This window comes from Pteropus medius, unplaced genomic scaffold (genome assembly GCF_902729225.1).
Source record: "Pteropus medius unplaced genomic scaffold, Ma_sr-lr_union100, whole genome shotgun sequence".
Taxonomy (NCBI): domain Eukaryota; kingdom Metazoa; phylum Chordata; class Mammalia; order Chiroptera; family Pteropodidae; genus Pteropus; species Pteropus medius.
Window position 1 is genome coordinate 201029 of NW_024352149.1, and position 53428 is coordinate 254456.

Sequence of the window (53428 nt, forward strand, 5' to 3'; positions counted from 1 at the left end):
ACTTATTCTGTGCCTTTATAGGACTATTCCTTTTATCTGGAATGCTCTCTACTGCTTACTCTCCCCAACAATATTTTAAAAATAAACTCCAACTTAGGTAGTTCTAGCTACCCTTTCCCCCACAATGCTGAGTTCAAGTCTTTTTCCTTTTTTTTTTTTTTTAACACTAACTTTCTTGCAGTAGTTCTTTAACCTGTCCCTTCGACTACGCTGAGTTCCTTGGAACTATGCACCAAGTTTATTGTTCTATATAGCTTTTGTTAAACAGTGATTCCATCTGGAATTATAAACACATAATTTAAAATAAATATGCCCTCAAATTATCGGTAACGTTCAAACACCTGGTCTAATGGTTCTAAATTCTAACTATGCATCAGAAACAACTGGGCAAAAGTACAGATGCCAGAGCCTCACCTCAATCTTAATAAATCAAAATCTCTAGGAGGTAGAGACCAACTTTTGTAATTTTTCAAACAGGCATAGGCATTCCTACTGGGAACCAAGTGACCTAACTTTTTAGCTCAATTTAAGTCTTTACAAAACTGTTCCTCCTTGACTTCACTGTTTTTGTTGATAAATCTACTCTTCTTCAAACAACCAAGGACAAAAGTTACTAAGCTTCCTTTGACTGCTTCACCCTCATCCTTTGTATGCAGTCAGTTGCTTCCTTTGGACCATTCCAAATCCAAAGTATCTCAGATTTGTCCTTCCCATCTCCTCCTATCTTCTCACCCAATATTTAGTTTGTTAACTACCTACTAATATAAGCGTTACTCAACTATTTTCTCCTTCTTTAGTTCCTTCCCCTTCAAACCATTCACACAATAGTGCCAGATTAATCCTGCTAGAATATATTGTGATTATACAGCCTCCTTGTGCAAACACCTTCAGTGGCATTCCTATGACTTTTTTGGTAGTTCTCTGAATGGTCCTTCTTCAGGCTCCTCATGGTGGCACTTGTTGCTCCTCTCTCTAGTCTGCCTAACCTCCCTCATATCCTCCAAGGCTCATAACTGTACATACAACTTCCTCTTTCTCATGTTGCATCTCAGTGTTTTCATTGATTGTTAACCCATGGGTCTCTGTCAAGGAACAGTAGGCTCTTTGTCCGCCTATCTGCATGCCCCAAAGCTAGTGTGCTAGGGCACAAGAGAGTCAATGGATGAGAAAATTCAGTTATATAAATACATCAAAGCGGCGATTCTTCAACCCTCAAATCTGGTACCCCTGTTGTAGAATAAAATAAAATTAAAAACAAAAGCCCTTCATACTCTGACTTCCACCACTGTGGAAGGCAGCTTTCAAAAACGGCCCTCAGTGACCTCTGCCCTCTGGTATGCATGCCCTTCGCTAACTCTCTCCCACTAAGTGTGGGCTGAACCTAGTGACACGTTTCAGACAATACAGCACAAGTGATGAAATGTCACTTCTATGATTAGATTGTAAAAGACTGACTTCTGTCTTGCCATATTCTCTTGCTTTCTTGCAGGTTAAGCCAGCTGCCATGTTGTGAGATGATGTACAGGGAGGTCTATAAGGCAAGAAAACAAGGGAGGCCTCTGGCCAACATCTTGTGAGGAACTCAGGCCTCAGTCCAAACAGTTCACAAGGAACTGAATCCTATCAACAACCACACTAACGAGCTAGGAAGTGGAACCTTCCCAGTTAAGTCTTAAGATGACTGTATCCTTTGAGAGAGCCAGAGTCAGAAGACCCAGCTGAGTCAAGCTCAAATTCTTAATCTGAAGAAACTATGAGATAATATTGTTTTAGGTTACTAGGTATGGAGTTAAACTATTATACAGAAATAAATAACTAATACATCCACCAAAGAACTTTTGTAAAAAGGTTTAAGGAAAGAAGACTTTTGTTATTGTTACATTTAATGTTTTGAAGATTCTTATAACTGCTAAGATGGGCTTTACTTCGGCTATCAAGGAAATGGACTCAATGCAACAACTGGATGACTAGAAAGATGACTATGATAAATAGAGCAACCAGGCTATGTTCCATGTCAAATTCTTAATGAATTAATCAATGGAATTATTACTTAAACCAGTAATAGCATTTCTTTTCCTAGCTATGATGGGTTAGCTTGTAGTCACCAATAATCTCATTGAAAACCAACAGAAAAGATAGAAAATGATAAATATACACATATACACTCAAAACCCACATTTGTGTAGAGGCATAAGAATGTTAAAAAGACAGCCAGCACCCCATAAGGCATTTGCCAATTGCCAAGCTGAACTGGTAGAGAAGTTGGAAAGCTGAGTGGAAAGCACTAAGAGGCAAAAAAGCTCAACAGAGCTTTTGGCAGTCTCATGCTACAGGAGCTAAAATGAAGTTCAAGGCTACAATGGTATCTGGGCATCTGACAAGATCACAGAGAGAAGGGAAGCACAGAACTAAGCCAACATTCTATGCGGTTTTCCTCATTGAAATATCTGTTGATTACTAAGTGGGGCTGGGCTGAGAAACTGAGCATGCATCTAAGACATGACGAAGTCAGGCAGAACTCTGGCAGGTTCGTGGTGGCAGGGAGTCTGGGGCCCACTAAAGAGGAAAGGCCCTGGTAAACACCCTAAGTTTCCACTTGGGATCTGTGAAGGGCTACATGTGAGAAGTAACAGTGAATGAGACGTAGACGAGGCCTCACAAAGACAGGAATCCAGCCTTCAGTCAGCTCAATTCTTGATTTAGTAATTAAGGTGCTCGGCCTCTGATCATCATGACTGCCAAGGACTAAAGTAAATACTCTTTGGAGGAAGATAATCATCCAGAGTCTTCATAATTTTTCACATGCGATATCAATAATGCCAATATACGGAAGGAAAAGGATCAAGAGAAAAAAGGAAAAAAAAAACCCAAAGGAGCTCAAGAAATCAGAGTGGGCAGACATAAACTTTAAAGTTACTGCAAATAACAGGTTCAAGAAAATAGATTATAAAATGGAGAACTTCATCAGATAACTGTAAGCTATAAAAAAAAAGAATGGGACCTAGAGGTTATTATGCTGAGTGAAATAAGTGAGACAGAGAAAGATAAATACCATATGATTTCATTTATTTGTGGAATCCGAAGGAACAAAAGAACAAACTAATCAAAAACAGACTCACAAATACAGTGCACAATTTGGTGAGGACACAGGGGAGGGGGTTAGGGACTGGGAGAATGGGGGTGAAGGGTAAAAAGAAGTACAAATTAGTAGTTGATAGCTGGTCATGGGGAGGGGGAGCAGGGCAGAGGGAATGCAGTTATATGATGGCTAGGTGGAGGGCTAGGGGAGGGAGGGAGCAATTGGGAGGATCGTTTTATGAACTATATAGATGTCTAACCAATGTACTGTACACCTGAAACCAATTTATTTTTTTAATTCTTTTTTTATTAAGTTTATTGGGGTAACATTGGTTAATACAATTACACAATTTTCAGGTGTACATTATAATTTGACATCTATATATTATATTGTGTGATTACCACCCAAAGTCCACTTTCCTTCAGCTACCATATATTTGATCCCCTTTATCCACTTCACCCTCCTCCTACCCCACTGCTTGAAACTAATTTAAATAAATTAATTTAAAAAAAAAGAACGAAAATCCTAGAAGTCCGATAAATGAAATTAACTCAATTGGATATAGCTGATGAATCTGTGTGCTGGAGGGACAGAAAGAAAAGAGTTAAAGATATATATGGAACCCTGTGAAAGGGTCAAGCACGTGTAAGTGAGAAGCAAGAAGGGAATAGAGAGGATGGAAAAGCAGCATTTGTTAAAAAGATAATCGCCCCAAACTGACAAAAGACATCAAGCCACATATTAAAGAACCCCATACCTGGGCACATCAGAGCAAAACCACTGAAAATCAAAGACAAAAAATCTTAAAAGCAACCAGAAAAAAAAAAAAATTACATATTATCCTCAATAGAGCAATGACACACTGATTTTCAACATAAACTACAGAAATGAGAAGACAATTAGGCTTTGAAGTACTAACCTATGCTTCCATATCCAGTAAAAATATCCTCCTAAAAAGAAGGCAAAGTAAAGATGTTTTCAGACAAACAAAATCTCAGATAATTCATTACTAACAAATCTACACTAAAATATAGTAAGGGAAATGTTTTAGGCAAAGGGAAAAGGACCCCAGAGGGGAACACAGAGGCTCAGGAAGGAATGCAGAGCAATGGAAGGGTAACACAAGGGTAAACATAAATGGATACTGATCTCAGAAAACAGTAGCAATAAGCAGGTTGCACAGGGTTTTAGAACACAGAGTTAAAATGCATGACGAGATAAAACAAGAAAGAGAATGTTCTGGGAAATGATAAAAGTACTGATTTACTGATCTCAAGGGTAACCATTAAAAGAACAGTAAAATAACATAAAAACCATCAAGATAAAGGAGAATAATGAAAGAAATAAACCAGAAGAGGGCAAAAAGGAGAAGGAAAACAGAATAGGTGGAACACAAATAGAAAACAAATAATTAAGATGGAAGACTTGAATCCAAATATATCTGTTATTACACTAATGTAAATAAATTAAAATCCCAACTTAAAGATAGATTAACAGACTGAATTGAAAATAAAAACCCACGAGTACATGCTGCTAATAAGATTCACTTTAATCATAAAGACACAGAAATACTGAAAGAATATGGAAACACGTCACTCAACAATCTACCTCCCACCCATCGCCATCCAAAAAGCGGTTATTGCTAAATATAAATAAAGCTGATTTTAAGGCAAGAACATCACTAGATGAAGGACACATTAGAATGGTAAGAGTCAATTCACCAGGAAGAAAGACACAACAGTTCTAAATCCATCACTAAATGGGTTTACTAATATTGTACCAAAATAAACAGAGCAAAAATTGACAAAACGGAAAGAATAAACAAATCTGGATAGTGGAGATTTTAAAACATCAATCTCAGTTATTGACAGAGTAAGCAAACAAACAAGAAAATCAGTATTTCCATAGAAGATTGAAAAACATGATTAACAAATTTGACCTGACAAATATAGAACATCATATCCAAACTAATTATATAATTTGCTTTCTTTTAAAGTACACATGGGAAGCAACATTTACTAAAACTAACCATATGCTAACCCATAAAGCAAGTTTCTAATTTCAAAAGGTTAAAATTATACACAGTATATCTCTGATGACAGAGGTGCAATCAGTTAAAAAAGTCCCAAAATAGTTGGAAATTAAACAACATACTTCTAAGTAACCCACGGAACAAGAAATATCACAAAAAACAATTAGAAAACACTATGAACTAAATGATAATAAAATCTTATAACAAATCAAGTATAGGATACAAATGCTTAGAGAAAAATTTACTACCTTAAATGCACATATTAAAGTAGGTAATAAAAATACTATACATATTTCTCATATTCTTTATTTCATTCAAATAATATGGTACATTCCAATGTAACATATTTGCTTGTCTTCAAACAACTCAAGATTCTAAAAGGTTAAAAACATTATACAGGCCTAGGGATAGAAGAAACTGCAAACTAGAGAATCAGACAATTCGTTTTTCTTTTTTACAACTGTGACAAGCACTTCCCCAGGATTCTGCCTCTTGCTTATAAATCTCTACTACCTCTATGCACATTCTTACATTGATAACAACATACTAGAAATGCAATTCTATCAATGCCAATCTCATGCAAAAGAAAATGTGAATATGTCAGGAATAACCAATGAAAAGTAGAAAAGTTTTAGACACATCAGTAATGATGTATATTAACTTAAAATGGAAATAGATAACATTGAAGAACTGTTTTACTAATTTAGTACTGTTAAAAACAGAATAATTTAGTAGTACTCACCTATCAAAGTCTGACAGCTTATTCGGGTTACACCATTATTTACAGGGAAGTCATTTACATATACCTGTCCACTCTCATAGGTTATGTTAAGAACAACCTTAAAATAAAGCAGCATATACATTATGGTCTATAAATGACAACAAGCTCTTCATATTAAAAATACATTACCTAACTAAATTAGACATGTAGGCAAAAATAAAATAGGCTGCATAATACTAGCTAGGTAATATATTAAAAACAATCGAAGGAGACAAACCTGTTCTTTAGATACCTCCCCATCATCTTTCAGGGTAGTTACATTAACTCTAACGCTGTCCTGCAAAACAAATATATAAATTGGATGGCATGCATTTCACGAATTGAAAATTACTCGGTTCTTTTTTCCCCCCTCAATTATATTTATTGTATAATCACTTATGACAACATTAAAGGAATCTTTTAAATCCACCACTTTCATTTTACAGCCTTTTTTATGCACTTATTCACAACTCCAATTTTTTAAAATCTATATTCTTTCCACTTAATTATTCAATATATCACATATGAGCATGTAATATGCAAATGCAGAGTTAAAAGATTACCATTCATGTACCTACTACCTAGATTAAAAACTAAATATTATCCATACCTTAGAAGCCCCTTACATGACCCTCTCTCACATTCCTCTCCTTCTCCTCAGAAGGAATCCCAACACTGTCGTCTGAGCTCATCATTTCTTGCTTTTCTTTAGTTTTACAACCTGTGTATCTCTCTCTAAATACGTTGTTTAATTTTTATGTTTCTAAGCTTTATATAAGTGGAATAATATTGTATGTATTCTTCTAGAGTTTCTTTTAAAATTGTTGATGCAGGCAGATTAGACATTTATTTACAGTGCTGCATAATATTCCATTGAATGATTATGAATTTACTTTGTTCCACTACCAATGGACGTCTGAATTGTTTCCAACTTTTGGTATTCATAAACAGAGTTGCTCTAACCCTTCTTAAATTGTCCCATAGTGCCTGCGGACAAGTTTGTACAGTACACAATTTTAGTCTCCCAAGATATGCTCAAAAGCGGTCTACTCCAATATTCACATTGTTATCCTAGAATAAAAACAATAGTCCTCTCAAATACTTTTTCCTTGGGGTATTCTTAACTTTGAAAATAGGAAAGTAATTTATAAACATCAAAATAATAGACAAACATATTTCTTAGTACTTGACTATCCTCGATACTTTATATATTTCCAAATGAGAGAATAAGACTGAAATAATTTTATGATGTTGAGTTGATTTGGAAAAGTATTCTAACTTATAAGGTCCATACCATACATTTGGGCTGACTTCGGTATACTTCCCAACTCCCATAGGAGCCTGGGCAGCTTTTCGACTAGTGGTTCCTCAGTACCTGCTCGGCTTTCTCCTAGCCCACCCAAATCTAGAATTAAGCTAGAACCAATATACACTCACCTCTAGAACAAACCGACATTAACTAAGCCATTATGTTGGTCGCTATATTGTTTAGCGTAAAATTCCAGCCAAAATCTCCTCTTTTCAAACTAGAAGATCTGATAACCACAGACTATTGTTCTTCTAACAGCCCAGGTAAACCCTCAAATGACAGTGTTCTAAGAAACCTTTTTACAGCTTCTGCCTTTCAGTAGCAAACATACACTATACTGTTAATAATTTACTGCACTCACATATATCATTTGCCTAGCAGAATACAGGGTTTGTAAAAGACAATTGACAGTAACATACTACATTTTTGCCAGAGAACCAAATTCAATTCTTTTCAGTCCTAATTTCATTTTAGAAAAGATTCTAATCCTTTACTACCTCCTGACCCGAAGTTGAGAAGTAGGTCATATTTGGCACTCTTCCTGAGAACCCAACTAAACTGGAAGTTCAGGCTTATGAGACAGGGGGGTGTATACTTAGAAAGTGGGTGGTAGAACCGAAAATTTTCCCCATCCATTTTCAATTCTTTCTCTAATTCCTTCACACACAAGATGCCCACTGGGACACAATGGCTTCCTAAGGACCAAGGTAATAGATACCTAGTTTAAAATAAATAAATCTGAGAGAAATACATGAAATAAATATTAACACATGTAAGAAAATAAGTGTCCTCTGGATGCCTCTCTCTGGTGACCAAGTATTTTAATACTAGAAGAATGTACTATAAAAATTTTTATTATTTTACAATTTGTGTAATCTCAACTTCTGACAACTATATATGTAAACAAAATAGAAAAATGTTTATAATCCAGTAAATCTGAGTCATTGAGGGGAAAGGGGAAAAATTTTTCTGACTTCAACAAATTTTCTTATATTTAGATCAGAATGGGCACAAAAATGAAGATGAGCAGATATGTGATAAAGTAAGTACAGCAGAACCTTAATGGGTCGTCTAAGTTTGCACTATTCAATATGGTACTAAATTTATGTGGCTATTTCCATTTAAATTAAAATTAAATAAATAAAAAATTTTAAACTCAGATTCTCAGTTTCACTGGCCATATTTCTAATTCTCAATAACCACAGTAGTCCAGCAGCTACCGTCACAGAAATGTCATATAGCATCACGGCATAAAGGCCTACTGGACAACACTTATCTAACACGAGTGACCACTGTAAAACTTTCGAATCTTTTGTACATTTGAAATTTTTCATAATAAAACACTGAAAAAGTTTAGGCAAACAGGCTTCAGCTTCCCATATAAACACTTCCAAGGAATAAGATTCTCCTTCTAGCTACTCGGCATCCATTTAATCTCTGAAATTCTGAGTTTAGATCTGACCTTTCCAAAAGTGGAATGAAGGGGTAAGAGAGAACTAAAATGATGAACCTACTAAGAGCCCACAGTGCACTGTACTATTTGCTTGCAGTCAAAATGCATTTTTCTTAGATTACAGAGACAGACTCAAAGGTCTTTTGGGTTCACAAGTGACTATAATGAATCTTTAAAATTTGGAAAAGGGGAAAAATGCCTTATTTGAACTTTAGGATTTCATTTTTATTTGAAATAAAAATAGGTTCCTAGGGGATGCTGGTGCAGCTGGTCCCACCACACTCTTGTTTTTGACCAGTTACAACTGTGGTCTGCATATAATTTCAGACGTAAGTGGTTCCTAGCTTGCACTGTGGCTTCTTGGAATGCTCCAGCAGAACCAAAACTGAGATATCCTTGTGATTTCTGTCCCCAGGGAGAATGCCATAACGTTAAAAAATTAAAAATAAAAGTGACATTTATAGTGTCAGTCATCCCTGAATTTAGAGTACGGTATTCAAGTCTTGACTAGGAAGAAAAGGTGTACCTATGTTGTTTTTTTCACTCTGGGAAAACTCGCATTTTAAAATCTTTAAACCTTTCCCTACCATACGTTCAACTGATGAAAGGCAAATACAAGTTTAGGTCAGCACGATTCCATGGCAAAAACGGCAAGAACCAGCCACCCTTTTAGTACAGGGATGCAGTGGTTCTCAAATTTTAGCCGCCCTCAGCCTAGAGGGCTTGCTACCAGATTGCTGGGTCCCATCCCCAGGCGTCAGACTAGTGCGTTCTACTAGGTTCCTAGGGGATGCTGGTGCAGCTGGTCCCACCACACTCCTGCAAGAGCTAGTTCTCTAACATCACCTGCCAAAGTCCCGACGTCAGGCTAAGTGCTGGGTCTTCATCTTTCCTTCCGCGGCCCCATCGGCCCAGCATGCACCCCGGAGTCCTGCACCCTGGGAAAGGCGATCCTTGCCGCCGCCGGCCGGAGTCAACAGTGGCCTGGAAACGATCTCGCGCTTTCTCTCAATGAGCAACTTCCACATTGCACAAGCACATAAACACTGTCTTGCCCAGTGTCCAGCTCTACCCGAGGGAGGAGCCATTGCAAAGGCTGAAATCACTTGAAATTGCCTATTTGCGACGGGCAAGATCCCGTGAGGATAGCAACAGTTTGGACTGCGGTAAGAATCTCTTAAATTTCGCGGCATGAGGTTTAACCACACATTAAAGAGCCTCTTTCTCTCTCTCGCTACCCACTCCCACGCCGCCCCCATTTCCTTGAGTGCTTTTCCCCACTCCTCCTTTGGGGGCCCGGACCCCTGCCCAGGGCCTGCGGGTCGGAGGTGAAATACGGCGATGCAGACGCCGCGGTCCCACAGCCCCGGTCTCCCAGAGGGTCCGCACGGAGGAGCGGCCGAGCAGCGCCCGCCCTGCCCTACCTTCGGGGCTCGAGGTGGCGGTGGCGGCTCAAAGGTGCCTGTCTTCAGCCACCCGGTGGCCGGCAGCGCCGCAAGCAAGAAGAGCCGGAGGGCGAGCGGCGCCACCGGAGCGCCCTCCATCTTGGACTGGCCGGCGGCGGTGCGGGGAGGACCTGCCGGACCCGGAGGGTGGGCCCAAGGCCCGGCGGAGGCGCTCGGGGGGCGGGGCCAGAGGGGCGGGGGCAAGGGCGATGTGGACCGCGGGAGGCTGCGAGGGCAGCGGCGGCCCGCGGCTCCGGGAATAGCGGACCGCGCACGCGCGCCGCTGCGCAAACTCGAGGGGCGGAGTCACGGCAAAGAAGGTCCGATTTCGTGATTACCCTCGCAGTCTGGGTCGGGATTTCTCCACGTAAACGAGTGTGTGTTTTCTCGTTGCCATGAAAGTCAGTATTTAGTAGGTATGCACACAGCTATAGCTCTGTGTGTATATGTACTTACCTATAACTATGAAATGAAAATAATGGTATGATATCAGAACACTATGATACATTATAAATATCACATTTAGAGGGGAAATTTTATTAAATCGGTGGTTTTCACCCCAGACTTACATGGGAAGTGTCTGGGAAGTTTTAAAGCTTACTGACTCGGGTTTTCCGGGGCACCAAGTTCCTGAATTAATTAGCCTGGGCTGCTGATCCGGCATTGGTAGTTTTTAAAAGTTTCCCAAGTGATTTATTGTGCCAAGGTTGAGAGTCAACATTAAATGTTCAGCATTCAGCAGATCACTAGAGGCGACGTGGGAATAACACTCAACTAGAAGCCGGTCCACCTGGGCTCTTGGGGCCTATGCAGTCAGTTTCTTATCTACAAAATGAAGATGATGGACTCCAGTCACCCCCCTTCAGATTAAAAAAAAAAAAAAAGAATCCTTTCTAAATTAGAGAATGCCAAGATATTCAGGCATTTCAGATTAACCAGATTGCATATGATTGAGAATTGGAGACGTTGCAATTCAGGCAGAATAAGAAACATTTAGTTTTGTTTTTTTTTTTAATAAAACTTTTGACATGAAAAGTAACACAAATCTGTTTCTCTTTTAGCCCCTTCTTTCACTTTTATCAACCTCTCTCCCCATGCCTGCTTTTTAAGATAGAGTAAACCACAAAATCTTTGTCCCAAATCTTTGTATGGTAAACTACAAAATCCTTCAACTAACTCCTTGCCTACTGTAATATACCCAACATAAACTTGAAGCGCCACCCACTCTCAAGTTCCAGCTGCAACCACTGGCCTTTTCAGTCTGTTTCAAACTGTATTAAGAATGAACCTAAAGGTCAGAACATAACATATGTGGATATGTATAATTTGAACTAGTGATATTTGTATAAGGTTCCAAACTACATTTAAATAAAAAAGTAGTTGAAGAAGGTAAGGTAGTCTGTATTTCCCAAGAGAGTCCTCTCCATAATCTATTATTCTTTCACTTGTCTGTCTCCTTGGCTAACTCTGAGCTCTGGGAAGGCAGTGGCCAAAGGTTAAAGTATGAAGTCTGCTAGAGCATAGGTTTGTTGGATAAATAATGTCTAAGTAGTTGATATTATTTTATAATGAACAATTTTCCTATTATGTATGACATAGTTCACTTTAGGCCACCATTTTGCTATATGAACGCATGAGTACCATGGAATTTCTTGTTAAAATGTCCCATTATTTGAAACAAACACTTTATCTACTACAACTCTGATGAGTTGTAACAAAACTTTAAACAATCCTTGGTGTAGGGTTCCACTTGTCATCTATTGGAAGACTCAGCCTTGATATACTCAGCCTTCACATTAATCTGTAAACCAAAAACAGTACTAAGTTGGAAAATTTATCATTATTAATATGGTATGACCTGATGTTCTTTTGAGTGGACTCATGTCAACTTGATTTCTTTATTCACGAAACCCATCCAAGAGTTTAGTTTGCTTATAGAAATCCAGTGTATTTCTGTGTAGATTAGATGCTTTATGTTTTTTGAAGATAGTCTTTCATATAGCAGAAGAGATTCTTAAAAAATTTATAATACTATAGAAAACAAAGTATGTAAGATGAACAAAAAATACACCTTTATTTTCAAATAGTATTGTGACTCCAAACTTTGATAATTTTCCTTTTTTTAGCAACTGATTTCATTGTTATTTTCATCATTCTCACAATCAAAACTTGAATTCCTATTTTTCTACAATTCGAAAGCAGACTTGACACCAAAGGGAGACGTGAAACATAATCTATGTTTCCAATTTCCGGGAGAAAGCAAGTCACTGCACATATATCACAGCCTACGCCATTATTTTCCAGAATTACTCAACTACATTTTTCTTTTGAATTTCCAGAAGACTCCCAGGAGATGACAGAGAGCAAGAAAGAGATCCCTTTTACATTTCCAAAGCCATTCACAATTTTTACCTTATTTTTTTCTAAGATATTTTAAAACTGCTTTTACTGTACCCATTTTCTCTGTATATTTAGAAATAAATTTCATTATACCTGTGATGATGAGTGATGCTTCCGTTATGAAGAACAACTAACTCATACAAATATCACTGTAGCAGCCAGCATTTATTGTGTTATGTGTAAATGCTTTATGTATATTATTTCAACCTCACAGCAACCTAATGACATGTTATAATTTACAATCCCATCTTTTATATAAAAAATAAGAGATTTAGAGATTAAGATTTTTGCCTTGAGTTACAGGACAGTGATGGAGCCATGGTTTTTAACCCTGGCATTCTAAATTAACACATTCTATTGGTCCATAATAAAGCCTCCCCCCGCCAAAAGCGAAAGTCATAATTTAGTTTGTTTGTGTACAGAATATTACAAAACATTCCATTCATTGATTTTCTAAAGACATGGGCTGGGTTAAGATAAATGGAGAAACAGAAAAGTGTAGGAGGTCTTTGCCTGCTTCTTCATGGCAACTGGAACCAGGGGGTCCCCAGGACCAAGAGGCAGTTCCTGTCCCTGCTCCCCCTGCTAACTGGTCCCAGCATCCTGAAAGCTGAAAGCGTGAAGAGACATCCGTACCCAAAGATGTTAAAAAGCATACTGTAAATTACTGTCTGAGGAAAATGCAATAAAATAACATGTTAATAATTATTATGTAAATGAGATAACTACCAGAATTTAGGAAATTGTCAGGAACTGTGAAAGGTCTAAGATTTTGCCCTACTTTCAAACTAAGTTAGCTCGCCTGTTTCATGGATGCTAGTGGGAGATATGAGATGCATATCACAAAGAATTTATCACAGTATAGCGAGCTGCATGAATACCAGCATATTTGCATCAGTTCCATAGTCGGATATGAAGTTATTGGAGGTTTTAAGAATGTAAAAAATGGTAATAAAGGAGAGCGATTAGCTTGGCCAGGAGAGATTGGAGAATAAGCTCTGCATGGAAACGCTCAACAGAGGCCAAAAGTAGTTTTTAAGTATTCTAAGCTAAAGAGTAGAGATTTGGGACTGACACCTATGTTTTTCAGCTTGTCGCACTAAGGACCCACCATCTGCTGCTGTAATAGGTATCGTCTCTCCCCCAGGCATGATTCTCCAAGAAAGAACTCCCTGTTAACCATCTTTCTGGCTAGCAAATTGTATGTATAAAGTCTAAAGTTTTTGATTCAGGGCGACAAGATGACACCGATTAGGAAATCCCGAGTAGTTGTCCCACCAAAAACGCAGGAGAATGTGGCGCCGCGATCGCCCTCCGGCTACCACCGAGGCAGCCTGAGGAGCAGGAAAGGGTCGTTCTTGAAATGGACATAAATGAGGCACAAAATCCTTTACAGAGGCCGTTCTGAGAGAAGGGCTTCTGCGCCAGCCTTCAAGGGTGTACCAGGATTTTCAAAAGGTCCGCACCGGGGGCGGAACTCACTCGCACCGCACAGCAGCAACCCGGCGGGCCGGACCGGGCGGCCCCGAAGGGGGCGGTGTCGCTCGAGGGATGACGTAATAAGACGTCGCGCCGTGGGTGACGCGTGGCGTGGACGAGGACAGATTGCGCCTACCACCCCGCGGGCTTGTTGCGGAGGAGGAACGGGCGCCATGGCAGTTTTGCTGGAGACCACTCTGGGCGACGTAGTCATCGACTTGTATACGGAGGAGCGGCCGCGCGGTGAGGCCCGACCCTGCCACGTCTCGCCGGGGAGGCGATCTCCTTTCCCCGCTGCACGTTCGCCGCCCAGTCTCCAGCGTCGGTTGAGGGTGCCCGCGACAGGGCTCTTATTAGCGGGTGTTGGTTAGAAAAGTTTTTGTGAGGAGCAGCCCTTCTGCTGTATTTGGTGCTGGCCAACCGGGTGGCGGGTGCTTGTGGTCTTTAAATGCCAATGTGTGTGTGTGTGTGTGTGTGTCTGTCTCTGTGCGCGCGCGTGTGTGTGTGTGTGATAGAGACAGAAAGACAGAGATGCAGTTATGCATGCTGCAATTCCCATAAAGCTTTAGTGGCTTTACTGCACTTTACTGGTGAGTGGAACCAGTATTCCTTGGTGTGTAACCAGTACAGTCTGATGTAAGCAGGGAGGACGTGCTTGGGTCACTGAGTGTGGGCATCTCGCTTGGATGGAGGACGTGTGCACAGAGCCTTAGCAGGCACTCATTGATCGCCTACTGTGCTAGACTCTGTGCCAACCCCTGGGAAAGGCGCCTTTCTCTTGGGGGTGGAGGGGTGGGGTCTACTTTTCCTTTGGGGTTAAAATCGACGCCGAAACCTATTTAACTTTTGCAAGTGTTGTAGTAGAACAGTGTGCAAGTTGCTATGGAAACCGGAGGAGGGAGTAATTCTTCCTGTTTGGGGGCAGGGAGAAGCGGATCAGGCAAAGAATGCAGAACACTTGAACTAGTTCTTTCAAAGATGAGTGGACATGAGGGTTTTCTTTAAGTGTGCTTGGAATTTTCTGGAAACAGCAAGTAGTTTGGCGTAGCTTGGAATGGCAGACTGTGAGTCTCCTCTATGTGAATAGTCTTGTGTGCTCTACTGATAACCAAAATCTTTGGAGGTTTTAAGGGCAGGACTGAGGCATGGCAAACTTGTTTTAGAATGTATCAGAGGAGGGAGAAGCGGATGGGCCGGGAGAGATTATTAGTTAGAATCAGAGTCCTGCTCCCATGGAATGCAGACTCTTCAAAGAAAATGAAACAAGCCAAATACCGTACAATGAGTGCCTCCTGCCACACTCAGCTATTTCCCCTACGACTACATATTCAGCTAAACATCCATGCCTTTCTCATACCGTTGCCTCTATCCCACATTTCTCTCCATTCCTGTACTTTTGGCAGACTTCCTGCTTATTTTTCAGATCTCAGGTCAAGCATGATCTCTACTGTGAAGCTGTCTGATGTCCCTAGATTGAGTTAGATCTGTTTCTTCTACTCTGTCTCAGGTTTTTATGAATCACACAAATATTTTGTTATAAACTTTAGCTGTTGTCCTGGAATTATTTGCAGGTCGTCTTTCCAGAAAATAAATTCCAAGAGAGCAGGGACCGTGCCTTAATTATCTCTATATCCTGAGCATCAAGTGCAATGCCTGACACATTGAGAGGAGACACTGAAGGTTCATTATATTGACTAAGGCATGTATATATGTGTTAGGACTCTGTGCAGATGATAGAAACAGGCTGAAAGAATGTAATGATTACCTCATGTTACTGGGATAAGCTTAGCTTTAAGGATGGCATGGTCCAGTGGTTCACAGGATGTTATAAGAAATTATATTTTTCATCTTTTGGTTTTGCTTTCCTTTGAGTTTGTTTGCAGCTCTTTACATGGAGCAACACCTGGCAAGCGAGTGGGCCTCTTTCGCCAGAGCTGTGAGGAACAAAAGGGGAGATAGGGTTAGCCTGCCTAATTAACACAGAATGGACAAGCATTGGTTCTGCAAAGGTAGCTTGGAACACTAAAAACATAAGCCTACCCTGTTTGTATGTATTTGGAAAATAAAGACATGTTTACTATGGATTGATAAGTAGTTACATGTATAACTACTTATCAATCCATGGTAAACATGGCAAACTTGTTTTAGAATTCCTAAAATTCAAACTTGTTTTAGCAATTTAAGATTTATGGCATTCCTCCTTCCCTCCTTCTCTCCCTTCCTTTAAAAAAAAATTTTTTTTATTACAGAAAATTCAACACATACAGAAGTAGAATCATGTACATGAACTCTTACGTGCTGATGACCAGCTTCATTTAACAGTTGTCAATACATAACCACTATTGTTTTATTTATACCTTCACTTCCACTGGATTTTTTGTAATAAATCGTTTTTATGGGACTTACTTAATTTGTAATTACTTCAATTTGTATCTTAAAAGAAACTTTAAAAAAAGACATCACACAAATCATTATCACATCTGAAAAAATTAGCAATAATTCCTTAGTATCATTCATATTTTTCCTATTGTCTCATAAACATTTTTAAAAATTTGGTAATTTAAATTAGGATCCAAACAAGGGCCATATAGTATTATACTGATTGCTATATCTCTTAAATATCTTTTAATCTATAGGTTCTCCCCCTCCCTTTTTCTTAAAATTAAGACTACTTTTTTAGAGCAATTTAAGATTTATGGCAAAACTGAGGAAGTCACAGAGATTTCCCGTATGCCCCCTACCCCACACATGTTCATCCCCCCATCGTCAGTATTGCCCACTAGAGTGTTACATCTCTTGTGCATTTATTTGTACCATATAACATTGTACATGTTGTATATTCTCTGCTCTCTGCCAGTCCAGTTCTTTTAATGCTCAGCTTAAACCTTTACAAGGTCTTCTGATTTCAACAGCCAGAAACAATCTCTTTTGAACCCCTGTGGCACTTTTTAACCCATGTTTTACCATTTTACTATTTAAGTAGCAGAAATGCTATTATCAGATATGCCCAGTATTGCAGCTATTTGTGCTCAGGTGTAAAGGACCCTAGTTTGGTGTAAGCTCCTTGAGGGCAGAGACTGCCTTGTATATATTTCTATCTTGTTTCTAGTTTAGTGCCTTAAGAATTTATTAGCATGTGTCTCCCTGTTGAGGTCAGGAACTACAGTTTAATATCATTCATGACAGCATTTATAAGTACCTAGAGGATAATGTTTATTGGATAAGCAAGTGCATTTACATGAGAAAGCTGGTACAAGTGTATGAGTTTTTGTGAAGGGCTATTCACTGTAAAAAAAGAATTGGTCCCAGATACTTGATTTTTCTCTAATTTATATAATCTGTACCCATTTTCAGATACTCTCCTAGGTCCTTTCTCATTATGGTATCTTCTTTAATTTTCTTTTTTTCTCTTACAAAGTTAATCCATCACTAAATGATTGCTTATCCCAGATAAGTGTGTTTTCTGCATTAGCTCAGATGCCCAAGAAATCCTAAGAAAAAAAGAATAAAAAGATAATTTAAAATATGTTGCCTTTTTCTAGGCTTACTGCCTTTTTTTGTGGCTTTGGACATTTGACTATTTTAGGGAGATTTTATATGGTAATTTGGAAATTTATACTAACTGTGTTTTTAATTGCTTAAAAATATATTTGTGAGTTACTGTGATAAATTTATTATTTAATTCTTTCAGCCTGCTTGAATTTCCTGAAGTTGTGCAAAATAAAATATTACAATTATTGCCTTATTCACAATGTACAGGTGAGTTGGTGGATATTAGTCATGTCCTTTGTTATTGGAACTATCTAGCAAACTGAATTAACAAAGTATCCTATATATTATAGAGGGATTTTATCATACAAACTGGCGATCCTACAGGGACTGGCCGTGGAGGAGAGTCTGTTTTTGGGTAAGTTCTTTTATTTTTAAATGAGTAAAAATAGAATTACCTGTTAACAGTGTTAACCAGCATATTTCAATCTTCTTTTTAACTTCGGGTCAAATATAGATTTTTTTTCCAAGTTCTCTAAATATCTATAATAAAAGAGAGGAATATTTTGGATCATATTGGCATTTCTGTAAAGAAACAGTAACCCTATATGTTATTTCTTCTGTATTTCATGTTGAGTGTACTTATATTTTATAACTTTATTTTATGTATTTTCAGTCAACTGTATGGTGATCAAGCAAGCTTTTTCGAGGCAGAAAAAGTGCCAAGGATTAAGCACAAGAAGAAAGGCACTGTATCCATGGTAAACAATGGCAGTGATCAGCATGGATCTCAGGTTAGAAATGGGTGAGAAGATGAGTTTTGCTTTAAGATGAAGACTGGAAGGATCCCACAAAGTTATCTTTTAAGATCATCCAGTAAGGAGAAAATTCCAATCAAAGATACTTATTAGAAGAAAAAAATATACTCTTTTTTCTGTATAACAAAAATTACATGATATCACGAAAAAAATTAAAATAAATTTTGTTCTTTTAAATGTAAGGCATGTGCATTGTGAGGAATTTTGAAAACACTGAAAAATACAAGGAACAAAATAACATTACCCCCATCCCACCTTTCACGGATCATTACTGCTCGCATCTGTGGCCCATTTCCTTCCAGTATTTATTACTTATTTCAAAACAGGTCATGTTGAGCACTTTTCATTCAGAGTCTTGTTTAATGCTCACTGCCACCCCATTCGGGGGGTGTGTCTGAGCCTTGGTGTGTCCATTTAAACAATTAGGAGAACATCCGTATGTGTGTTGAAATTTTATGTATAAGCTTTGTACTTTTCACTTAGTCCTAGTAACAAGTGGGTAAGAATTCAATCCATGCAGTTAATGTAGAGTCTTACTTTTGTGTATTTTTCGTCAGTCTGTAATTGATTTCAGTTTGAATTAAATATATATTTATATTTATTCTGTGACTTTCTTTATAGTTTCTTATTACTACAGGAGATAATCTAGATTATCTTGATGGTGTCCATACAGTGTTTGGTGAGGTGACAGAAGGCATGGACATAATTAAGAAAATTAATGAGACCTTTGTTGACAAGGATTTTGTGCCATATCAAGATATCAGGTGTGGTTACAATTTACTTTTTGAATGTACTAAAATATTTTAGTACTGTGATGTTTGAAATGTAGTGGTGATGACATGCATAAGACTAATTTTTGGATAATTCCAAAATGTGAATTAATACAAGACTATAAAAATCTTTATAATAAAAAATCTTTTATATTTTTACACTTATACTAATTATTCATAATGGTTTATGTTGAGAGGAATTATTAATCCTTTAGTTTTTTTTAAATGCAGATCATTAAGAAATATGGCAAAAGTACTAAGATTTAGACATTTATATTCTCGAGCAATGCAGAGAAATATATCAAACAATGAAAGACAGTAACACTGATTGTGAAAGTATACTCTAATATCCTTGTGCAATAAAATTTAATAGCTTATGGATATTTGGCCTTAGAGATACATAGACATTTTTCATAATCTTTATAAAAAGTAAGGCATAGATTTTGAAATAATGTATTTCTAATATTTGACTTGGATTTATTTTGTAAGGATTAATCATACAGTGATTTTAGATGATCCATTTGATGACCCTCCTGATTTATTAATTCCTGATCGATCACCAGAACCTACAAGGGAACAGCTAGATGTAAGTCAAGTCTTCTTTTGATTCAACGTACGTGCACATTAATACTTTGCATAGATCTTGCTTTTTAGCCTATTAAAACTTATTTCTTCAGAACGATTATCTTGCTTTATCCGTTATACTAGGATAAGTTTAGAGCTCTTTCTCTTTTCTGTGGAGGCACTCATTTTTCTAGCTATCTTTATTTCCCGAATATCTTTTCTTCAGTTTCTCTTCCACCAGAAGAGCCTTAGCTCTGGAAGCATATATAAACACTTTGGGAAAATGTTTTTCTTATCTCCTAACTCTAAATAAAACCATCATCTTTTAAGGGAATTTCTCAGAGGGATACTTGAGCCAGGCTAGAACCTAGAAATTTCTGTGGACTAAAGCAGACTTTTCCTCAGATATTTTAAGGTATAAATTTCTGCTTATGAGACTTCTTAAAGCTAAATTTATCTTTATAATTGGATTTGGTGCTTAATTTCTAAGATCATTTATCTTCTGCATTCAGCACTTAGTTGGATACCAAATAGTTTCTATATAAATGTTTGTTTTGATTTCACAATAAGACTAGTCTGGCTAATATTATCAAATTAATTTAAACCAATTTTCCAAGGTTTATAAAATTTACACTTGTGAAACAAGTGAGATGGTTCTATTCCAACACATTTGATGCAACTAAGAATAAAGTGGAATATTTCCCATGTTTCTCAGATTTTTCTGTTCTTTTTATATGTGAGTAACTTCTGCCTTACAGAGTGGTCGAATAGGAGCAGACGAAGAAATCGATGATTTCAAAGGAAGATCAGCTGAAGAAGTAGAAGAAATAAAGGCAGAAAAAGAGGCCAAAACTCAAGCTATTCTATTAGAAATGGTAAGATAATTATCTTTATTCAATTAGTTGTTCAGCAATATATTTAATACATACTGTTTATTTCTGGCTTTTTGATGGTCTTAACATAAAAAAGTAGCTAAGTGTTTTTTTCTGAATTAAATTTTGTATGACATAATAAAATTTATGAAAGTAAACAAATTTGATTCCACTATTAATATAGTGCCAAGTGTCTTTTTTAAAAATGGGAAGCGGATATTCAACTTATAAATATTAAATGGATTTCAATTGTTATACTCATCTCATTTTTAAAGAGTGTTTCTTGAACTGAGTTTTATGTATATTAATGAATAAATTCTTTGTACAACTCAAGTATTGAGATTAAATAGTTGAATAGTAGTTACAGGATGAAATAAACGTGGGCAGACATTGAGCACTCTAAAACATACTCCTTCTCTGTATTAGAAAAAGTATGACCTACTGGGCATTTTTCCTATTCTTATTTTTGTAGACTAACTATACCTTTTACATAGATCATCGATAAATATTTGAATGGATAGATAATTAAATTTTTTTATCATTTTATATAGTAGAGTTTTCAGATTCATAGTCTGTTTTTAAATTCATATTAGCTACTCAGCCATAAAAAATGAAATCTTACCATTTGCAACAACATAGATGGACGTAGAGAGTATTATGCTAAGTGAATTAAGTCAGACAGAAAGACAAATACCATATTATTTCATTTATATGTGGAACCCAAAGAACAAAATAAACTAACAAAACAGAAACAGACTCAGACACAGAGACCAAATGGGTGGTTGCAGGGGGAGGTAGGTGAGTGAAAAAGGCAAAGGAATTAAGAAGTACAAATTGGTAGTTGTAAAATAGAATGGGGATGTGAAGTACAGCATAGGAAATATAGTCACTAATATTATAACAAGTATGTGTAGTGCCAGGTGGGTACTAGACTAATCGGGGGATCACTTCGTAAATTATATAAACGTCTAGCCACTATTCTGTACACCTGAAACTAATATAAAATAATATTGAATGCCAACTCTTATTGAAAAAAAGATAAATCATATATGCATCACCAGTCTGAAGGAATAAATACTAAAGACTATAATTCAGGAATACTTTACTGAATTAAAAAAAAGTGAAAGTACATACTTCAATGAGCACCATATGCATCTGAGAATATTGACCCAGAACAATCAACAACAAATTACTAGACTTAAAAGATAAATCCTTTGAGCAATGGGGTAACAAAAGTGACATAAAAAGGAAGGAACATTAGATTATCATCAGTCTTCAACAGGAGAAATACAGGAAGTTTATGGCAGAAGAATATGGGGTAACATTTTTAAAATTTTTTATTTTCAGATAATTTCAAATTTATGGAAAAATTACCGAAAAACAGTGCAGAGAACTTCTATATATCTTTTACCCAGACTCACCAATTTTTAACATTTTGCCTCATCTTGATCATTTCTCTCTCATCTTCCCCTCTCTTCATCTCTACTTCTCCCTCTCTCTCTGTCTCTGATTATATATGCAGAGACACGTTATTTCTTCTGGACCATTTGAAATTAAATAGAAGCATATTCCTCTTTCTTTATCTGTTACATCAGCATGTAAGAGCAACAGCACTATCCTACATATTCGTGGTACAGTTATTAAAATCAAGAAATTTAAAATTAATAGAAATTACAGTTTATAATCCAATTTTATCAGTTATGTTGGTAATATCCTTTGTAGCTTTATTTCCCCTCCAGTTGGGATCCAACTTTCTAACCTTGTCAAAACCAGAAAGGGGATGCATATCTTTGTGTTTAATTCACACATTCTTTCAACATATGTGCACTGGGCACCTATTATTGCCAAGCATTCTAGGAGCTTGGGATACATCAGTGAAAAAAACAAAGATTTTATCTTTTTGGACCTTATATATTAGTATATAAAACATTATTGTTAACTAAAATCCATAATTTACATATGGATTCACTCTTTGTTATACACTCTGTGGATTTTGACAAATGCTGTGTATCCACCAGTACAGTATTATACAGAATAGTTTCATGTCCCTCAAATCTGTGTTTCACTTATTCATCCCTACCTGTCCCCAATACTTGTTTTTTACAGTCTGCATAGTTTTGCCTTTTTCAAAATGTCGTGTAGTTGGAATCATGCACTATGTAGCCTTGCAGACTGGCTTCTTTTCACTTAGCAATATGCATTTAGGGTTCCTCCAAATCTTTTTGTGGCTTTTGATAACTCAGTTCTTTTGATTGCTAAATAATGTTCCATTGTATGAATATACCATAGTTTATCCAATCGCCTATTAAAAATAGGTTGTTCTCTTCTAAGTTTTGGCAAGTATGAATAAAGCTGCTGTAAACATTTGTGTGCAGATTTTTATGTGTGCCTTAAGTTTATAACGCATTTGGGTAAATATGTAGGAGTGTAATTTCTGGCTTGTATGGTTTAGCTTTATAGGAAACTGCCAAATTGTCTTCCTTTTGCATCCTGCCAGCAAAAATGAGGGTTCTTGTCGCCCTACATCCTTGCCAGCTTGTGGTGGTGTCAGTGTTTTAGATTTTAACCTAGAATGTAGGTGATCCTGTGCCCTTTCGATCCTCACTATTAACAGATTTGTGTGTAAAATAATGGTAATTCCGCTAGTGTTTTGCATTATCAACTAGTGGTTTTGAACTTCATAGCTGTTGGGAGTATTTTAAATTTCCTTACATAATATTTTAACATTATCTTTGACATGTAGCATAGTGAGTTCTTTTCTAACTCATTAACTTTTTTCTCACTTGGGCTTCCTTTAGATGTGGTATTTCTGCCTTTGTAGGTGTTTTTTGGGATTTTTTATTGATTTGCACTTCCCCTTATGTGTCATGATACTGCTTATTGAACATAGGTTATTCTTGTCTTTCAATAGGCTTCAGAGACACTGAGAAGATCTTACTGGCTCTGTTTCTTCTTACTGTTTCTGATTTTTAAAATTTCTTTTTGTTTTACTGCGTTTATACTTCACGTGATAATCTTATCGGAAATCATCTCTGAGAGTTTCAAATACACGTATTTTCCCCATCTAAAGGCCATGGGACATGTAGTTTTCGCACAGTGAAACCAACACCATCATCATGGTTTTCTCTCACTGTCACCTTGCCTAGTTCTTCAGTAGGTGGCATGTTCTGCTTGGTGCAGTAGTTGACTGTGAAGTTGACTTCAATTTGACTGAAGTAGATGATGGTGAGGGTGAGAGTATAAGGCTAGAAACACTATCCAGGAATTGTTGCAGTTCCGTATTGAACAATAATAGGGAAAAAACTGGGCATTACTAATCGCAGAAGGCTAAAGTCAGTGTTTTTAATTTTCATGCTTCATGACCTAGGTATACTTTGCATAAATTCTGTTTTTAATATATCAAATACGAAGAAAGAAAAAGTGGAGCTAAAAACCCAGGTAAACCTGGATTCAGATTCCAGCTCTGTTGCTTAAATACTATGTGGCTTTGGGCAAGTTAGTTATTTAAACTTTTTGAATTTCTCTTTATTCATCTGTAAAATAGATTGTTGTTTTTAACATTGTTTTAACAATTGTCAGTAATTAATTTTGAGATCTTATTTAGATTTCTTTTCCTGAGCCTACAGTTTATAATGTAAATTTAGATGTTTTAGAGAAATCAGCATTTGGGCTTAGAAAAGGGTATTTAGAATGGAAATTAAATAAAGGAATTGATTTATATTTTTGTTTATTTATAATTTAGGTGGGAGACCTTCCTGATGCAGATATTAAACCACCAGAAAATGTGCTGTTTGTATGTAAATTGAATCCAGTGACCACAGATGAGGATCTGGAGATAATATTCTCAAGATTTGGACCAATAAGAAGGTAATCTCTAGAATTAGTAAAAGATTTTAGAAAAACTAGGTATTATTTGGTGGTTTTCTAATGACATTTTTGATGAGTCTATGAACTCTAAGTGAATTTTGCCCTGGTGAATCTTACAAATGAGCCTTTTGGACAGTAGGGAAGAAAAGTATGTATGTGTATATGTGTAAGTATACATACAAATATATACATCGTATGTAATTCTACTTCCAACATATTTTCACTCTAAACCAAGAAGTGAATGGAACAGTTTAAGTCTAGTTCTATGGTATTCTCAATAACCTTCTGTAATATTTAAAATATTTATCTCATTTAAGTTCTCCCTAGAATGACCAGAAATCCATATCAAAATTAATTTAAATCTAAATTTTCTCAAATTTTTCTTTTTGCACAATTAATGCAAAAGTCTATGAAAATAGTATTTCTGTAAGAAAGGAGAATATTTTAAAATTAAGTATTTTATATTTAGAATTTCATTTCGTGTATTTTTTTTCATGAAGCCATTCTTGATTCTTTCTGTTGAAAGAAAAATCTTTCTATAAATGGCTGCCTAACTTTTTTTTTTTTAACTCAACTCTTCCATCCACTTACAATATATCATATTTATAAAAAATACTCCTGTACTGCTACTTCTTATTTTTCAATTTTAGACATCATATACGACTTCCTGCTAGGGAGCGTGAGATTTACCTCTATTACTGACCTTCTGGGTTCGATCTTTCCTCCTCCTGCTTTGGTTGTGTCAAAATTTTGGCTAGGTCATTGTTCAGTATTTACATTTTAATGTTTACATAAGTGTTGTAACAGCTGAACCATGTGCTATAATGTGATTACTTTTCCTTTTTCTCACAATGTTTTATTTTCCTGTTTCATTTTATGTTAAAAAATAGATTTAGGACACGTGAGGAAAGGGACAAGCCAGCTGGTTTCAACACTATCTTATTTGCCATTTCACTTGGTGGTTAAGATGAATTAGCTCTGTATAATAGCTATTCTTGCAGGGTTAAATTTGAGTTTGGCTCATAGTAAAAGCATAATAACTTACTGAACATGTATATATGTATGAATGTGCATACATTATTCTATCGTAACATTCTATAATTCATCTACATCTGGACTAGAAGTGAATTATGATTAAAAAAATTTTTTTAGCAGTTAACTTTTGTCATAGGGAAATTAAATATTTTTATCTTATTCTTCCTTAGTGCTTTGGGAATTTAAGACTGTAGGCCTAGACAGGTCATTTAGAGTAGAGTTAGGTAATGTAGTTACTAGACTGGTAAACAATTTTTTTAAAAATAATTATTATTGAAGAAATTTGGAGAAATATAATTCTATGGGCTTAACTTTGCCTTTTAATAACCGTCTTATTTTGTTCTTCAGTTTCAAAGAGTGAGAGTGAATGCTTTTTTTTTAATGTCACTTTTTCCAACTTTCAGTTGTGAAGTTATCCGAGATTGGAAGACTGGAGAATCCCTCTGTTACGCTTTCATTGAATTTGAAAAGGTAAGTCATAATACAGACATGTGAAGTTTGGTATTTATTTTATTCTGATGGTATTAAAACGTGAAAAACTATAGAACTTTTTTCTAGTCTTTAAGATTAGAAAATTACTGTGCCCTTTAGGCAACCAAGAAAAACGACTATTATATTCAAATAGGAGATAAATTCAACATCTTTTCATGTTAATATATGTACCTTTAGGTTCAGGTGCAATCTGCATTACTGTATCTTTAAAACTTTAAAGTTTTAGGTAAAATCATTCACATTCTGTAAATGGTTTTTCAGTGTTATTTAGGGAGATACATAATTTAATAATAGAAAGAGAACTGGACTAGGTGTTAAGTTCTAAATATTAATCTGAGCTTTGTCACCGATCAGCTTTATATGATATTTGGCAGTTTATTTAGAACTCTTCTTGCTGAGCGTTAACTTCCTTGTAAATAAAACTTGAGTGTTGGATTAAATGGTACCTTCTAGATCCATAATAATAATGATAGTTTAGGTTACTCAAATAACTTTCTTCGTGCTAGGCATTATGCTACTTGACATGCATTTAATCTTCACGACTCTTTTGAGATAGGTACTGTCCTCCTCTTCCAAATAAGTATACTGCGACCCGTAGTAGTAACATGACTTATTTAAAATCATGTACTTTGTGAATGTCATGGCTGGGATTTGAACTTACATACGTCTGACTGAGTTCTCATTACTTTTAGCCACTATTTCTTTATGTAGCTTTGGACTGATTTGTGTCCATTAGTAGCTCATTCTAAGTTATGGTTATTCCAAATCATTTACCAAACACCTTCAATATTTCAGGCACTGCGATAAATCCTAGGAGTGCAAGATAAATAGAGGCTTGGGAAGACAAACACCTAACAAATTTTACCTAGATACCGTGAGGTGTACCAAAACTAATATCTACAAAGTGTAGTGGTGCTAGCTAAAAGGAGATCTCTACCTTTGGTTTTCCATCAGTAACTTTTTGTAGACTTAACAGTGTCATTCCATCATTGACACTATAGGATATATCATTTCTTTGCTCACAAATATAATTTCATTTCATTTATAGCACATAGACTATTGAATGCCTATGTTTCTCAGTCTTCTGTAGATATACCATTTTCCATGAATATGTAGTTCATTCAACTCCAGAACATAAGGTGACGACAGAATCTATGAGTTCTTTATTATGATTCAGCCTTTCTGTTTTTGAGGTGGAACTTTTGTGGCCTTTCTCATTTCTTGAAAACCAGATTAAGCTACATTATTCTGTTTCATAATTCTCATGGCTGGTAGCTTCTTTATAAGTGTTCATCACTTAGTCTGTATATTTTCATGTTAGGCAAGTTCTCTATGTTTTGGATAATCTGATCCAAAACATTTTTAAACTGAAGAGTAAAATACAGAAGCTCATGAGTGAACAGCTTGATGAGTTAACATTTAACACACCCAGGTGAACCACCACCCAAATTAAGAAATAAAACATTAGCAGAAAAAAATGACCAGGATCCCACAGGCCCTCTTTGTGTCCCCTTCAAAAAATGACCCCTATTTCTGACATCATATTAGATTTTGTCTAATTTTAAACTTGATATAAATGTAAGCATAGAGTGGCTAGCTTCATTTGCTCAGTGTTATATTTATAAGATTATACGTTACTGCATATAGCTTTTAACTTTTTTTGTGAATTTTCATTGACATATGGTATTTCATTGTAATAATTCTGTGTGTGTGTGCGCGCACAAACACATCTGTGAATTTTATAATACTCCTCTGGGTCAACATTCCATAATCAAAAACAAAAATATTTCTTCAGTGAAACATGAATATTCATACTAAATGGAATAAATTAAAGCCATAGCCTCCCATTAGGTCAGGTTTTGCTATAAAATGGTTTTAACACCAAATTTATAAAAACAACTTTCAATTTTCAGGATATTTTTGGGTTTTGACTAAAAGGGATTCTTACCAATTCTTACAATTGGTAATATGTACATCCACTGTAACTGGATGGTCTCAGTTCAAATCTTGGCCTCACTGTGTAACCTTTGGCAACTTCTGTACCTTTCTAAATTTCTCTTTTCTCTTTGACAAAATGGAGACAATAACACATGGTTTTTAACAGAGTTAATTGAGGTAATAGATGCAAAGCATTTAACAGCATTTCGTACGTAATAAGCGTTCAAATATTTATTTTAGTGACAACATACTTATTGTCTTTTCAGTATTTGTTCTAGCTACAGAAATCTTATCCATAAAGATTTAAGTTTTTGTAATTACTATCAGGAAGAAGATTGTGAGAAAGCGTTCTTCAAAATGGACAATGTACTTATAGATGACAGAAGAATACATGTGGATTTTAGCCAGTCTGTTGCAAAGGTTAAATGGAAAGGGAAAGGTATGTGAGTTCATTTCTGTTTGTTCTGTTTTGCTTTGCATGCCTGTGTGTGTGCATGTGCGTGCGTGTGTGTGTTTTTTCTCTTTTAGGAAAGGAAAACAAATGGATGCAGGCTATATATACTGTTTCTGTATCTTGCATTGGTCATATCAGTATCTAAAATGGCAGCTTATTCTTTTCAGTGGCTGCACAGTGTTCTGTTAAATGTATGTATCATAATTTATTGAACCAGTCCTATGAATAGACATTTAAGTTTCTAATTATTTATTCCTCTATGTACTTTATACTATCCCCGTACATATGACATTCCATATACATTGACATAAACATATGTCAAATAAATTCCTGATAATGACATGTCAGACTTAAGGTTGAATCTGTGGTATGCTGAAATACCATGGGTTTTTTAGTTTTATTGCAGTGTTTTTAAAAGATTTCACTTTGGCTGTTATTTACCATATAGTGCTAGGAGTACTCTTTTTTTCTATAACATTTTTTATTTCCTATGAATTTTATGAAAATTTTTTAAGAGAAAAAAACAGAAAGCACTACCTGGGAGTGACGAGCTGAATTGTTTGTTAGATTGTGTTACCTTACAGGAGTTCAGAGAAGGGTGAAATTACTAATGACTAGAACAGGAAGGCAGGCCTGATGGAAGCCATGTTCTCCATGGTAAGAGACTTGGATTGGGGTTCCCTGTACTATTTTTCCCCTTGTACTGTTATTAGTTTCTCCCATGAAGCCTTCTTACTACTAGAATGCGTGACTAGATTTTGACACTCCTATCTATTTTGAGTGACATATGACAACTAAATTGAGGCACTAAGACAGTATGGTTTTCACGTGATATTTGCAACTATGTGAACGAAAGAATCAAATAAATATATTCAGGAACTATAGATGAGCTGCTGGCCTAATGCAGTATATTCTGGTCTGATAATGCTACCAACTAGCTCTTTTGTGGGATTTTTTCCACAGAGAGCTAATTTAATTTTATCATCTGAAATATATATGAAATAAGTATTATTATAATTCCTCATTACCGGGAAAGAACTTGAAGCATAATCTTATGAAGTGATTTACCCAGGGTCACATAAACTGATGATTTAAACTGACCCTAAATCTGTTTTTTTTCTTTCTCAATTCTGTCGTCTTTCTGACCTGTCCACTCACTGAAGAAATGATACTGCCTTCCTGAGCAATTTCAATGTAGTTTATTTACAAGAGGACTTTTAAGGGAATCTCTTCTTGTTTTTTTTCCTAAAATAAAGTGTTACATAGGAGACAGATGCTTCGTTTCACATATGCCATGATAAATGTATAGTTTGTTGTTAATCTCAGTTAATTTTGAGATAATTTTATATATTATGGATTCACATTTAATAAATCGAATGTATAACTACATCCATTCACAATGCTAAGTACTTTCCCTCATAGCCTTATTTAATGATTCCAACAGCTCTGTGAAATATTAGTATTATTTTCAGTTTATAAATGAAGAGAATGAGTTTCAGAGAATTGAAGTGTCTTACCTAAGGCCTCACTACAGTCAGAATTTGAATGCAGAACTTCTTGCTTTTTCATCAGTTGCTCTTTTTATTTTACCATAACTGCTTCATCCCTAGTGACACTCCTAATGACAAGCACGTGGCAAATCTTTTTTCAGTGATGAAATAATACCCATTTGTTACAGTTACCAGTGTTTTAACTCTTACAGTTATCTATTTACATTTATATGAAACATTGTCTACTGATCATTTCTGTTTCAGGAACCCTGAATTACCAGATTTATCTTGTCTTGGATGCTTACCATTCTTTTTTCATTCCTATTTTTTTCCCTTTGTTTAAAGACCCTGTCAGCAGTTAAGGTATATACAGGATTCACAATCAAAACACCTTTCTGTGTACCTCTAGCTTACTTTACGTGTACATTCAATCTCAGACCCTTCTGTAGGAAGCCCTCTCACTGGCGTTTCTTCATGCTAGTTGAGGGGATGGGAAAGGCAGGTCTGGGACGTGGGTGGAACTGGATTCTCACCCGGTAGGAGACTGGGCTTGAGAGCAGAGAGGCTGCTCTCCTTTCTCGGCCCTGCCACTGTACACCAGTCAGGCTATAACAGAAAGTCCTATTTTTCTGAAGGGATTGTTCATTTCATTTTTGGCACTTGGGAGGAACAAAGGTGCTCTTAAGCAAGAATTTCAAAGCAGAGACAGTTTATCTCTGGCATGCTAACCAACCGTCTCCTCCCACATCCCTTAGCAAACTTCTATGCATATCCTACTGTCCCCTATCTGCTTGGTGCTCTTTTGAGATTTTGGGCATTGTGTCCTTGAACCTATCAGAGCTCTTTAAAGCCTCACTTATTCCAAACTTATAAGCCTCTCAGATCTGAGACTCAGGTCCCAAACCCTCAACTTCCTTTGGACCTAATGTTCTCGTGGATGTAATGGCTCTACTTAAACACTGCACTATTTTCCAGTGGGTGAATGTATGCCGTGTATAGCTTAGGATTTGAAAGTTTGGTATTGTAATATTCACATATTTCATTAGGTGGCAGCATATGGCCACCTTGCAGAAACGTATCTCTGATTTCAGTTAAAATAGTGATGGAGAATGAATAATTATGGTTCTTCTATTTTCTTCTCAGCCTTTTTCTATCCCCTGATACACATGCCACTTACAAAATAGCTCTGATATATTATCTCTTTTATGAAATAATTTGTGTTCTTGATTAAGAAGGTGACTTTTCTTACTAAGTTATTTTTTCTTTTTTAAATAAATAGGTGGAAAATACACCAAGAATGATTTCAAGGAGTATGAAAAGGAACAGAATCAACCATCTAATTTGGTTCTGAAAGATAAAGTAAAACCCAAACAAGAGTATCCTTTACAAGAACCAGTTAGTCAATATGTACTAACCATCTGCTCTGTGCAGAGTACTGTAAAAAGTCACAAAGGCTGTAGAAGACAAGGTTCCTGAATCCAGATGGTTTGCGAAGGAATTATTTAGTTTATGTTTATCTCTTTTCACTGTCTCGTGTATACTTTGCATTTTCGGTATATTCTTGGTTATGGAGAGAAAGTTAGGATTGACCTGATTCTTTCCCTCCCTGCTCTTAGGTTAAGGTTGACACTTCTCAAAAGATCATCAGGTAAGATTCATATTTTCTTCATATAATTGTAATGTTTTAAATTCCTCATAGTCAGAAATTTATTTTAGCTAAGCAAAATCCTTGTGCTAACCCCTTGACTTCTTTGGAGATGGTGAATAACTAGACAACAAGGTCCCGTTGTTCTTTTACATGATTAGGTTGCTTCTTTCTGTTTAATTCATTGTCAGTCTAGCCACAAATACTTTTTGGACTCCTGTTGTATACAGGAGTTGACTCGTAGAGAATTAAAAAGAAATCTATTGACTTGACCATTTAATTTAGGTTTTTCCAAGTTTTAGGTTGAAACAAATAAGAAGCAATGAAACATACTGTTTGTATTATGTCATTTTAATTTTTTCATCAATGTTCTCATAAATCCATCATTCCACACGTTGCAAAGGTTATTTCTTTTGAAATTCTTTCTGTAAATGGCTTCTTTGTTTTTTAGTTTCTGTTGGTGGTTTAGGGATTCTCTTTTCTCATACTATATAGATATTTCTCTTCCAAGTAGTCATCAAGGAAAGATGAATATCGGGTTGATGTGTTATATACTCATTTTTAAAAATATGTTGACTCTGCAATACATAAAGCATTGTAAGGTGTTAGAGCTGGATAAGTCTACAATATACTGAGGTAATCAATTAGAAGAGGCTTTCACATGCATGCAGACCAAATAATAAGCTAAGATTTAGTCTGAAAAGATGAACATTAGAAGAGATATGATCGAAATCTTAAAATCATAAAAGGTATTGATAGAATATACTTGAGATTTATTTATCAAATCTTTGAAATCAAATTTAGTATAACCACTAGTTACTGGAAGAAGGGGAGTGTGTAGGACAAATAAAGGGAAGCACAGTCATAGAGTATAAAGTAGAAGATGTCTTTTCCCTTAGAGGTACTTAAGGCTGAAAAGAAAGAGTACATAGTATTGCAGTGTTTTAAATTCAAGATGATAGATTATTAAGAGTGAAGAAAAGAAATTAGGCATGTTTGAGAATAAATCTCTAGCCTAGTACTGTCCAGTAGGACTTTCTGCAATGATGCAAGTGTTCTATCCACTGTCCTATATCGCTACTAACCACATGTGACTATTGGGCATGTGAGGTGGACTGAGGAATTGAATTTAAATTTTTGTTTAATTTTAATTAATTTAAATATAAAGAACCACATTTGGCTGTATTTAACAGTGCCTGCTTTTAATCCTTTGAAGTTGATGGAGAAGACAGACAAGTCCTGGTGCAAAACACTATTAGTTATTCTCAAACAGAATATTGAACAAGGAAAAAGAAATTCATGTGCCTGACCCAGCAGGATGGTCTTTATGTTCTTGGTAATTGATATGCTTCATTTTAGCAAGGCATTTATAATCTCAAGGCATTTATAATATGCTTCATTTTAGCAAGGCATTTATAATAGAGGGATAGACCATGTGTTTATAATGTGTAAGGTAAATATGTATTTTTTTCCACATTACATATTCTGTTCCTTTGTTACTAGGGCAAGGAAAGGGGATTCAGAGGATAACCTAATGTGCAGACAAAGTATCGTAAGTCAGTTAGAAAGATATGGTAGGGATATTCTTTATGGATCTTGAGAGAAAGCGAAATTGCAGTAAATGCAGACTGCTAATAAGAAGATTAAAAAAAGATAAATAGAAGGAGAGGCAAGTTTAACTTGGCCAGACTAGACCTCAGGGAAGAAATTGGGGAAAAGAGGTCAGGGAGATCACAAATTTATGTTTCATGTAAATTATTTTGGAGAGATTTAAAATCTTCTAGAAGTGCTGATTGTATTGGTGAGTAGAAGACAGTAGATAGGTGAGGAAGAAGAGATATAACAGTCTGGTATGACATGTAATCAACAAATACTTAGTATCTATTACGTATTGAGTTTAGCAGTGAAACATAGCCCTGTTTCACTGCTAAACCCAACACATAGACTTTATGTTTTACTGTTGGAGTTTGGGGAAGAACAGACATTAAATAATTACTGCGGATTAAATATGCCTACGGAGTATTGCAAAGAAGTGCATTTATGGGATATGGGATTTTTAGTAGAGGAGAGGGGTCAGGGAGCACCCTCAAGTAACACTAAAGGAAGTAACATAAAAGCTGCAGCTTGAATTTGGGGAGAGGAGGGCTGAGGTCGGGTGCTGTTTTCTTTAAGTGATTTGTCATTCAAGAAATAGTCTATGTCTTGACCCAGCACAACCCAAATGTGATCATTCACATGCACACATAATTGAAACAAAAATGTCATAGTATTTTTTTTAGGTGCCATGCACTCTGTTCCCTTTAATTCTGTTATTAAAACATGCTGGTTGTGACCCATTAAATGGATTTTCTACCCCATTGATGGATTATGATCAGCAGTTTGAAAAATACTTCTCTGAAGTATTTTGGACAGAGGGAGAAGCATGTGTAAAGCAACACGCTGAGGTGAAATTATAGGCAAGGGCCATTGAATTCGCATCTGAGAAAGGAGACGATCCAGAAGGCGCTCTGGGAACAGTGTGACATAGTATAAAGGAGAACAGAAGTTAGAACTAATAAGATGGCACAGGCTGACTAGCCATTTTTAGCCATCTTATGAAAAGTGAAAAGGTGTGCGTTTTCCTGTTTAATCTTATGTAGAAGTGAGTCATCCCTGAGGAAAGCATAGACTGTGGCATTGTGAAAACAGACATGAAACTCTGAGGGAAGTGTCTGCGATTACTCTTGTCCCGCATGCCACTAAAATAGCTTCCTCATAAGCTTTCTTTTGAAAACCACTGTTCTTGTCTTTGTCAGCCTTCCTCAAAATCTTCTTTAGAATTTGCGATTATTTTTAGCAGAGGTTGTAGTAGTTATACATTTTCTTTTATTTTAAGGCGTAAAAGTATATTAGATAAAATACTTATCTCTGAATTAAAACATCACAATTTTTAGAACATGTGAAGTTAAAAAAGGATTCACTCAAGTTCTACCATCTGGACAAATGATATTTATTTCTCCTTGTTCTTTTTAAGCCTTGATCTTTTATAAAGTTTTGTAAAGTTGTAACCATCGTATGGTATATACAGTTTTTTTCATCTTTAATTTTTCATAAATACCTTCCCAGGTTTTTTTATAGCATTCATTCATTTATCATTATTAACATCTTTTTTTAAAAATAATATATCATGTTGAAGTACTATGTAATATATTTAAGTATATATTTATTACTAGGCTTTTTGTTGTTCTCAGTGTCTGTTATTAAAAATAATCCTGTTATGTATACCTTTGTTCATTGAACTTATTTTAATTATTTATAACTTCTTATTTGAATTTAAACATGCTAACCGTTGACATGCATTGTTAAATTTCCTCATATAGGATTGAACTAACTTTTATACTTCAAAAGAAGAGCCATCTTTTATCTTAAAAAGCTTCTCTGGCATTGGAGTTTGTAATATCTCAGTTTTTTCTAGTTAAACATGGGCCTTTTCTTTTAAGTTTTTTTCATTATAGACAAATAGGTTTCCTTATTTTTTAGCTACTTATGTTTTTATTTGTGGATACAGTTTTTTCCCCTCCATTTATTGCCCAATTACCAATTGTTAACTGCTTATATACAATCAGGGTTTTTTCTATTTTTTCTGACTATGTAATGAAAAAAATATTGAGTTAGTTTTGTTTTAGAAATAAACTATGTAAGATGCTTTTTGGTTTCAAAAGTTACTTTAGTCTCACGGTCTCCTTTGTTTACCAGATTCTTATGTTTTGATGTGCTGGCAGTGTCAGTTCTCACATTTCTCCTTGACTAGCCGCTGCAGTGCAAAATATGATCTTATATTAGATGAGGAGGCAGAAGACTCAAAATCAAGTCACTCACACACAAGTAAAAAGCACAAGAAGAAAACCCGTCACTGCTCTGAAGAAAAGGAAGACGAGGACTACATGCCAATCAAAAATACGAATCAGGTACTTCTGATGTCCAGACTTTGTGAGTTACATCTTAGTGACATGATTTAGGGGGTAAGGGTAGAGTCCTGAACAGGGATGAGTATGCTTTAAATCTAAAACATAGAATGGTTTCACCAGGGTAAAGAACTTTATTTTTCAAGAATATAAATCACAAAGTATAAAAAAAGTTCTTCTCACTCACCATTTTATATATAAGTGTTATGGACAGAATTTACAGCTCTTGAGGTTTTAGAACCTATAAAACATTTATTCCCTTCCATACTGTATATATGAAATAAAAACAGCACTCATAACTAATTCGATCATCCCCAAAACTTTCTGAACCATATATTTTATACGACAATGATAATAAAAATTCCTGAAAGAAAATTGAGCATAAAGAGAAGAAATCGTGTTCAGCCTGCATTTGGGCTCCCAGTAAAATGAAAAGCAAATTACATTATAGCTTCTTGCTTTTGTTTTGCCCCTTGAGGACATTTGCTGTGAGCCCTGGTGGAGTAGGAAGATTTCAGCAGGCAAAGGTGAGAAGGGACCTAAGACAGTGAGAATATCAAACAGAGACAGAGCAATGGAGAGAGATTTGTGTAGTGTGATTGGCAGAATGAAGGATTTGCTGTCAGAAAAGCTAGATTTAAATGTCCACACTGCTAGTCGTTTGTGACCTCAACAGGTTATTTAACTTTCTGAGCCAGTTTCCTCCTCTGTGAAATTGAGATAATTCTTATCTCACAGGCATGTTGTTAGATTAAGTGAAAAAAAATGTGTGTAATCATTTTCTACACTGGCTGTTATTATTTTACTGTTACAGTCAAATTACTGTGTTTTAAATCAGAGTAGTTCCTGTTTGTGGCAATGCCATTAACTGGATTCATATTTCAGGTAATTTCTTTTCGATGTTTAAGGGTCGCTTTAGAATTTTTTTGTTTTGTAGTTTAAAAAATCATTTATATGGTTCCAAAGTAAAATCTCCAAAATGGTACAGAGGACCAAGCTTCTATCCCTATCCCTTCCACTTTTTCTTTTCCCCCTGTGGATAACCGTTTCATGTGTTTTATTCTTCATTAAAAAAAATTTCAGCAAGTATACATTTTATATTCTTAGCTCATTATTTTCTAGATAGCTTATTTTCCTTCTGCTTGCTGTTGTCCAGCAAAAGCATAACCTCTCTTCTTTCCACAGCCCTTTAGCTATTTAAAGATTGCCATCATTTCATGCCCTGACCTCAGTTTTTAACTTACACCTTTGTTAATCTTTCAAGTAACCCACACACGAATGAGTGATAGCTAACATCTTCAGTATCCTTACAATTTGAGGTGAATATGATCACCCCCATTTCACAACAAAGAAATTGAAAACAACAGAAGCAGCTTGACCATAGTTTTACACAGGTAATAAATAGTAGCAGCACAATTTAAATTCAGACTTGTGGTTCTCACGATTCTACTGCTGCTCTTCTTACCTGGGATATATTCCTATCAGTTTTTCTTCCAAAATCCTTTTGTTGTTCTAATATAATTTGTCTCATAGTACAATATTCCACTGTAACCTAATATAGGGGTCCCCGATCCCTGGGATACGGATGAGTACCAGTTGGTGGCCTGTTAGGAACCCGGCCTCACAGCAGGAGGTGAGCGGTGGGCAGGTAGACGAATGAAGCTTCATCTGTATTTGTATCACCGCCTCAGCTCCACCTCAGATCATCAGGCATTAAATGCTCATAGAAGCCAAAAAGATTAGGGACCACTGCTCTAATAGGAACATCTCCCTTTTAGTTTCTGTACTCTATTTATTTAGCCTAAGATTATCCCAAGCTTTTTTATTGGTAGCTGTATCACATTTCTATGAATATTAGTATGTTTTACACTAAAAACTCTTAATTCTTGGCCCCATCCCATGGGGCCACAGCTCCTCTTCCTGCACTGTACATAGAATCATCAGTGAATTTGGGCCTGAGATACCTACACATTGGTGTGTCCGGTATAAGAGGTCTAAAAAAAATCCAAAGCCTTGGCTACATTTTAAGTCTGTTATTTCCTCCTCTTTTTATGAATCTTTTTTATCTTGTTTGATTAAAACTTTACAGTAGCAAATATCCTTCTCATTTGGCATGGAGTAAAAAAGTGTTATTTTGGGGGAATACTGTTAGTATTTTTTAGAGAATTTTAAGGCCGTTGTCAACTATAAAATTCTTAATGTTATAATTATAATTAAAATTGTTAATTTAAATTAAAATTGTTAATTTCCTAATTTTATTTTTCCCCTCAAAGCATATCAAAGCAATTTTTTTTTTTTTTTTTTTTGCCTTAACAATGGTCAATCACATTATATAAGTTTCAGGTCTACAGCATGATAATTTGATACCTATATACACTACAGTGTGCTCACCACTCAAAGTCTAGCTTCCGTCTGTCACCATACATTTGACCCCCAGTACCAAATTCGCCTTCCCCACACCCACTTCCCCTCTAATAATCACTAATCTATTGTCTATATCTATGAGTTAAAGCAAACGTTTTTTGATTTTATACTTTAATAATATAGCTATACTCATTTTCTTTCTAATAAAACAGCATCCATATTTAAGATTTCAGTGGGCCTGTTTTTTTCTATTCTGACTGTTTATCCTTTTGATGTCATTCTCAAAAAAAAAGAATAATTAAACTGAATTTTCAATACTGGGTAATTTTCAGGTATAGCTCAAATTTTCCCAGGTTGGCATTTTGTTTGGCGAGCCTAGTTACTAAGAATGTTTTAACTCATTTCTTCAAACTCTGGTTTTTTTTGAGTGACAGCCTTTCCCTTCAATTCGAAAACTTCTCTATTTAATTTTTCCACCTCATATCTTAATTCCAAAGATGGTTACTGTGTTTTTGAGGTTTGGGTTTTACTAGGGTTACAGGAAATGAATACTCAGCTGCGGGTTGCCTGGCTGAGAAGTATTCATACTAGTTGTCAATCCTCCTCTGTGGTTTGCATAGGTGTTTAGTGTTCTTATAAATTGAGACTATTTTTGCTGTCATTTTAATCCTCTAATGTTATTTTAATGACTTAGATTTAAGTAAATCTGTGATTTAGTCCTAGAGACCAGAGCAAGGATAGTTTTTAGTTAGATGAGACTTTTTTTGACTGCTTTACTTGAAATCATTGGCTAGGTTAAGTTGGTTGCTTTAAATTGGCCATTTTATGTTTTTTTTTTCTTTTTAGCCACATGCTAGTTTAATCATCTTATGTCTTAAAATGCATAAAATGATAGAATTTTTGAATTCCATACTGGAAAGGCCTTAGAGCTCATCTGATTCATTCCTCTCACCTTAGATCCTGACCCTGCAGGCCCTGGGCCTCGATAGTTTAGTAGGAGAGCTGATACTTTAATGTTTATTTTGTGTATGTCAGGTGTGTTTTTTCATTATTCTGTATCACACCCTTCTCAATTTTATATGTCAATTTTCTGATCAGTTAAATAATTATCTCCGGCCTCTGCAGATCTCTTAAGTCTCAGTTACCTTATTTCTGGATGGGGATGATATTGTACTCCGAAAGCACTTAGCCCTGTGCTGGCCAGTGCTTAGAGGACCTGCTGTAACGTGGCTCCACCGAGGCACCTAAGCTTTTCTCCTAGTTCACATTGCTAGTTCTTCCTTGCTTTTCTGTTTTCAGCTCCACTGCTTGCATTAGCCTTATCACAGTCAGTCCAAACCCTCTCATTCTTTGAGGCTCCTCTCAAGTCCTAATTTCTCTATGAAACTTTCTCTGATAAATCTAACCTTAACACTATTTCTTGTTTGACACACCTCCTAAATGGCAAAGACTGTTGGAACCCAGAGTTCCCCAACTTCAAAGCTTGTGTAGCTTTGAAAACTTCTCCAAGTAGGTGAGGTTTTAAGGTTTCAGTCCATTTTGGATTTTTGGCTTCCTCAGTTCTGTCTGTCTGTCTGTCTCATTTTAAACACAAAGTGTTTAAGTGCCTATATATGTAATAATGTGCTGAAGATTTTATAGAGTTATATATCAGCTAACAGTCTCTTCATTTTTAAGTTTATTGTCTCAACCAATTCAGAAATTAGGTGTACAAACAGAATAGTCCATAGTTAAATTTTGTATATGTTACAAGAAGCACAAAAATTCTTTTATCTAAGGATGCCATATTTTGCTAGAAAATAGTAGGTAAAGGGTTAAACCAAATGCCTACTCATTCTTCTACCTCTGGGACTCTTATAGAATGATAAGAACTCTTGGGATTGTGTGGGAAATCATGACTCAGTTTATAATGTATTTCACAAACACCATGATTATAGCAATCTTGTTAGATCTCCATTCACAAGATGTAATCACCATGATAGGCATAATATACAGTCTCTAGACAGTATATGGAATAATTATGAATCATTTTCTTAAAACCTAGTCTTTAACCTTGGGTATCCATCACTCTAGATTTTAAAGTTTGTCATTTACATCTACTGTATTAATTTCTCTGGTGATAGAGTGGGGACTGTTGGGAGTTCAATCCTTAGGACCTTGCCTTTTTATTAGAAATCTTTTAAGAAAGTTGAATTTTACAAACTAGCTCTTGAAAGAGCATTGGTTCTGATCTTTTTTAGATTTCAGCTACTTGCTGAGATACTCGTTTTAATTAAGGGTAGAATACAAGCAGAAGTAGAATTGTTATAATTAGCCTTCTGTATGGGAAAATTACTACTTAATATTTATTATGAATAGAATTAAATGTACTCACTTTTATTGTCTTTAGGGCAATGGATTATTCCAGTGTGTCTTAACTCGTTTTTAAGAAATACATAAATAATGATTTTAATAAAAATATATATTAGCTTAGTCTAAACAAGGAAGATTATTTGAAGATTGGGAGAGGAGCCATTATAAAATAAACACTTTAAAAATAATTGCCCAGACTAAAGTAAGCAGTATCTATTTTCTTTTCTTTTTAGACTGATTAACTTGTCTAAAACCCCTTCCAGCTGTGTTATTTAAATGATGTCTTTTTTACAGGATTCTTATGAGAATTTTAGTGGTTTCATTGCAGATCAGTGATGGCACCACATTTTGGGGGAGCGGAGAAGGCGGGGAGGTAGAAAGGAGAACTTTTGATAATGCGTCTTTGCTCTAAAGACTTGTTCTAACTTCAATTGGGCAATTTCAGTTCCTTGTTTTTGGATCTGATTCTCCAGTTCAGCTGAAATAGTAGATACAGAGCAATGAGATCGATTTAAAAAATGGTTAAAACTCTTTCTGAATTATTTTGGTTTATAATTTACAAGATTTTTGACATTAGTGGTAGTGTTCAAATTTGAGCTGCTACAGCTGCTTTCTAATGGTAGACCTGTCTAAGTTTTATTAATTGACAGTGATTTTACTGATTCTCTTGTATTTCTCTCTTCATTCCTTTAACAGGATATCTACAGAGAAATGGGATTTGGTCACTATGAAGAAGAAGAAAGCTGTTGGGAGAAGCAAAAGAGTGAAAAGAGAGACCGACCTCAAAACCGAAGTCGTAGCCGATCTCGAGAAAGGGACGGCCACTATAGTAATAGTCACAAATCCAAATACCAAACTGATCCCTATGAAAGAGAAAGGAGTAAAAAGAGAGACCGAAGCAGGAGTCCCAGGAAATCCAAAGATAAAGAAAAATCTAAGTACCGATGAAAGATGAAGAAGCAGACACGAGAGGCTAAAATATTTACTCTTGTCTAACTTAGAGCACTAGACGTTCAGAGTTTTGTCAGAGCAGTTAAAGACTGCTTATTTGTTTTTTCTTTTTTCCACACTAAGATGATGGCCCTTTTAGATTAATATTGATTGTATAGGGCACAGAAAGACAATAAAGAATTGAACATTTCTTTGTATACTTTTTTACCTTAATGTTATTGTTATACCTAAATAGTCTTCATTTTTCAAGTCTTTTGCATTTTCAACTTTTTAAAAATGAAGTTTTTCATACCTACAAAAATACACAAACATGTATATATAAGGTATAAAGAATAATAAATATCTGTGTACCCATCAGCCAGCTTAGGAAATAAACATTACCTGCGTTTTAGAAGTCCCTTATGTGCCCTCAACTTCTCCAGTTATTGTTATTATGAATTTTATGTTTGTTATTCTCTTGCTTGTTACAGTTTTATAGGGTATGTATGTATCCCTAAAGGAAGTGTTAAGTTTTATGGTTTTGAATTTTATATAAATGGTATAATGTATGTTTCCTTCTGTGACTTGCTTTTTTTCAGCTTAGTACTTTTTGAGAGTCATTCATTGTTACTGCTGTATAGTTTAATACTAGACCACAATTTATCTTTTCTGTCGATGGACATTTGGGGTTGGTCGGTTGGTTCTGTTTTTGCTATTGCAAACAATGCTGCTATGAACATTGTATATCTAGGAGGGCTATTGCTTGCTCACGTGGCTTGGATCTTCATCTTTACAGGATAATGCCAAATTCTATTCTACAGCGGCCGTACCAGGTTATTCCCTGCCAGCACTGCCAGTTTCCTTTGTTTCAGCATCATCTCCAACACTTAATTTTAAACTTTTTAAATTTTGCCAGTCTAGTGGGTGTTAGGTGATATCTTGTTGTTTCCAGCAAGCAGGCTATTATTCTTATCTTTGTCCTTCTATATGTAATGTGTTCTTTTTCTCTGGCTGCGTTTAAGTTTTAGATTTTTAAACAATTTGATTATGGTGTGTGCTGGGTGTCTTTTTTTTTTCATGTTTCTTCTGCTGGGGCTATTTACCTATGGTTTTGTGTTTTTCATCAAATTTGGAAAAATTTTGTCTATTATTTCTTCAATTATTTTTTTCTGTTTCTTCCCTCCGTTCTTTTCTATCTGGGACTCTTGTATGTTAAGCCACTTTAAATTGTCTTGCACTATGCTGATGCTCTGTTCTTTGTGGCTTTTGAAGAGTTTTTTTCTCTTCGTATTCCAAATTGGGTAGTTACCATTGCTGTGTCCTCAAGTCCATTAATCTTTTCTCCTGAAATATCTAATCTGTTAATCTCATTCAGTGTATTTTTCACCTCAGACGTATTTTTAAACTTTAGAAATTTTATTTTAATATTTTTATATTCTCAGTTTCTTAAAATGCTCTTGCTTCCCTCTTTTTTGGGGAACATCCGGAGTATATTTATAATAGCTGTTTTCATGTACTCACGTACTTGACTATTCTAGCTCTGTCATTTCTGGTCTGTGTTTGTTGGTTGACAACCTCTCCCCCCCTCCCCCAATTATTTGGTTGTAATTTCTTTCTTTGCATGGTAATGTTTGGATTTTACATTGTTGACTGCCAAAGTTTTTATATTACTTTAAATATGTTGAGCTTTTATCTGGGACATAAGCAACTTGGAAGCAGTTTGATCCTTTTGTAGCTTGCTTTTAAGCCGAATGAGGTAGGACCAGAACATCCTTTAGCAAGGGTTAATTTAGCCCGCTACTGAGAGAACATCCTCTGAATAATCTTCCCTAGGCCTGGTCTCATGAGATTTTTCTGCTTTGGCTGTTGGAAACAAGAACTATTCTGATCCCTGTATGAACTTCCAAATTGTACCACCCGTTCTTTCCTGGTGGTTCCTTCCCACCCTTGGGTAGTTTCCTCACTTGCAGACACTGGTTAGCGTTCAGCTGAAGACTCGGGAACTCTGTAGATCTGCGGCTACCTCCTCCGGTACTCTGCCCTAAAATTTTTACTTTGGCTCCCCTAAATTCTCTACCCAGGGATACTCAGGCTCTTTTTGGAGGCATGTGCTTATCCTAGGGCTACAGCCTGGAAACCATGCAGTAAGTTCAGGCAGTCATGGGGCTTTCCTTGTTTTCCCTTTTTAAAGAGTTGCTCTTCTTCACTGACTGTTGCCTAGTGTTTGAAAACCTTGTGTATATTTTGTACAGGTTTTTAGTTGTTTAAGATGGCAAAGGTAAGTCTTGCCCCCGTTACTCCATTTTAGCCAGAATGGAAGTCTCGTTTCAATCTGCATTTCCTAAGTGCTAACAGGGTTGATCCTGTTTTCATTTAATATTCATTCCTGATTGCTCTCTGTGAAAAGCTTTTTTTCATGTCTTTTGTGTATTTTATGTTGTCTTTTCCTTCTAGGTTTCTTTAAGGAGTTTTTAAATATAGATTGTGGATTTTAATCCATTTTGTCACAGTCTTTATTGAAATGTAATAGACAATTAGTTGCTTGTATTTACATCGTACAATTCAATGAGGTTTTTTTTTTTTTCAGTTATAGTTGGCATACCGTATACCAGTTTCAGTCGCATAGCATAGTCCATTTTTAATATTAGATGTTGCAAACATCTCTCGATTTGCGGCTTAATTTTTCACTTTTCTATTTGATGCCCTTGGAAGAGCACAAGTTTTAAATTTTTCCTCAACTTTTTAATATGAAAAGTTTTATATATAAATGGAAACTCAAGAACATAATGAACATCCATATGCCTTTTATCCAGACTTAACAATAACATTTTATTGTTGAACAATTTGAAAGTAAATTGAAAACAATGAAGTTTCCACCTTACACTATCTCACCATGCATTTCTTAACAAGCAAGTATCCTATATAACCAAATTCTATAACTACCCTTAAGAAAATTAAAAATAATCCCATTATATATAATATATAGTCTATACTCAAAATTTTCCCGAATGTTATTTTTAAATGGTGGTTTGTTTTTAAACTCAAATTCAATCAAGGTTCATGCACTGCATGTTGTTCTTGCCAGTTTATTCTCCATCTAGAAGAGTTTTTACCCATCCATCTCTCTCTCTCTCTCTCTCTCTTTTTTTAATGACATTGACTTTTTGAAGATTGCAGGTTAGTTGTTTTGTAGAATGTTCTACGTTTTGGAATTTTTTAATGGTATCTTCGTGGCGTCCTCTAGCTTCTCTTATTTCCTGTAAACTGGAAATTAAGAGTAGATATTAGAATTAGGTTATGTATGTAGGTAGAATTTTTAAGTTTAATGTCAAATTTATTACCTTTCTCTGTTTTGTGCCTTTTGTATTTTAAGAAATCTTTAATAAAGATATTCTATATTCCAGAAGTCATAAAGCTTTGTTTTTTACATTTAGATCTTTAATCCATATTGAATTGTGTGTGCGTGTATGGTATGATATAAGGATCCAATATTTTTTACACATGGTTATAACCAGTTGTCCAAAACCCATTAATGAATGGTTCATCTAGTCCTTGTTGACCTATAGTTCCACTTCTGTCATATAAATTTCTCTATATGTTTGGGTTTTGTTTCACAGGTTCTCTGTTCCATTGGTTTATTGTGTATCCTAAGACCAATACCAAACATCTACATTTCTGTAGTTTTATAGAAAGTATTTAAGCAAGTCCTACCACCTGTTTCATTAGGAATGCCTTGACCCTTTCTGTGCAGTTTTGGAACCAACTTGTCAGGTTTCCCAAAGAATTCTCTTAGGATTTGAATTGTATTTACATTGAAATGGCAGATCATTTTGTGGAAAAAACATAATATTGAATCTTCCTATTCATGAGATAGCAATCCTTCCATTTAGTTCTTTAAGCCCTTAGCATTTTCCTTAAAAAGCTTTGAACTTCGGTTAAATTTACTCCTAATTTCCTTATTTTTTATGTTCTATTATAAATAGTATCTTTTAAAATATGATTTTCCATTTCCTAAGAAGTTACATATATTCTTTCAACTTTATTTTGAGATAATTTTAGATTTACAGGAGCATTGCAAAAATAAAAAATTGCAACGCTTGACAGACTTGTGTATCATTCTGTGCAGAAGCCATGCTAATCTCTGCATTGTTCCAATTTTAGTATATGTGCTGCTGAGGTGAGCACAGAGTTAAATATTTGATTACTGCTCTTGTATCCAGCCATTTTACTAAAGTCATATTTAAATATTGTGAATTTTGGGGGGGTCTTTCATGGGTACAATAATATCTGCAAATAATGATTGGGGTTTTTTCTTCATATTTTAATATTTATTTTAAAAAATATACACTTATTTGTGGTGGTGGTGATCTTTCGGTGCTGGCTGGCTAAGTTTCTAGTACAGTACTGATAATGGTTTCTACTGGTTTTAGCTGGCTAAAATTTCTAGTATAGTGATGAAGTTGACTTATAATTTTTCTTTTTTGGTATTGCTCTTGTCTAATTTTGATGTCCAGGTTATGGAATAAGTTAGGGAGTGTTCTCTCTCTCTCCAGCTCCTCCAGCTCCTCCTTCCCTCCCCCCCGCCCCGTTCCCCCCACCACCATTACTTGCCATTCTTTGAAAGAGAAGGAAAAGCTTTAACTGTTCCTGGAAAATTGGATCGAGCTTGCCTATAAAATTATCTGAACTTTGTATTTCCTTTGTGAGAAAATTTAAGTATTGATTAGATTTTAATGATTATAGAAATGATAGCCTTTCTCTTTCAAGTGTTTAGTCATTTTATTGCAAATTTGTCTTTCGCACTGAAGTTTTCAATTTAGTGACTTGAAGTCGCTCATAGTATATCTGGTAGATTTTTTAATGTCCTTTTAATTTTATCTAAGTTCTTATGTTTTAGTGTGTCTAAGAAAAAACATACCTGGATTATTTTTTAGCCTAATTTTAACTTTAATTAATGGGTTTAGTTCTAATTGTTTACTGATATATTTGGATTTCTTGTTTTGTAGTTTTTCTGCCTCATTTTTCTTTCTAACTTAAAACATTAAAAAATGTCACCCTCCCCATTTTTTTGTTTTTTGTTTTTTTGTTTTGGGGAATTGCTTTTGAATTTTACCACTCATACTTAAAGTGTAATGTTAATATTTTTACCCTTCTTCTCTGATTGAAAATCTTGGAAATCTTTAAGTTTAAATCATCCATCTTCTGATTTTTGTGCTATAATCTTCCAGTATTTTAGTCTTAGTTTGTGATTTTTAACTTTACAAATTAGACATTATTATTGTTTTTATATAGGCAATTGTTTATATTTACTCCCGTGTTAACCAGTTTCATTACTCACCTTTCTTCTTGCATCTCAGACCTTCCACCTAGTATAATTTTTCTCTTTCCTGAAGCACATCCTTTGATACTCCATTAGTGACATGACAGACCGTTGATGGTAAACATTTAGTTTTTGTTTATCAAAAGTGTTTTTCATTAATCTGTGTTCACCAAATCAGTTTAAAGTTGATTTTCTGTATACATGGTTCTGAGTCGACAGTTATTTTTTTCTCAGCACTTCAAAGATATTATTCTATTGCTTTGATTTCTTATTGTCATGGAGAAGTCTATTTTCATTCCAAATGTCATTCCTTTGGAGGTAATATTTCTTTTCTTTCTGGTCTCTTGTGTTGTTAATTAAACTTTCAATTTTTAAGGTAATTGTAATCCACATGCAACGGTAAGAAATAAACAGATCCCATGTACCCTTTACTGTTTTTCTCAACGGTAACATCTTGGACAGTACTAGTGCATGGCCACAATCAGAGTCTCTGCTTTGACAAAGCAGAGGTGCAGAGCATCCCCGCCAGTGCCAGGCCCTTCGCTACCCTGCTGCGGCCACACACACTTCCCCGCCACTCCGATTCCCTCCTCACCCTCGGAAGCTGCTAATCTGTTCTCCATTTCTATAATTTTGTCATTTCAAGAATTTTATAAATAGAATTACATAATGTGTAGCCTTTGGGGACTTGGCTTTTTTTTTTTTTTCCACTTAGACTAATTCTCTGGAGATTCTTCCAGGTTGTCGAATGTATTGATTATTTGCTTTTATGGCTGAGTAGTATTTCATGGTATGGATATACTACAGTTTAGCTGTTCACCCACTGAAAGATTTTTGGGTTCAGTTTGGAGCTATATTGAATAAAGCTGCTGTTGAGTTTGTATGAACATTAGTCTTCATTTCTCTTGGATAAATACCTAGGAGTGTCATGGCTGGGTCATATGGTAATTGCCTGTTTAGATTTTTAAGAAACTGCTGAACTGTTTTCAGAGTGGTTATATTCCCACCAGCAATGTATGAGTGATCTAGAGGCCCCATGTGTTTGCCAGCATTTGGTGTTTTCACTGTTTTATTTTAGCCATTCTGATAAATGTATAGTGGTATCTCATTGTGGTTTTAATTTCTATTACCCTAATTGATAATGATGTTGAACGTCTAGTCATGTACTTATTTTGCCGTTTTCATATCCTGTTTGGTGAAATGTCTCTTCATGTCCTTTGCCCATTTCTAATTGGATGTTTTTTACTTTTCAGTTTTGAGAATTTTTTTTCAAAATATATTCTACATACTGGTTCTTGGTTGGATGTGTTATTTGCAAATATTTCCCCCCAGTGTGTACCTCGTCTTTTCATACTTAACAGGAGCTTTACAGTGCAAAAGATTATAATTATATTAAAGTTCACTGTATCAATTTTTCCTTTTATGGACGATGCTTTTGGTTCAAGAATAAGAACTCTTTGGCCCTAGATCCTGAGGTTTCTCTCCTATTCTTTTTCTAAAAGTTTTATACTTTTAGATTTAAGTCTATGATTCATTTTGAGATAATTTTTGAGTAAGAGGTGATGCTTAGATTGGGGGCTTTTCTTTCTTTTCTTTGCTCTGGGCATCCACTTGCTCTAGCACCATTCGTTGAAAAGTCTCTGGCTGCTTTTAAGGTTTTTCTTTGTGTCCAGAGTTTCACTATGATATATCCAGATATGGAGTTATTTTGTCTTTCTTGGTATATCATTTGATGGTATACTTTGTCTTGATGTATATTATGTCTGATGGCTTTAGAGTTTTCATTATTCTGGACAATTTTCTGCCATTTTGCTCTTCAGTGATTGCCTGTCGCCTATTCATTCTGTTCTTTCCTTTTGCGACTCCTGTCAGTTTTATTTTCGGCATCCCCATTCTGTTCTTTGTATCTTAGCTTTCGTATTTTTTATATGGTGCATTCTGAATAATTTCTTCAGGTCTGTATTCCAGGTCACCCTTTCTTTCTTCATGTAAGCCCAATCTGCTATTTAACCCATCTAGTGAACTCTAAATTTCAGGAATAAATTTTTAGAAGTTCTGCTTTATTCTTTTTCAAATTTTCACAGTTATTTTTAATTTTCTTTTGTTCCTTGTTCATTTATTTCTATTCTGTTTTATTTACATGGTTATGATTTTGACAATTCTAATATCTTAATTTCTTGAGAATTTAAATCTTTAATTTTTTCCCCTGTTAACTCTTATGCATACTGGTTTCTTTCTTTGCGTGTTTTAAATTTTTTCAAAAAATTGGAATACATAATTTGGGACTCCTAAGGCACCTAAATTGAGGATGCTTTTCTCCAAAGAGGATTTATATTTGCCTTTCATGCTCCAGGTAATGCTGTCACCTGGTGCCACTTTGACTTTTTGGCTTGTAGTTTCCATGTATATGCACAGTGTACTTTTGTATCATAGACCATAGTGAGAGTTTACAAAATATCAGGGGAAACAAGTTTATTTTAAGGTTTATTCCTGTCTCCATTATTGCAGAGCTGCCTGCAGATGTTTTTTTCTAGCCTAATCTTTCTCTGATGGCGGTGAGCCTTTCTAGTCTCCTGATTTTATGAGAAGATCTTAGGTTCAGCTTCCCAACTCTCCTTCAGGTCCAAAGCCTCGTCCCTATCAGCATCCCTCCTCACTGTGGCCTAAGTGTCTTAGTCCTGAAGTTCTACATGAAGGGTGGGTGGTTTGCTCACCATTTTACTAATATGTTTTATGGGTCTTGAGGAATTTCCCTAACTGTCTTACCACCTCATCAGTGTATTTAAAATACGACTGCTGTACTTTATCTGGCATGAGGACGCTTTACAGGGGGTGGGGAGGGGGATGGTGGGGGTGGTCACAATTCAGAATATAAAAACAGATGTCTCTCTACAATTGTACATAATCCTTAGCCATCAATATAAAAGATTACAATGACATTACATAAGAAACCATCACTCTGAATATAGGAAAAATAAATATTGTTCATACAGAGGATTCTAAAATGTGGCCTGGAAAAATAAATGAGCAAAAGAGAAATAGTGGTTGAATGTGACAGGAGTAGTGAGAAGAAATAACCTGCTGGCATCGGAAACGAATTCAGCAGATTCAGTGGGAAAAATAAAATTAGTAAAACTTTCTGAAATAAACATTTCAAGGAAAAGCAGATGATTTTTTAATTGCAAAAGCTGGAATTTTAGGCATGAAAGACTGAAATTTTAACAAAGATGCATGTATGGAAACACTGAGTTCTATTAATCAGAAAGTGATTTTAATGGCAATGACCTCTAATCACAGTGCCCATCAAGTACCTTTGACCAGACACAGGGCAGTTGACACTACTAACATCCAGAATAAAGTGACCCTGTTTCCTCTTCTGTTTTCCTTCTCTAGGTTTTAGGTGAACTCTTAAACCAGGCTCCAGTAATATGTCCTACTCATTTTTGCTAAAACCGAATTAAAAATTGAGCGAGATATAGGTAATTATTAGTAAAAGGAAAAACGGTTATTTTGAGGCTAAAATTGCTTACTCATTATAACTTTGCTATAAAATTTTAGGTTGATCTCTTACCAGTTGAATTTTGAAGGATTTTGATCAGAACTATTAAAGGCTCAAGAGAGAAAATTTAAATATGTATGGTGAAATCAACTTTAAATAGGTTCATACTTACGCAAATGTCTTTTAATAAATTGGTTGCTTTTTAGTTACTGAAAGATATATTTCATGTGTTTTCTGCTCATCATAACAATTTTTGATCTTAATTTTGACATTTCTTACCCATCTAGACTGAGTCACAAAGAATGCATGATAAACAGTAAAATCGAAATCACAGAAGTCTTACCTTTCAGTAGCTGTTGCTATGAAACTCTGTTTTGATGGGAAATTTTAGAGAAGCCTGTGCTTCCTGTTGTTAAATGATAGAATATGGAGATCCCCTTAATTTTCAGAATAGTTTCTTTTAAGCAAATATTCTCAACTCTTCTTGCTACTTGGACAATCTTTATTCTTACCCTGTCAGCCCACACAGGACAGCTAATTAGGGTTAATTTTTCATTTGCTTCCTCTCTTATTCCTTGTGCATTGAATAGGCAGATGGGTAGGTTTTTTGAGAGATGTTTTATGAGCAATTAAAAAGTTGTATTGCCATTATTTATTTTGCCTAGGACACCAGGAAACTCTAGACACAAAAAGGATTGCAAATATGGCAACATGCTAGCAAGAGAGCTTGTATAAAAAGAGAAGCTTGAAAAGTGCTGGTTTGTTGCTGTGAATCTACAACAAGACCACACTGACCTCTGGTTCCTGAAAGTGAGAAAAGTTTTGTTTTGTTCTGTTTCCTCCTAGGGCACCTTAGTCTGGCAGAGAAAGCTTGGGATTTTGAGTCAGAAAACTTGAGTTAAGAGCAAACGGAAGATGCAGGAGGGAGAACAATAGGTCTGAGTAAAGCAGAGGATGGCGAAGGGTCATGAGTGGAAACGGAGGAAGTTAGAGAGGGCGTGCAGTGAGTGCAAGCTGAGGAGTGGATTTGACTTGGCAGGCAGAAAATTGGAATGTATTCCTAAGGAAAGAAGTAGCACTGGGACAGTTTAGAAAAGTTACTCTGGGAGCTGTGTATAGGATCTTCCCCAAGGGTTGGCCCCAAATTTCTCAGATGGCACCGCCTGTGAGTCATTCAATATCTCTTGCACACCTAGCCCCCAATCCAGGCTTATATCAAACTAGTCTCCCCAGAGAAGACTGCGTATGAGCTGAAACCCTCTGCATTTGGCTTCCAAGTGGGTGCAGAGCTAGAACACAGAACGGGCACCACAACGATAAAAAAAACTTTAAAGTCACCCCATCTTTGCTACATCATCGCTTTTGTGTGTGTGTGTGAATAAGGCAATTCATTAACCCAGCATCATTTGTTCTAATGCTTCTTGTTGGCAGCTGCCACCTGAACAGGCACCTCTTCTGATTTATCTTTGCACACGCAGCATGTGGAGAGCGTATCACGAGTGGGAAACTGCTCTCACAAATTCTGTAATCTCAGCAGATGGCAGTGATGCATGTTTAACTTGATCGTAACTTATGTTTCATTATTACATTGATAATTATCTACTACTCATTCTCTGAAAACAAACCAAAGATACACATTTCATGGCCTTTTCCCGCAAAATATGCTTATGGGAAATAATGTGGCAGGCCTCATCGTAACGTTTGCTTAATCTTCAGGTCTGTCCTAAGTGTCCCAGCTCGTGTGGGCACGGGAAGGGCTGTATCACGTGCAGACAGGTGCTCCGTGATCTGCCAACCAGCCCTTTCGGCACAAGGATTCGCTCTCCAGCTCCTCTTCTGTCTTCTCGTTGTGTAGTAGGACTGTACTCAGCTGAGTAAGTGGGTACCACGACTAGAGCTCTGACGGAAGGTGTTTGGGGGCTGAGGGGTGTATTAGTTTCCTATGGCTGCCCTTACAAATTACCGCAAACTGGGTGGCTTATAACAACAGAAATTTATTCTCACAGTTCTGGTGGCTAGAATTCCAAAATCAAAGTGTTGTCAGGGCCATGCTCCCTCGGAAGGCTCCAGAGAAGCATCCGTCCCTGCCTCTTCCTAGCTTCTGACAATGTTCCTTGATTTACAGTGGCATTGCCCTGATCCCTGCTTCTCCTCCCTGTGGCTTTTCTGAGTCTCTGTATCCAAACCTCCTTCTCCTTTCTCCTATGAAGACACTAGTTGCTGGCTTTAGGGCCCACCCCGATCCAGCACGACAGCATCTTAATGACAGCTGCACAGACCCTCTTTCCAAATAAAATCACATTCACAGATATTGGAGGTTAGGACTTGACATAGCTGTTTTTTTTTTTTTTGGAGAGGAGGCTCACAATTCAACCCACTTTAAGGGGTTTGCAAAGTTCACCACCCGTAGTTAGATTTCTTTCTGTCACCGCATATTTGACCCCTTTTACTCCATCTACTTCCTCCCTCGCCCCTCCCCAGGTACTTTATCTTAACACATGTATCCTCACTCATTCTTTGCCTTCAATCTAGATGCCTTTACCTGTTTCCCACAGGCTTCATGCCTTTCGATTCATAGTCTATCTTTCTAGCAATGAATAGAGTGTTAGACCATCTCACATGTCCCTTAGGGCTTTTTGTAAGAGAACTAGATTCTAGGAAAAGTGAGTTCCCTAGAGTCGACTTCAATCAATAGGAGCTATGTGTTACCGCAGTGTTAGGGAGACTTTCCAAAAGGCCAATTTATTTAGATTATAGTGACATAATCTTGCTATCTAAGTAGCAATGTCTCCAGGACCAAATACAAAGACATTTGCGCTCTGGATTAGCAAATCACCAAAACAATAGGGAAATGAGTAGCCACAGTCGGAGAAAGACTAGAGTAAGTTTGAGAGTACTCGGAAAATCGCTGCCTTTCACAGACCCCTGGTCGATAAGGTCTGGCATCCTTCGAAGGTCAGACGATCTTTGGGAAGCCAGATCCTTCCCTAATTAGGGCCCGTTTATCAACCTCGAGCCCTCTAAGACAGTCAGTTTTCCCACCGTGGTAGTTTCATGATGGCCCAGAAGCAGAAATCATTTTGTTTAAAAGAACTTACCTGTGTGTGAAAAAAACATATTAATTAATAATTCAATTAATTGTATTTTTAAAATGAAAACGCTTTTCTTTTCTTTCTTTCTTTTTTTTTTTTTAAAGGCCTTTTAAGTTTTTCCTGAGCTGAGTCATTCCACCTTGAACCTGAGTCCCAGCCACACGGGTTATGCCGTGCTTCCTTGTGCCTTTGAGCCTGTGCCTAGATTCTTCCTCCACCTGGAATGTCCCAGACTTGTCCTGGAACGCTCCGGTCTATCCTTTAGAGTCAGCGGAGCCATCATTTTCTTTGCAAGGCCTCCTCTGCCTTTTCACACAGAGTCACAACTTCCTCTTTGATGGAACTGTAGTCTAGAGGTTCTCAGTCAGGGGAGATTTTGCCTCCAGTGTGACACTCAACAATATCAGGGAACATTTTTAGTTGTCACAATGTCAGGGGTTTTGCTAGTGGTATCTGGTGCGTAGTGATACTGCTGAATACCTTACAGTGGCTAGGACAGTCCCCACAGCAAAGAATTATCCAGACCTAAATGTCAA

General features: G+C 36.0%; 2 protein-coding genes and 1 non-coding gene across 7 annotated transcripts in view; 1 reads left to right on the top strand and 2 right to left on the bottom strand.

Annotated features, from left to right (window-relative positions):
* The window catches only part of GINM1 (glycosylated integral membrane protein 1), a 16233-nt gene extending 6005 nt beyond the window's left edge, over positions 1-10228 (bottom strand). The window contains exons 1-3 of one of the 2 annotated variants that reach the window (XM_039846928.1): positions 10058-10228; positions 6110-6169; positions 5854-5950 (exon numbers count right to left, since the gene is read on the bottom strand). In XM_039846928.1, coding sequence (XP_039702862.1) covers positions 5854-5950; positions 6110-6169; positions 10058-10177 — 277 coding nt within the window. In that variant the 5' untranslated portion in view covers positions 10178-10228. The remainder of the gene's footprint in view (positions 1-5853; positions 5951-6109; positions 6170-10057) is intronic. The other variant, XM_039846927.1, reaches the window with a different exon arrangement.
* Positions 10229-14041: 3813 nt separating this feature from the next.
* Positions 14042-41555, top strand: PPIL4 (peptidylprolyl isomerase like 4). Of its 4 annotated transcripts, XM_039846932.1 has the most exons (14): positions 14042-14200; positions 17649-17716; positions 17800-17864; positions 18123-18240; positions 18886-19028; positions 19524-19620; positions 20357-20473; positions 24213-24337; positions 25777-25843; positions 28130-28241; positions 31026-31122; positions 35191-35338; positions 35814-35862; positions 40748-40915. In XM_039846932.1, the coding sequence occupies exons 1-14, from the start codon at positions 14131-14133 to the stop codon at positions 40780-40782; spliced, it is 1311 nt and encodes a 436-aa protein (XP_039702866.1). In that variant the 5' UTR covers positions 14042-14130; the 3' UTR covers positions 40783-40915. The 4 variants fall into 4 exon arrangements, with proteins under 4 accessions (XP_039702866.1, XP_039702863.1, XP_039702865.1 ...); XM_039846929.1 differs by lacking the exon at positions 35814-35862 and having other exon boundaries at positions 14043-14200; positions 40748-41555; XM_039846931.1 differs by lacking the exons at positions 14042-14200; positions 35814-35862 and adding an exon at positions 14762-15021 and having other exon boundaries at positions 40748-41555.
* A 3508-nt stretch (positions 41556-45063) lies between these two features.
* Positions 45064-45166, bottom strand: LOC120589454 (U6 spliceosomal RNA). Its single transcript, XR_005649491.1, has one exon. It is a non-coding gene; the product is annotated as a U6 spliceosomal RNA (small nuclear RNA).
* Positions 45167-53428: the final 8262 nt, after the last annotated feature.

Coding starts and splice junctions, on each gene's coding strand:
- PPIL4 (XM_039846929.1), top strand. CDS start 14,131: ATGGCAGTTTTGCTGGAGACCACTCTGGGCGACGTAGTCATCGACTTG. Junction 19,621..20,356: donor CTACAAGGGAACAGCTAGAT/GTAAGTCAAGTC, acceptor TCTGCCTTACAG/AGTGGTCGAATAGGAGCAGA. Junction 35,339..40,747: donor CAATCAAAAATACGAATCAG/GTACTTCTGATG, acceptor TTCCTTTAACAG/GATATCTACAGAGAAATGGG.